Source organism: Chamaea fasciata, unplaced genomic scaffold, assembly GCF_029207755.1.
Source record: "Chamaea fasciata isolate MVZ Bird 193981 ecotype frontalis unplaced genomic scaffold, bChaFas1.0.hap1 SCAF_7, whole genome shotgun sequence".
NCBI lineage: Eukaryota > Metazoa > Chordata > Aves > Passeriformes > Sylviidae > Chamaea > Chamaea fasciata.
In genome coordinates, this window is record NW_027094092.1 from 40,857,510 (window position 1) to 40,929,598 (window position 72,089).

The window sequence follows — 72,089 nt, forward strand, 5'->3', positions numbered from 1 at the left end:
AGTTTATCATCTCTTGGGGCATCATGCAAGCGACAATGCACAAGCTTAGGCTAAGACATGACGAAAGGTATTTCAGCTTGTTACTGGAAGTTCAGGAAAGAGCTTGAAGGAAGCAGAAAATAAAGCATGTTGGATTTTGTCCCAGACAGTAAGAATTAATAACCTGACTTCCATCAGCATACCGTGGGATCTACTGTAGCTACAGCTATGGCCAGTTGACTGCCAGGTTGTGGGTTTCACAGGGATTTGACAGTTTTGCAAGTTGATCCACTTTGAATCTACTTTAATTCCTACTCTATTTAAACAAAAGAAAAAGAGGAGGAATTTCTCAGCCTGCACAGCACAGCTCCTGTTGGCAAAACTCCACAGAGCTCATAGAACAGTAGGAAGGGAACTTTCCAGAAAATGGATGGCTCTTTTTCCAGCCAAAGCAACACCTGCTGCTCAGATAATGACAACCAGTCAGACCCAGGCTGTCTCTGTGCTGCAACCAGCCAGGAGTCTTAGCAGTGCAGGTCCTGTTTCCAGGGCTACTCCATCATCCCTCCAGCTCCTGCACTTACATGAGATGCAATTATGATGGCCCCTTGCAGTGCCTTCATTGGAGTCAGCCTTTCTGTGCCAATTGCTTTGCATTAGCAGATCTTGTATACTGAAGGAACATGAGCCAAACCTATCTCAATTTCTAAGTTTTTTGACTCAGGAAGTTTATGTAATGCAGGAAGTTATGGTTTCCCAAGTCCTTTCCATAAATAATGCCTTTGGTGAGCACTTTGCTCTTCTGTGACCCAATCCAATCACGGGCAGTTCAACTATAAATAACTTCATGTCTGTATTTAAATGTTTTGCTGAATATAGGCCTAAGTAAGACGTATTTAAAGATAAAAAGATTCATAAATTATAGATTGGGAAACTTTGTGCCTACCTTAAAAAAATAAGAACTAGTGGTATTTTTCTAATAACTTCTACAACATTCTACACCAATTCCTTCTTTTTCCTATTCAAATGTAGAGTATTTAAGACTTGTGAAATATGTGCTTTTACTTTAGAGTTTGCTGTAATTTTTGCTTTTGTATTTTTTTGCCATACAAACATATGTGGTTTTCAATGTTATGCATTCAGGATGATCAGTTTGGGCTATGATAAAGGAGGACTTCCTTTAAATGACCTCCCTTTACCAGCAGAAAATCTCTAGCACACAACAGGGGAGAAAAAATGAATGTCACCTATTCTGTGTCAGTCAAGATTATATCTTAAAACCTCAGCATGTGTTCTCTTTTCCTGGTTCACACAAATTCCTACTGCAATATCTTATTGTGGCATTAAATATTTTGAAAGTTTAGATGTTGAATACCGCTCAGTTTGTCTCTCACAAGGAAAGACACAGAGACACACACATGCAGTAACATATTCTCACTTGTAATTATGAGCCTTTATTGTAGCAATGGCTGCACTGGGAAAACACATATTCTAATTGCATCTTAGTTAGACATGTCATTTTACATACCTGGGCAAGTGATATGGGCTGCACACACTATTCCAATCTGTGGACCTTTTGAGAAGGCAAGACATGCCCACACTCTCTGAGCATACACTGAATAAGCAGATAAGAGCAACAGCACAAGAGCTATGCTCTGGCTCTACCTCCCAGTAGCACCAGCCCCTGCAGCATGTGTTCCACTCTGACTCATTTGTGTCACACAGCTTGTGTGTATGCAAACAGGACTTCAGCCAGCACTGTCCATCATCTTCTGCTTTGCAACTTTGATACATACACATGGTGCCTCCTGCTGCAACTTCTGCTTCTGCTGCTATTGGTTTGGATGGGATCAGACTTTGAGGAACTAACTTAGACACAGTAGGATGGAATAGAAGGGTTCTCAATGACTAGAGTTTGGGGCTGCAGGACTCTCCCTCACCCTGGACAAAGGGAGACTGTCCTGTTCAGAACAGAACACCTCTGCTACTTATCATCTATCTTACTCCTAAAGCAGAGCCTATCAAATACACATCTCTCCAGCAAATAGAGGATGGGAAAAAAAGAGCACGCAGGGGAGGACTGCTTCACATTCTACAGAGAGAAGATGGACAGTGACTCCACCACTTTAGATAAGGAGTCACTTTGTGCAAACAATTGGAGCCTGCCCAGCATGATGATGGGCTTTATCCTCATGTCCATATGCACAGAGATCTGTTCACAAAGCCTGGACATTTTTGACTCCTGCAACCAGCTTTGCAGTGACAGAAAAATTAACTGTCAGCTGGCCAGTTCAGATGTGCTCAGGTCCACCATACCCACATGGTGTTGCCCTGAGATCTATCGTGGTTTGACACTGGCCAAATGCCAGGCACCCATGAAAGCTGGTCACTAACCCTCCCCTGTTACAGCTGGACAGACAAGAGAAAAATTTAACAAAGGGTGCGTGAGTTAAGGACCAGGACAAAACACTCCAAGGGCCAACCAGGTTCAACTTAGAGTTATAAAGTGAGTTTACTACTAACGAAACTAGAGGAGGATAATGAGAAGTAAAACAAGCCCTTAAAAACACTTTTTCCTTCTGCAACCCCTCCCTCCTTCCCACTGACAGCACAGGGAAACAGGGCGTGGAGGTCTTGGTCACTTTGTCACCCAAGGTTTGCTTCCATCACTCAGGAGAGGAGTCCTTCTCCTGTGAGACTGTGGGGTCCCTCCCACAGAAGACAGTTCTCTGTGAACTATTCTGACATGGGCCCAATCTCATGAGCAGTAGTTCTCCTAAAACTGCTGCAATGTGAGTCCCTCCCATGGGCACACATTCCTCCGAAAACTGCTGTGGTGTGGGTCACTCTTCCACAGGGTGCAGTCCTCCAAGGACAGCCTGCTCCAGCCTGGAAGCAAGGGCGTCCTCTCTCCACCAGATCTCCCACCAGATCACAGCCTCCTCCAGACATCCACCTGTACCTACATAAGCACCTCCCCCATGGGCTACAGATGGATCTCTGCATCCCCTGTGGACCCATGGGCTGCAGGGGCACAGCTGCTTCACCACGGTCTTCACCACAGCCTGCAGAGGAAATCTTGGCTCCTGAACCTGGAGCACCTCCTCCCCCTCCTTCACTGACCATGGTGTCTCCATGTTGTTTCCCTCACATATTCGCACCTCCTCCTCTTGTCTGGCTAGAATTAAAACTGTGCCACTACTTTTGTTTTGATTTCTTCTTAAATATGTATTCACAGAGGCGTTACCATCATCTCTAATTGATCCAGCCTTGGCCAGCAGCATGTCCATCTTCAGAGCCATCAGGAATTGGCTCTACCAGACATGGGGGAAGCTTCTGGCAGTTACTCACAGCAGCCACCTCTGTGGCGTCCCCGCTACCAAAAACCAGGCTGTGCAAAACCAACATAAGATCATAAGACAGTTACCCAGCAAGTATGTTCAGAGGGAAAGGGGCCAAGGGAGTAGCTAATTGTACCTGGTGCAGAGGGCCTTCAACAAAGTTATTCAGAAGAGATTTCACTTCCCGACCTATAGAACCTTGCTGAGTACAAGGAAGAATACAAGGACATCATGACACAATGTAAGCAATGAACATGAGATTCCTGTATTTTCTGCATTAGGATATTGATTACAGTTTGATCAGTGCTATCTATCTTGTGCTCTCCTGGTCATGCTGTCCTACCAGACAGGGAGGCAAACATGAGTATATTTCATCAAGCACTGAACTCCTGATGGGTAGAGAATAAATGAGCTTTCGATCAACTCATCAAGGTTACCATGTCCTCCAAAACCTCTGTACTGGGGCCCATGAGAGCTTTTCCATTCAGAATAAATGCTGCAAATAGAGTCCTACCTAGAAACATCTTAAAAGCACCAGGGTAGGCAGTGAGTCTAGTGTCCTAATGGGGAGACGAGGCAGAGTTTATTTTGCAACAGAACTCACAGCATGCTCAGAAAGTGAAAATATGTGAGTAAATGGCTACCACCAATGGTTATTTCTCTTCCCCATTTCTTGTAGCCACCATTTTTACTCCTTCATTTCCCTCATGACCTAGCCCTTCAGCCTCTCATGAATGATGTCTTCTTCCCCGGGAACATCCATGGGTTCCAGCCCCTAAAAGGAAGCCAAAGGCTAATTAGTATGATCTTCCTGTCACTGTATTGTGTGCATTTGGAGGGAACTCCCTCCTACTATGCTAGAAAAGCTTTTCTCCTGTCAATGCAGTGTCCCTCTGGGCACTGTAGGGAGCTTCTCCCTCTACACAAGATGCCTATTTTGGCAGAAACACAAAGCTCAGGAAGGTGAGAGGAACATAACATAAAGAAAGTGCCAGCACCTAAAAATTCTGAAAAACTTAAAGAGGCCACACTATCGTAGGGCAGTATTCATTTTACAACTAGCCCATTACTTTGCAAAAAATCCCAAAGAGAGCAATAAACTATTTATCCTCAGCAAACTTACAATTGAGGATTTGGGCACTAATAAGAATATAGCAAAAGGTTTTGCAGGGAGTCATGTAGAGACTTATTAACACGATGAAAAGGGACAGAAATACCTTTACATTTTGCTATTTCTCCTCCCATCAATTCCTGCTTCTCACTGTCCACCAACAAGACACCAAGTTTTGCAAGGACGCATCTGCACTTGCAAGGCCAGAATGCTTGTTAGGATATCTCTGGAGACCTGAAACTTGATAATGTCTAGCACAGGCTGAACCTTTACTGTTTGTCTATAAATCAAAGCAAGTTTTTCCAGCCCCAAGACCTATTAGTTTCCCCTTTAGTAGAAAACCTTGGCATAAATTAAGCTTGTATTTTGTAAAGATGGGTGAGGGATGAAGAGATCAGCATGAAACAGGGGTTCATGGTATACAGATACACACAAAATAGAATAGAGCATCTCTAATTTTAGCATAGTCTCATAAATTCTGCTCTTGCCTGGATCAGGCAAACTATAATGTCCCAGGTTAAGCCTTGTACTTCTCAAAAATATCAGCAAATGTCCAGAACTTCCTCTTCAAAGAACTATCATATTAACTGGCAGACCACCTATTTCTGACGTAGTAGGCCAGTGTTGATACAGCTAGAAAATTAATTATACTTCTAATTAGTGGGGATATGTGGTAACAGTATTAAATTAGAACTTCTGACCTAAGACAGAACACAAGTTAGTATTTTGTTCAAAATTTAGAACTTTTGAAAATCTCACCTAATATAGGTAATAATACCATATACTGCAACAGTGATTCCAATTAGCTTTTTATATAAAAAAGAAGCTGCCACTCTATTTTTAAAATTAAGTTGTTAGTGTCTTTGAATAAATTGACAATAAAACACTTAATGATCAACAGCACTACATAAATGTTAGTGAACTACAGAAGATGGAAACTGATAGAAATAGCAAGATAAACTTATTTTACACTTGCCATATGTGGGTTTGTTTCCAGCCAACTACCAAAAAAAGTAAATTGTTTTGTTATGAGACTAGGTTTCATATAAAGGTTTTCAGAAACGTCACAGTTTATAGTGACTAAAAACGCTGAAAGGAGATGATCAAGATAATTTTTTCTGTTTTGAACGCCCTTGCTAACAAAATCTATTATATTGAATCCAAAAGCCCTTTAAAATATTATTTTGCAACAATTAGTCTGCTTAGTTTGTTTATGGATTTCCCTAAATAATGGCAGTGAAACAAAGCTGGTCTGTGTCAGGGTTGTTTTTAATCAGTTGTGTTTTCTGAGTCCCATATATCTATGTTCATGCATCCTCCTTATTACTGGCTGAGACCTTAGTGGGAAAGTCTTGCATTTGTCAAGATCTGGTTAAATAGAGTGCTAGTTACCTAACACTTGATGTTATGAGGCCTTTGTTTGGTTCCTTGTAACTGCCAAACTGGTCATTTTAATTTAAGTTTTCTGTGCCGCTGCATCTCAGGCTGATACATTTTACAATGTCAGCATAATTACCTCTGTCTTTCCTGATGAATGACTTATGGACAATTACATTGTTTTGTCAATGGTAAAAATTTCTAACACTTGTTTGCAGAAGGTTCAGTACCCTGATGCCTCAGAATTGCACACCAAATGCTAGAGTAGTTTGGTAGGGAGAATTTTTTTTATGTTTCCTAGGTAATTTGTGCTGGTAAGGTGGAAAATAACCTGACATAATAAAGCCTACAAGTGCTAGCTGCGTATACTAAGTACATTTTAGAGATCAATATATAAATTTGTTGACCATTTCATCCATACTAAGCATGTCTTACTAAAGGCTGAGCTGGGCTGATGGGGAGTTCCTTTCCAAATACAGGAGACAGATTTTAGAGAGTTAGAGCAGAGGGTCTGTAGCCATTAGGCACTTACAGTACCAGGACATGGCTTTCCAACTTCCATCATTCCTCAGGTGTCAGCAAATAGTCATGAAATCCCTTTGCAAAGTGGTTGTCTCGTTTTGCCTTTAGGGGCTGGTTGTAATAAAGCACAGCTGCCTGTTTTTAAGGTCAGTTAGCTCAAATGGTAAAGGTCTGAACAAACAAATCTAAGGTTCAGCCCTACTAATGATCCATATGAAACTTACTGTGGTTCCACAAGATGGAATTAACACAGGAGATTAACATAAAGAGATTTTATTAGAAGAATATTATGGCTATAAAGTCAAACAATTCAAAATTTAAAATACTAAAATTCACATTGCCATGAAATCTTAATTCATTCTTTTCCTGTTGTTCACATAGAGCACAAGATGAGCAACATGGTCAAAACTGCGGGTAGAATCAGTCCCAGGAAATCAGCTGCATTATTTGCCTTGTACTTGGCAGAGGATGCTTACTTAATTGTTGCGCTGAAGACGACTATGCAGCCAAAAAATATGGACAATTATATAATATTTTTTATCAGCCATTCATGTACCATGCAAATATTTTGAAAAAAACCCCCCTAGTTTCATGAGTGACGCAAATCTTATCATCATCAAAAGTGCTTCATGATGCATGAATTTAGGACTTTTCTTTGCCTGTGTTTACCTCAAAGAGATAGAAAATTACTTCATGTTTCTAGGAGTGTGTGACTGGTACACCCTGCTCAAGACTCCTGGTAATATGGTTAGCATACCTAGCACTATTTTATGAGGCAAAGTTGTTCTCTGTGACAGAGAGAGTTGTGTATGAGTTCCCTTTTCCCTCATTATTAGGCCCTGAAATTCCTGTGAACCAAGCACACAAAGCAAACAGATTTCTTCTTCCCCTCCTTGCCAGTGCACCAGCCTGATTATTTCCTTCCTTACTGTCCTGCAAGGTCCCAGGTCCCAGACATTGTGACAAGACAGGGAAGCCTACCAGCACATAGAGCACTGTCTATAAAATCAAGCAGTTGCAAGTCCTAAGTGGGGAACTTGGACAAGAAATGCTGATAGACAGTGAGACCTGTGACTCCCCCATGGCCAAGGATGTCTCCACAGCCGTTTGTTGTGTCCAAGGATTAAGTGACTTGGATTCTTTATGTGATTTTTGAGTCTAGGTTATACTGGTTATATTGACACTGCAAAATTTGTATTAAGATCTAGTCTGATCTGCAGAGGTCTTGGTGACTAGAAACCATAAGTTAAGTTAGAGTCTAGGTGATTTGAAATCATAAATTGTATTATAAATTCTGTATTAGGCTATTTATAAATTGTACTACATTGATTCTGCTTGGAGAAATCCTGTGCAATTCTAATAACAAATTCTGTGTTATACTAGCCATAATGTCATATTGAGAAAAGTTTTAATTGTAACTACAGTTTAGTACCATCATTACTGTGCCAAGGATTCCTAAAAGAATCTGTCTGTCCCTTTAGTGTGTGGCAGTGTTTTAGTCCCATCAAAATTAGTAATAAATTATAATTATTGTGCTACGTAAACAATCAGCTTCATCCCCAAACAGAAACTGGACTGTGAAATAAACTGTAAATTCACAGTAGAAAAAAGTGTAGATGATAGATTATACATACATTGCCTACACAGCAGCTTAAACCGTGGAAATTTCAGCTCTAACATGTAGTGACTCGGGCTTCATTTCCCCCATTCTTGGTGTCACTTCTCCTTGATGGAATTACACCTTTCACTTACAGTGGTGATTATCAATTTTACTAAGTCTGCATGCAAATAATTAAACTGATAATTGTGGCTTATACACGAATGATGAACATTAAAATCCAGCCTCCTGAAGCTTGGAAATGTTTCTCTCCTTGTGATGTTACAATTGATCTTCAATTGGTCATCTGAAGTTTGTGTAATTTCTTTAATGTTGTTTTCACCTTACTCACTATTGAACAGACTAGCTGTTCATAGATAATCACAGTAAATTTTCCGAAACCAAAATCCTGGGTTTTTCTGATAAAATAGGCACTCTTTAAAATAGCCCACTGTCTTGCAATAAAAAAAAAAGTACATATTGAAACAACTGATTTTATTTGCCTGACCCTCAAGGATTAGGTACCTTAGCTTTCTCTTAGCAGAAAATTAAATGCCCCAAACGGAATCTCAAAAAAGATGAGTGGTGAGCTGAACAAAGATACATAATGGAAGAGAAATGTGAAATGCTTTTGAACCAGGACTTGCATCTTAAAGGTGAGAACTCAGCGTACCAGGTTACTGAGTCCTGCCCCTTCTTGTCTGCCATTCTTCTGGAACCATAAATCTTGTGTTTCTTTCAGCACAAAGGCATAGAGCCAACAGGAAGAAAAATGCTGTCCCTACCTCAAGCAGTTAGTTAACTGTTAAGGTAGGTTCCCAGGGAGGAAGAAGATGGCATAATTGAACCTTCTTAAGCAAACCACTGGCTTAGGGGGTAAAAAAAGAGCTCTAGCACACGGTAAGGTAACTACCATATAAAAGGTGGTTACACCCTACAATCTCATTTGGAGAAGAAATTCGTTATGATTCCTTTTGTAGTTTTCAGTCCTGAAACTGTTGTATAGTATAAAAATCCACTGTTTAACAGCTACAATATTCCTACCTAGGAGTGGTAGTATTTTAGCCATGAATAAGCAGCCACCTGGGATATATGTAACAGGAAAAGGGGAGAGGATCTGATTATTTATGAAATACTTTTCCATCACCAGGATGAATGACAACAGCCAAAGGTAGTATTTTTTTGCCCATAGCTTCATATGCTGCCTAAAAAACCCCAGGTAAATCATAATAATACCTTTCCCTAACTTCCTTATTCTTTTCCCTATGAGCAAATGCAGACATTTGCAATGGGCTTACCTTTGCTATCTACACAGGAAGCCATCTGTGCAAGAAGAAAACAAGAAAATTATCAACAGAGTGGATTTTTACTTGGTGCTACAATGCTTTCCATATTAAAGTCATCAGCCCTCCCTTAAAAGGGTCCATACTAAACTCAACAGGTAATTTGTATTTGAGGTTTGGCTTCTTCCCTTGTGACCATCTATAACAGACACTGGCTTTTAAATTAACTGGAGGAATGACTGGCAACTAATACACAACCAGATACATTCTCTTGCTCGATATTACCAGATATTTTATACCATTTTTTTAATATTTGAAAATGCAGTGATTTTTTTTTCTTTCACTTGCATTCTCTTTTCTATGAGCCATAATAATCAGAGGAGTGGATTGAGAGCTGTCGCATAGAGACAGCCTCCCTCAGTACCTGCCCTGCATACTAATTAAGTGCTTCCAGTCTGCAGGCTGGGACACGGATTCAGTCTTACAAGTCAGACCAAGGCTGAAAATGAAAATGAAAAGCTATAAACCTCACTCAGCAGAATGGGAAGCATAAGGTTGCTGGGATGTTGTATTGTGCAAGTTACATTCATGAATACAGTGAAAAGGGCTAAAAGAATCCGCTGTGATAAAAAGTGCAATGGATCAGGGAGATTTCTTAGGAGAGCTGGGTATGAATTCCAGCTACTGATATGCTTTCATTTCATCTGCAATATCTGCCATCTCATTGTTCACTCCCCTTTTATAAGTAACTGCTCAATATATTACATGCAATAGGAGTAGTTAGTATCATACCTTGTGGCTCCCCATTATTAACCTTCTGTCATGTGGAAAATCTAACAGTTCTGCATTTTAACCTGCATCTACTTCATAAAAGTATTACCTCATATCTGTGATTTTAACAGCCTTAATAACTTAGTCTAAAGCTTTGCCTGTGAGATTCATGATTAGTGAATATATAACTCCTTTGCTCTATAGTCCCTGAACCAGCAGAGATCCAATGGGAAGACTGAAAACATCAGGCAGTCAGGAGTTTCCTGTGCAATTTCTGTGCAAAGAAGCTTGGACTAGGCAAAGTTAAAGCTGATTGTTGAGCTGAGTGGAGAATGCAACCAGGGAGAGGTAAGGCACTGTTCTCAAATACTGTATAACTTGGTTACGGAAGACTTAGTTTGCTTCCTTGTTCAGAATCTTCGAAGGAGTGTGAGATTTTGGTTATTTACATTTTGTTTCAGTTGTGTCTGTCTCTTGCACCTGGAAAATAAGCTCTAGCTTCTCTGTTTTGCAAACAGAGGCAACTTGGGGTTCAAGTATTCTCTTGAAGTAAAAGAAGATGACATTTTTTTCCTTGCAGCAATGAGTGTGGAAGAGCTCTGTTAATGTGCATGTTTACCACACATCCAGAAGACATAAATCTCTTTTGATGAGCTGTTGGCAAACCAGAGCTAGGGTAGAAATGTCCTCCCACCTTTTCAGTGGAAAGATGCTGTGGATGTCACAATTTCTAGGAACTCTTCTGGGCATAAATCTGGCAAGTGGACTGCCATGGAATGAGAGATTCCATCTGGATAAGGTTATCCTGATGATGTTTGATTCCTAATGCCCAGGATTTGATGCCCTCAATTTTTTTTTTCTTTAAAGGGAAAAACTCTGCGAGAATGAACACATTTTACCATGAAACTGGTGCTTTAAGATCTTCCTGGTGCACAAAGGAACACTGTAGCCTGGCTGACAGAAAAGGTAGGCCATAGCATACTGATTGCAAAGCTTTCTCTATGTTGGCATTTTTCTCCTGAGAAACATGGAAGTTCAAAAACAGTTCTTTTAAAGGTAGGAGAAGTAGGCAGAGCAATACCCCCCTTGGCTTATCTGAGAGTTTCTCAGTCTGCTCAAAACCAAAGGAGAACCATATCAAGAGATAGAAAAGCAGACAAACACCCATTGAGAACTACAAAAGCATTTCCAGAGTGTGCAGAGGTGCAGTTAGAAAAGCAAAATCTTAGCTCAAATTGAAATTGGCCAGAAATGTCAAAAAACACAAGTGTTCTTCGGGTGTGTAAACAACAAGCAGAGACAGAAGGAAAATACTGGCCTATTGCTAAACAGAGGAGGTGAATCTGTCACCAGTAACACTGAAAAGGAAGAGGTCCCCAACGCTTTCTTCATGTCTGTCTTTACCAGCACTGTTGGGGTGCATGCCTTGGGAACAAAACTCCAGGTTGATGCAAACACAAACCTACCATCAGTAAATAAAGAGTTTGTATGTCAGCTATTACAGGAGCTTGAGCTAAATCCCTACAAATTGATGGACTCTGACAATAATCACCTAAGGGTAAGAGAGCAGACTGATATCATTGCAAGGTTGTTCTCCAAATCTCTGAGAACTCATGGAGATTATGGGACATCCCAGAAGACTGGAAGAAGCCTAATGTCACCCTCATCTACAAGAAGGGCTTAAAGGAGGATCAAGGAAGTTATAGACCCATCAGTCTTACTTCAGTCCCTGGGAAAGTTATGAAAGAAATTATCATGGGAGCTATCAAAAGTCAGATGAAACATGTGATTGGGAAAAGCTAGCACGGATTCACCAAGGACAAGTCATCCTTGACAAACCTGACCATCCTCAATGACAAAGAAACCTGTTTGGCTGTTGTAGGGTGAGCAGTGGACATTGTTTACCTGGATTTTTCCAAGGCTTTTGAAATGGTTTCCCAGCCTCCTCCTAGAGAAACTGGTGTGATCTGTGTGGTGGGTGGGGAACTGGCCAACAGGCAGTGCCCAGAGGTTGGTGATTAGCTCCCTTTCCAACCAGCAACCTGTCACAAGTGGGGTTCCCCTGGGATTGGTATTAGGCCAAACACTGTTTAATATCTCCATAAGTGATCTGAAAGATGGGATCAAGCATACTCTGCCAAAGTTTGCCAATGATACCAAACTGATTGGGGAAGTGGACTCTTCAGAAGGGAGAGTCAACCCTGCAGGAAGACCTGGATGGGCTGGAAAAGTGGGTTAACAAGAACCTTAGGAATTTCAACAAGGACAAGTGTAAGGTCTTGCACTTGGAAAACACAATCCAGTAGTGCAGCACAGGCTTGTATCTTCTGGGCTGGGGAGTAGCTCTACCAAAGGAGTCTGGGAGTCCTGGTGAGCAAGAAGCTCAGTCTGAAAGAACAGCTGGGTTGCATCAAAAAAGGGCATCAGAAGCAGAGATAAAGAAGTCATTCATTATCCCACTCTTGTCAGTGTTTTTCAGGGCACACCTGGAATGCTGTGTTTAGTTTTGGTCCCTGCTATACAAAATAAAGATGTGGACAGGCTGGAGAGGGTCCAGAGAAGGGCCACAAAGATGATCAAAGGGCTGGGAAGCCTTCTGTGTGAGGAAATTCTAAGAGAGTTGGGTTTGTTCAGCATGAGAAAAGAAGACTGAGAGGAGAGTTTATCATCATGTGCCAGTATTTACAGGGCAAAGAAGATGGAGACTCCTTTTTTCAAGGAGTTCCGTGGAAAAGATGAGGGTTAATGGGTACAAGTTAATCCTGGGGAGATTTTTGTAAGATACAAGAGGAAAATTTTCACAGTGTGAACACTCAACCATTAGAATAGTCTCCCCAGGGAAGTTGTGGATTTGCCAGGTGTTGGACAGTTTAACTAAACAGAACGCTGGGCCATCTTGTCTAGACCGTACTTTCGCCAAAAACGGTTGGTCCAGGTGATCCTCAAGGTCCCCTTCCAACTTGGTATTCTATGATTCTATTATTTAAGAGTTGCTCAGGTTTTTTAGATTGGAAACCAATAATGACTTCTGGTGCAGGCTAAAAGAACAAAATAATCATCGAAGTATATTTGGTCAGTATTGGATCCAGTCTTTGATGTGTTGATGGAAAATGCATCAAGTCCAAACTTAAAATGCTTATTTTGTACTTTAAACTCTCTTTCTCTGGTATAGATCATATCCAAAGTGCATATCACTCTTCAGTATAAAATTAACGAAGTAATGTAACCTGTGTATTCTGTTGTGGACACAGCTTGATCTTCTGTCTACACTAAATTTTAGAAGCTGTCTAAGCACATGTAAACTAGAGCCCTTTTGAGATCCCAAGTGGCCTCTGTCAAAGAAAAAATCTGAAATGGGGCAAAATAAAGTCTTATTTTGACAGAGATTCTGAAAGAAATGTTTCCCAGAAGGCATGAACTACCCTACTGTAAAAATGATCTCTAATAAATAAGTCCTCTAGATATGCACCTGCAGACATTAACAACAGAGATAAAACCATTGCCAAGCATTTAATGATAGCCAAAGGACTAATGAAGATCTGAAGGATTGCAACTTGAAAGGCAATGGTCACAGCCCACCGAGAACATGATGTACTTTCTTGTCTTACTGAAAAATAGGTGGAAATGATTCAGAAGCCTAGAGACCCAAATTCATCCTGAATATTGAAAGGATGCATTACTGCTCTCTAGTAAAGCATGCAGAATTTCCTTCTACTGAGATATTTGTTATAATTGCAGAAATTTAAATCCAGTATATATATATATATATATTGTGTATGTGCATTTGGGAAAAGAATATAGAAATTGAAACTCTTTCTCCTGGCAATGTTTTCCATGATTGACATTTTTACAATGGCTATGTATTACTCTTCAAGGGTTTTTTCACAGATAAAGGCAGTTCATCATAGAATATTCTGAATTGGAAAGGACAAGGAAAATTGAACCCAACGCTTACATGAAAGGCCCACACAGGGATCAAACCCACAACACAGGCACTATTAGCACCATGTTCAAATCAATTGAGCTAATCTCAGGGGTTTCATGAAAAAGATACCAGAAGCGGAAGGGGACAAGACTTTGGTTCTGTTTCTCGTCAGAATCCTTACTCTTTTGAACCTTTCAAACCAAATGTCTAGAAGAAAAGGCAAGACAGAGGATCGTCATGAGAGAAATAAAGCTATCTCCTTTCTGGTTTTAGATCTCTCACTCATAATCATAAATACAAATATATCTATATTCAACTTTGTCTTTAACTTTGGATATCAGGGGCAATTTTGATTTGTTTAAGAAGGGGCCAGAAGAGGGAGAATGGCAACAGGGGTTTGTTTTTAGCCTTCTCTCTTGATTTTGTCTGACAGATTCTTCTTGTCTTTGAAAGTAGCCAGTTCCTAAAAGAGGACTGGTAACTGCTGTTAATCCCAGAACTGGAAAGATTTCCTGCAACAGCCAAGTTTCATTCAAGCCCTGAAAACAGGCTGTGAACTCAGTGTCTTTCAGCTCTTCCTAAAAGTTGCCTGCCTTGGGCTGAAGAGATCACAGTGAATCCAGTTTCTCAGATGAACAGAAAAGGAATTCTCATTTCTCTACTTAAGTTCTTATACTAGCCCAGTCTCTGAGATACGAGTCAAAAATGTCTTCTGAGAGAAACCATCATGTCTAAAGGCCATCAGCAGCACAAAGTATCAAAGGAACATGGAGGAAATGTTTGGACACTTCCCTAGATTTCCTTGAAAAATTTCAGATACTTCTGAACCCGAGAGCCAGCCATGAACCATAGTGAATCTGTCTGGCCATAACTACTCAATAACTGGCAGCTACAAGTATTGAGAGAGCCAAAGAATAAACCTTTCCTCCAAACATGTTCAATTGTTTGGACACTGTCTCTAGGGGCTGATGACACTTCTCTCAGTTTTAGACTTGCAGTTTTGCAGCCAAAACCACAACAAGACAGGATAGGATGCAGGAAATAAATCAGATGCCACCCTTTTCTGGAAACTATTTTTCTGCAGCTATTTGGCAACATTTTTAGGTTTGTGGATCGGAAAGTTGTTAGACTGAACAACTCAGGAGATGGGAAAGGAACAAATTTCATCACTGGAATTGCTATGCATTCCTGCCCTTCTTCTCCCATTCAGTTTAATATCTATTATCTCTCCTTTAGGGCTCTTTTAAAATTGTCTTTGAAAAAGCTACACAAATGATTGAGTGAGGAGACAGTACTGGATATCTGTGCCACCACATTTAAATGAATCTTTAATGGACAAAATCTTAAATGATTCTTTAATGTTTGGAATATGAACTAAGATTCCTATTAACATTTTCTTCCCCGAAGTAGTGGTGTGCCTTGTTCTCCCCCAAATTCTTTTCTGCTCTTTCCTATCTTCCTTATGTTTGCTTTCTGTCTAAAGGAGGTTTGATGCAGGCAGCCACCACAATCCTCAATTTGCACAATGCTCTGTGAACCGATGACTAGAAAGTGGTGCCTTAAACAAATCAAAACCAGGAAAAGTCTGTCTAAGAAGAATGCTGAACCTGCCACTTTCCAAAAATTACTCTGTGCTGTGGCACAAATGAAAGTCACACTCAACCTCTAAGCTACTTTTTTCCCCACCAATCCTCATTTTTTTAATTGATAAAGTAAACCAACAAACAAACCAATCCAAGGCATTTGGTGCCAGCACATCAATTCCACCTGGCTAATTCTTGCTACTTGTCCATTTTTTGTTTTCTAGAAGGCACACTTAATACCACCTTTTAAAGCTTTATACAGAATGATTAAACTTAGCAGTACACACCTGGTGGACAAAATAAAGACCTTGTTTTGCTTCTTTTTTTCCCCATGTCAAAACTCTTTCCCCCTCTTTCTATATCTACAGAAAAATGAAAAGGTTTTAATTGATCACTTGCTGTGAGCATAACTGACTATAAATGCACTTGCAAGGCATGTCACAAGCCAGTCTGAAAATCAGCTGCAGAAGCATTCCCCTGAAAGAGGATAATGCCTGAATTTCTATGCACTGACAGGTACAAAAACAAGGTTTCCTGTCAGAGGAATGGGTGATAGATGAGTAGAATCTTAGCACAAATAGCCCATGCTACAGAATGCCTGGAAGAAAATTAAAGTCAAAAGGTGAACTCTAGAGCTACCTGAACTATCAGCAATGACTTCAAAGGTGTTCTCTTGCTTAAACACGAGTTTTATTAAGTGGAGTTTGAAAAGTTAGGCCCTCAACTCTGAGGGGTTTATGACAGCAAGATGGGATCTATTGGTTGCAGAAATTTGGTGACCTAAAGTTGTCTTTAAACTTTGACTTCCCTTACACAAAGTAGTCATTTTCCTGTACTCTCATTTAGTTCAGAGAAAATGCTTCCTGGAGATGATAAGGCAGCAGTAACTGATTATTCGACACTTCCTTCATAAGTACCTCCAAAGACATCAGCTAATGGTATCTTGGCCAGGCCAGGTTAAGTGGCACATTGCTACAGATGAATGATCCAGTCAGTCTAGCTGCAAGAAGCTTTTGTCCCTGAGATAGGATCCAAGGTTGTTGACTAAACAGATCAACAGATCCAACAGACTGTTGGAGCACCTTCTCTTCCCTTCTTTGCTTATATTACAGGAGTTGCTTTCCTTCACTTCTTCTGACAAAATCAAAACTTCTGCCACTGGAAACCCCTTAACAGTTCAGTGTCAGGGATAACACACATAAACCCCTTCCTGGTTCACTTTGCATTTAAATTCTCCCACTTTGTGAGAACAGAAAAGTAGCTCCTTCATGCTGCTTGAACTAACAGCTGTGACTTGTTGGACTATGAGAAAGAAGAGCTCTTTCTCTTCTTAGTAGGGGAAGCTATAAAATAGCAAATCAGGGGTAGAGGGCAGGAGGACTACATTCCTCCCAGTAAAGGGAGGAAGAAACTAAAAAATAAGCCTATAAGCCAAGGAGGTGGCCATGGCTTCCCTATAGCTTCTTCTAGTCTTACTTTATAAGAGAATTACTCCTTTGAAAGATTCCATAAAAACACTGTATTGGCCACACCTACATGATCTTTTAGAAGATGTCCTATCTTTTTAGGTTTAAGTGGAGAGTCTTGAAAGACAAAGTTCTTAAGCTAAGAAAGAACTCTATCCCTGAATACAATGTATTCTGGATACCTAAGGGAAAGGTTTTCAACATCATATTCCATTAACAGTTTTTAATGGCATAAAGGCAATATCTGTGTCCTGGAATGACAAACACTGGGAATGCATCTGCAATATTGAGAAAGGTAAAAATGTCAGGAACCTACCCTCAAGATTTTTTAAAAAAAAATCTCATAATTTTACAAATTTCTTTCTTCCATAAGGAAGGTTTCTTCTGAATACCAACATCTAGTGCAGCTCTCTGAAAATAAAGTCTCTGATAAATAAACTGGTTCTATCACATTTAGATTGTAAATTCAGTATATTTCACAGCAGTGTTTATAAATAGGTACAACATTTACCTCTATGCAAATGTTTGGAATATTGTGGTAACATCTTTCAGATTTTCAAAAATACACTGAATATTTTATTAGTAGCTCAGTTACTTCAAGAACACTGTAAAAGCTAGGAAGTGGTAGAAGGTAATATTTTTGTCCCATTAGAATTGCTCATCTGTCCTTTAAATTTTTCCTTACACCTGGCATTTGGGCTGCATTTTTCTTTTCTGGAGATAAAAATTTGTCATTTGTCTTAAACTACAATGTCAACTACTTCACTTAATGTTTTCCTTTACCATTTGTCTGGTTTGGAGTTTATTCCTTACAACCCCTTTTAAAGTAGGATATGTTTTTATACTTCATATCATATTTAATAGTAAAGTCATAATAATTTAATAAAAATCTAAGATGATAAATGTTAATGTCTCAGCACAATGTGTCTTAGAAACTGGTCCCTGCAAAACAGCCTGATAAGGATTATAAATTTGTCTGTCCCATAATTTAAATGCATCCAAACTCTCAAATGCAGAAAACATACAGCAGTACTAAACAGGAGTTCAGGGAGTGCTGAAGTGTCTCATGCCTAGTTCAACCTTTAGAGGGAATGCAGTCAGTCAGCTGGTAACTCATCACAAAGCTGCAGTTAGAAATTATATTCTTGAGGAAGATGCTACCAAACTGTAATAAAACCAAGGCACTTGGGTTTATTCTTCATCATTCAAACAGTAGTTTCTGAATCATATCAATATCATGTGTCAGTTCAATCCTGGAACACAGAATGGAGAAGTACATACAGGTACACGAACATGCACAGTTTCCATCTTCCAGAAGTCACTTCTGAGGGCCCTATAATGACAGGGGTTAGGTTGAACTCAAAGACACCAAAGTGAAACACTCTTCATACAAGGAAAGGCTCTCTCCACCCCATTCAGCAGCCTCAAGAAGATCCTTGCCAACTTGACCACTAAAACAATTTTCATTCTGACTTGAAATCAGTGCAGCAAAACTAAAATCCCATCAAAGCCCATCTCATGGCCAATCTCATCAGAGGAAGTCGGGAGAGTGAAAAATATTTCAAAAATGAAATTACACTACCAGAAAGTAGTGAACAAAACAATTTTTTTTCTCCTCTTCTCAGGCAATGAGTGGAAACTCAGAAGCATGTGATACATTAATTAAATACAAAAATGAAATACAATTACTACTGAAAGCTCATGATCCAGCAAGGGATAAAGAACCTTATCTAATAAGTGGGTATAGGTGGGCCCAATCCTCTGTCCTTGCACACATCAGCCACAGAAACCCTTGGAGCCCATACTGAAACCTGGGCTTGAACAGACAGATGCTTTGCTTTCCTGGACATACCTGATATCCACAGGACAGAAACCACACCAGTAGTTAGCTTTTCCTTTTGCCTGTGCCATAGTATCTCATTATCAGCTTTCCTGGCTTTTTTCTCTTTTACTTAATAATTTTACAGCAAAGCTTGTGCCACCAAACACTTCCTGACACAACTGTACATGGAGAGAAAACCTTCCTTTAGTGCTCTTACAACAATGACAGAAAACCAAATGCACAAAGCCTCATTTCACAAGCTTTGCTTTTTAACTTCATGACCATCTCTAGCCTGCTCTAACTTTACAAAGCTTCACCTTGTAAGCCATTAAGATGCCTTGCACCCATTACTGTGTTTGGGAGACAGTTCCAGAAGTTCATTTTTCTGATGGCTTGAGAACTTCTTTCAACTTCCTGTCTAAATGCATTATTGATTAATTCATATCCATCTGATCTTATCTTTTAACTTTAATTGTTCTTCTCCCTGCTTGCTATTTACCCCCAAATGTATTTCTAGAAAGTAATCATATCCTCTTTGAATCTTCCTCATGGTCAGCCAAACCAATCCATGTTCTTGTAATCTCCTCCCAACAGACTTTTTCACCATTCCATTAAAGGTCCTGAAAGACTTTTCCTGGGTTTGTTCCAGTTAAAATTCACTTTTTCTTCCAGTACAGAAAGTCAGTTTGATACCAGTAATCCAGATGAGATCTAACAGTATTTTGTCTTAATTGTATCAATATTTTCCAATATCCAAGGAGAAATCTGGGCTTGACATTTACAAGGCCTTCTTCATGGCTGAAAAATACTACCAGTGCATTTATCTTATTAAACACAGAGGTTTAAGTTCCTGCATCCCTGCTGACCAATGAGCCTCCAGCTCACAGAAGAAGGTCCTAAATGCATGACTTTGCAGTATTAAATTTTTTTCTCATTGTGATGATTCCTGCTTACTGTCATGCCATTCTTCCTATCTCAGAGGCAGATTCTCCTCAATATTAGAATACCTCCTAACTCTCCATTATCTGCAAATTTCATGAGCACAAACAGGGTCATTAATGTGAAATGAGTAAAGAGAATCAGTCACAAGATGAGTTTTGAAAAATACCATAAATCAATTGTCTATGTTTTTACAACCTCTCTTTCAAAAAAACCTCACTGTAAGTCTTCAGATAGTTTTTAGTTCCAAATCCAGTCCCCTTCTGATTAAATAAAGATTTCCATTTACTTCAAATGTTTTGTTTAAACCCAGATATATCAGGTCCACTACACTGAAGCTTTTGAAGAAAACTCTTATCCTATCAGAGAAAGATGAGGTTTATCTAACATGATCTACTTTTGCTAAAACCACCTCATATTTTATCCCATTCTCTATTTACCTCTGCTTCCATGATCTTGATTGCTCCCTCCTTTCAAAGGTTTTCTAAGACCTTGCACAACATCAAGGTCAAAACAACAACCCTGTTGCTTTTCCCTTTCTTTTTAAAAACAAACAAATTTTGATATATGGCAATCCCATTGTACCACCCCAGAACTGAAAGAATAATTAAAAATCCTTGCTAGTGGAGTTGCAATTTCAAGTGCCACTTCTTTCTGGCACATAATACAGGTTTCCTGTTTTCTCAGGTAAGAACTCAAAATATTCTATATTCTTACGCACTGGTGATTGGAATTTCTATTACCCTATCATTAGTCTCATTAGGTATACTATCCTTGTCCTCTGAATGTAATTATCTTTATTCTCCATTTAATTCTGAAACCATGAAGACCACACTTGCACCTTATAAAACTTCTTTTTATAATTAAATACAGTAGGTTCACCAAAACAACAAAAGTACATGTCTTAAATTAGAACTATGGTTAATGTGATATAGGAAATGGTCAACATAGTATAAAAGAGTATAAAGGAAATTTATACTATTTTATACAATATAAATTTGGCTCAGTGATATTGGAAGAGCATCACTGAAATCAGGAAAATATTCACAGGAAGGTAAAATTCCCACCACTGCTTCCTACTAGAGGCACCAAGATTGTTGCAATTTTTCCATTTAGTGTGAAGAAAAAAGTTATTACATTGGTTTCATTCTTTATTTCATGAAAGATGGATGAGGAGGAAGATGTTGCAAAGGGAAATGAACATCTAAGTTTTATGCTATGAAATTTTATCAAACATAAAAGTGTATACTATGTCAAATATAAGTTTATAGACTGTAAACAGAAAAGGATTCACATGGATTCACTGGTTTGTTATATTTGCTTTCTATTTTCTATTGCTTTCTTTTTATTATTACTATTCCATGAGAAAAGCTCATTTAAGTTCTTCCTGAGGCAGCATGTCAGAAAAAAGCCATCCCTATGCCATTATATGCATCTAAGAACTGGGAGGAATCACTAAAATCAAGTTCTTCCTCTCTTTTTATTCAGAGGAATTATGACATTTCTTCTATCTGCATTTTCAGCCCACAGAAATGTGAAATAAAATGTAGAGTTCTCACAGCTCTTCAATCATAGTTTTCCATCATCCTTGAGAGTGGAGAACCATGTACAAAATTCAGAGAAATGGCATCTCTTTTCTTTCATGGCAGCATCTCCAGACTCCTATCAAGCCCTGTTCAGACAACTTTCTTAGTATGCTTGGACAAACAAGGTAACCTATCAGTCTGACAATTAGTTAAACATAATACCCTTTAAGATTTCTTCCAAGTTAACTTAAAACAGAACAAAGAAAATGAGGAACTGGGTCTAAATAATTCTTCTGAATGCAGAAACAGACCATAAAATAGGTATTTTTCTTCCAGAATATTTTTAAATTGCTCTATAGTTATCTCAGAGAGATCTGCCTTCAGGATACTCTTTTCCTATTGAACTGCCTTGGCCTCTTTCTCATTTCCTTCGATCTCACTGTTCCCATTAAAGGGTCACAGATATTACAGATACAAGCATACACAAGCTTGTAAATGACAGCAGTAGTTTTGTGAATGCATATTCATTAGAATAAGTTTATAATTGCATGAGCACATAGTATTTCCATGGTACTATTCCACTGCTCTATCAAGGCAGTGCCTTTTAAGCATTATCCATCTTCCACGTGACTTCGAACATCTAAGAACATGTAGTTGGACTATTTCATAACAGTTTGGAGAAAATCTGTTGAGGAAGCCTACATTCTGTTTTGCCACTTCTGAATGCATGAGCTAGAGCTTTAAAATTTTTTGAGGTATTTTTGTTAGTAAAATGAATTTTTTCTCTAAATTCATAGGTCAGAAAGGACTTCTAAAATCCTTTAGTGGGATGTCTGGAATATCACAATCTATTTAATTTTATCTCATACTATGGCTGCTTATTTATTTTTCATGAATGCATGGAAATAACCCCCAGTCCTGTTTTGATCTGAAAGTTATTCATTTTTTTTTAGAGAAACTTTGAAATCTTCATCTTAGGGGTTGAAGAATCTCCATCTCCCTCTGTAGTTTAGTCCATCACTGTTAGAATCTTTTCAGTTTTGTTCCTAACATGGATTTATTTGGATCCAGGTCCCAGAACAAAAGGATGTTACTGTATTATGCCTATCTTCCCTAAAATGAATAGCTCTTTAGAATGTCAGATTTTCTCTACAGGAAAGTATTTATACATTGTCATCAAATCACTTCTAAACAATTCCTCTCTCCCTCTTTCTTAAAAAAAAAAAAAAAATAGGCAGACTGGGCTCTTCAGTTTTCAAACTACAAAGTAATTATCCACAATTATTTCTGTGGCTCTCTATCCACTCAAAGTGCTCACCATTCTCTTTAAAATGCAAGTCTCATCCTGCTGTTAGTCAGGATTCCAGCACCAATTCCATATGCAAAAATTAAATGACTTCTCAAGTGGTTCATTTCCAATTCAACTTACCTGTTTTTGCCAAATCATTACAGTAGGAACCCATGTTGACTCATTTGTCCACTATGACCTTGAAATCTTTTTCAGAATCTGTTTTCCAGGAAACAGCTCCTCTTCCTATAGATGAACAGACAGCACATTTTCTGCTCATAAAGATATGATCTTGCTTTTGTCAGCGTTGCAATATAACTTCCTTTGAATGGCCATAACTTACTCAACCAGTCCAAGTGGTCTCATAAGATTTCCCTGGTTTCACTCACTAGTCACAATTTTCCCTATTTTTATATTATCTAAAATGTTAGCAAATTCACTTAGTACCATTTATTTGTTAAAATAATGGGGAAAATATGGATTAGCATTAGCCGTCCACCAGTCTACTAATAATATGTGTCAATCCCTGTGCAAGGTAAACTCCATTCATGATGACTCTTAATTAACAACTACTTTTTTGTCTTCCAAGTCCTTCAACCAGAGGATGTGCCTCGTTAGCACTGTGTAATGTTCATTCTTGAATTGTTAGTCACAGTTCAACTGCCTTATAAGAATCTGTATTTTTTTTCTCTATAAATTAGTAAACATATAAATGTCAAACAGACTGACTAGACTGATTTTCTGTACATCAACTTTGACTGGCATTTATTACCTTTCCAATATTTAATTTCTTTTTTAGAAACAAATTCTTAATAACTTTCTATTGTATTGGCATGGATTGATGCCAGGGTAACAGATCAATAATTACTTGAGACAGTCTGCTTACCTTCTAGAATGTAAGCATAACCTTATTGCTCTCCCAGTGTCATGGAAAAAATAATTAATTAGGGGTGAATGCAAATTCCACCATATGGACCTATGTTAATCTCTGTAATAATAGGGTTCTAATCTTTAAATTCTTAGTACATGCTGCTGTCAGAGTCAGACTGCACTAATAAAATCACCAGTATAAATGCAATAGTCAGAGCATAGTAGATGCACTTTGCTAGTAGATATCAGATATGTTTAATGATAGCAAAAGAACACCAGGATTCACGTTTAATTACATGTTCTGCTAATTAAAGATCTTTCTTCCCTTCTTTTCTGTTTACTGAGCCTAGCTGGTGCTGTGCTTCTTATGTCCTGACAAATATTGTACCTCTACCAGACCCAGGATTATCCTTAGTTCCTCATTCTGTTTTAAGTCAGGTAGTTGGCTTCGTCTACTCAATTCCCACTCTTGGCAAAGAGGAAGCAGCTTTAAGATGCACGGAAAAAGGTTTTACCACTTTTCCCTCTGGTACCACGGCACTCCAGAATAACAGTGTCTGGAAAAGTCATGGTCCATGTTAATCTGTTCCGAGAGTTTTTGGAAATGGACAATTTGTTCTCCCTTTTTATAAAGGGGATCCAGCATGAGGAAGGAAGATGAGTAGAGACAGAGAATGCTCAGGGTATTTGGCAGCTGGATTCTGACAAGCCATTCCAGAATACTGAAAAACTGTTTTTCAGAGACTAACTGTTCAACCAAATAAATCTGAATCACCAGAGACACATACTGAGCTTGCTGAACAGAACTGTATATATTTTGCAAAACTGACATCTGTCAGAATTTGAGTATCTATTCACTGTGATTCATCTCCCAAATTTCACTCTTTTGACATAAATTGTGGCATCGCTTCTTCCCATACATGTCATGTACAAAGCCTGTTAGTGTTAAAAGAAGGAAGAGAAGTAGGCTTAGAGTCTACATTCCACATTTCTGCTACTTTTTCCTAATTTAGACAAAAAACAGGCAACTGTATGAATAATCAATGATGCTGGCTAAATACCATTTCTAATCATAAAAATTCTAGAAATATTCAAAGAATATTTTTTTCTCCCTGTGTGGTTCTAGCTGTTAATTAGATGGGCGATTATTTTCCTCGTGAACATGGCTGTAGACTTGCATGTCCATAAAATTCCTATCTGCCAAACCCACATTGTAATAGTTTTTGTAAATGTAATTTCGCTGTTAAAACAAATAAACAAACAAACAAACAAACAAAACCCCAGTCAAGTCTGTTGTGTTTTGACCACACTTTGGGCTCAACACAAATTTGAAAGCCTGTGTCATTTCTTATGAAAGTATAGAGATCTTTTAGATCTGATTTCCTTTGACCAAAAAATGACATAATACCACTTGGATGCTGTAAAATGTACTTAGAGGTGTGTTTAGGTCACTCCATGCTATGTAAGTCATTATCTTTCTGTAAATGAAAATCAGATCCAAAACTTTGCAGAGTTCCTCTGAATGTTGTTGAGAAAGTGCAGCATCAATCCTCTTTTTCTAATCAAACAAGTATGAGAGAGATGGTTGCAGGAAAATCTTTGAACTCCCAAAACACACCATGTGATGGTGTGAAATGCTACATTATTTCACACCTTCACTATCAATGTATACTGAACATCTACCACAGAAATATTTAAAGTTATTTTTAATGCAAATAGCTTTATTCTCCTTATTTCCAACATTAGACCAAATGAAAAGATCCTTCCTCTGGTTTTCTTTTGAGCTAGTAGGCAACATCTATACCAACCTGGACACAATACTCTTTGCTTTTCTTTTCAGACACAAAATCGATAGCATTAAGTAGGAACCCGTTTTTCTCTATAGATACTTGTATCCATTATTGTATTATTTCTCATGTGCAATGAACCATATGCCTTAATGTCAAAGTTGATTCTTTTAGTTGTTCCTTTAATTTTTTCCTCTGTCTCTTCACTTGTAGTATCTAATACCAAACTACAAATTTAGATCTGTCTGAATGAGAGTATTCAGGACAAAGTGCTTCAATCACTTTCAAATTGCTCATTTTGTGCTACACTGAAGATGATGTTTTTAGAAGAAAAGAAGGTTGCAACTTTCTATCAAGTTCAAGTCTTTGACTTCATTTTTCTCTTTTCTTCTTTTTTTTTTTTTTTAAGGCGCAGTCACCAATTGATCTGTCATATTGTGGTTTTCAAAGATGAACTGAGAATGCTCTGAAAGGAGTCTGCAGTTGAAGAGCTGCAGGAAGACCTAGAGTAGGGAATTACATTTTCATTGTGGCTAACTTTCAATGACACTGAAGATGTCTCACTTGGAAGATCATCAAACCCATGTTTTCTCTTCTACTTCAACAGACAAAGCTTCATTCATTTGATGTAGAAACTCTGAAGAAACTAATTTTCATTTTGAAATAAGTGTGAATTCTTTTTATCTTGAGATTTAACAACTCTTGACAATGCTTACATTTCACTTCAGAAAAATGAGCTTCAGTCTTTCCAATCACTTTTTCCCACTAAGTCTTCTAGTACTCCCTTTCTCAACCCAGGTTAATATACATGGAATTTTAGTTATAACTACTTCTAAGTTACCTATTTGCTGTATTAATAAAAAAAAATACCATTTACTAAAATCAAAATAAAAATAACCACTTCTTGAAGTTAGGAATCTAAAGAATGGAAAAAAGATTTGCTAATCATAATCTTCAATGATTTATCTTCCATTAATTTCTAGCAGATCAAACCTGTCCTTGATTACATGATACTCTTACCAATTTTCTCCTTCACTATATCTAACATTTAGCTCCATCTCTGTTCCCCTATGGCTATGAATATAATAAATTCCACCCATAAGGCTTCCAGTTCCATAACTGTGCTTAGTACTAAGAATTTTTTGTTGTTTTAAAATATATATTTCACAAAGATTCAACATACAAACATGGGGACAAGAATAAAAGTTAAATAAGGCCTAACTTCTGGAAAAGTATATTATTTAGTTCTTTCCTTTTTTAAGAATGCTGATTTTTTCCTGCCACTGTAGGTCCAAAACTTGTTTTTTATTAAAGAGTTCACACACTGTTCTGTGACTTACCATCTTACCAGGCAATAACAATAATGCTCTAAGTTCTTCTTTCATAAATAGGGCAGTGCTAAGGCCTTGCGATGGTCTTGGTGAGATGATACTTTACACAGACATCACAGTTTTCATCTGAACTACAGATACAATTTTCAGAATTTTGTTAGGTGAAGCCAAAAATTTTTAACTAAATTAGAAGTCAGTTTGAAGCTCCCAATACAGTATTTTAAAAAGCTTATGAAGGAAAAACACTGGAAAAGGAAAAATGAAGATGGCTTACTGTTAGTGGGTGACTTTTGCACTGAAAACATCAAAGCTATTTTTGGTTTAAATATCAACTGTATATAAGTCTAATAGTTCCTGCCCCCAACTTTACATGGATACAGAGCTCTTTCTGATATTTGTATTTCAAAAATCAGAATACCTCTTTCCTTTTCATAAAATGTTATTGAAATTAATGTTGAAAGTGAATGCTGAAAAGTGCTTTGCTGCCATCACTGCTGTCTAAAAAAGTGTTTGACATAGACACAAGATTGGGACAGCCAAGGCTCGAGAAGGGCAAATTTTTGACATAGGATTCCACTGGAAAGTACCTTGAAAGCTCATCTCATCTATCTACTCTTCTGATGCAGGGCAAAAGTATCAGTAACATTTCTGAGCACAGGTAATATGAATATAACAAACCCCATTAACAGAGATTTGACATCATCTCTTCACAACATATGCCTATGCTTCATTATTTCTACTCATTCCTCCCGATATCTAACCTGAATTTCTCTAGCAGCATTTTAAATCTCTTATTTCTTGGCCTGTCTGTGAACATAGAGAAAAATTATTCTCCTTCTTTCTGGGGTAGCTTAGAAGCCTTACCTAAAGACATGTTTCACCTTAGACTTTTCTCATAGAATAAACACCATCAGTTCTAAAAAATTTCCTCAAAAATCAAGTTTTCCTGCTCTGCTTAGGAAAACGTGGCATATATATGATATGTAAAGATGGTCAGAAGACCTGCTGAAGTCAAGATACACAACATTTATTATTGCTCTTCTGTTCACAGATCTATTGGCCCAAAGAACAAGGAAAACAGATTGGTTTGATGTGGGCTGCTCTCAACAGATCCATTCTGTCTGTCAGCCATTTCTTTGCTATCTTCCAGATGTTTACATATCACTCATTTGATTATTTGTCCATTTTATTTGTTCTAGGAATTTTTAGGAATTTTAGTTAAAGTGGCTGATGAAAAATTCCCTGGCTTCTTTTTTATCTTTTAAGAACTACATTTCTCCTTTTTCAATCTCTTAGAGCCTTTGCAACCATCTCCTGTGTTATCAGAGATGCTTGCTGACGGCTTTAAATAGTTTTGGCCAGTGCTCTAAATAAGCTAGAGTCCATTTTATTAGTCTGTAAGATCATGGTCCTTAGTTTTTCATAAAAATGATTATTAGCCACATGATTACAGCAGACTTCTATAGTGAATACTGAAAAAGAAAAGGCATTAAATTGATCTAAGATATTACTAGTTTTCTCACTCAGCTTGGTACAGAATAGTTTCTCAGTCTTTCTTTTATTCCTTACAGGATTCAAGTAGAAACTCCGTAGTCATAAACTGTGATGTCCTTTATAAAAACAAAATTTTTTTAGCTGGACACTTAAAAAAGGTTTCTTGTTCCTCCTAATTATAACTTCTTCTGTGCCTTGTTCTTTTTGATTTCTGTCCCCACATACTTATGCACTCCTTTATACTGATCCTAGTAATCTCACATAATTTTCATTTCCTGTATGACTCACATGTTTGAGGTCAATGTATATGATTTAACCAGATGACTTCTTGCTATATACCTGCTATTCTTTCCTTGCATTGGGATCATTAAATTCCAAGAGCATGTTTTCCGTCAGGAAGTGCTTAATTCCTTTATTCCTTTAAATTTCTCTTCCATGACATGTGATCTCCCAGTATTCTGAGTTTGATGAAGTCTTCTTTCTTGAAATCCTTTTTCTTCTACTTTGCTGTTCTCCCTCCTTTCTTTCAAAAGGATCATGGATACTTTCATTTCATGTTCACACAAGTTCTCTTTCACTCTCATGTTCTCATCCACATCCTATTTAGCACAAGGCTGCTATTCTAACCTGTCTAGTTGCTTCCTCTACTTTCTGTATCAAGGCTGACACAAAAAATATTTTTTTTTTCACTGCAAGCTGTTATATTTCTTTCCAGCTGAAGTCTACATAAACTTTTTTCTCTGCTTTTATGAAGTTTCGTGCCCCAGAGCATTTGGCTCCTTTCTCAAAGAAAGCCAAAACACCCCAAAAAAGTGCTGGCTCACAAACTCCAAAACTAAATTCAAGCCTTATACACCAGGTATTTCTGGCTTGGGATTGCAATGGAAATCTCCCTGATTTGTCATCAGATGCATGTATCCTCCTTCTGGACAAGCCACCATGTGTGCCCTCGTATTTCCATCAAATGAGCCATTTTAACAATCCATTACTATGTTAGCCGAGTGGAAGTCTCATCTAAAGAATACTCCCAGTTTTTCAATTACTATTTTCTATTCCAAATTTCTATGTGTGAAGAAACATTTCTAGATTTGAAAGGAGAGCAGGTCACTCAGATTTCAGATTGCCTGCTTAGTAGGTCATAAAAGGAAAAATACCCATTCTCATGGAACTGTTTATATAAGTTTTTTTCAATAAAAACTCTGAACTTTACCCAATGTGCATTCATCATTTGGGTTTTTTTCTGCTGACTCTCAGTCTGAAATTTGAAGTTTGCTTCTATATACTATAAGAGAAAGAGAATGGCACCTGTACTCCAGATTTATGAGTATTTGCTACATACAGAAGAAAACTGGGAGGAATATTTGGTCTTAAAACTAGAAAATAGGTTAGAAATCTCAAATTATTTTCTCACTCTCCTACTTATGCAGGTATCATTTTTATTAAGAAGAACACGTACTTTTCATGTGCTTTAAATAGAGCACAGGTACAATCCTAGTGAAGACATGAGAGCTATAGCATGAATCCACATTAATTGCTTGAAGTAAACTCTAGGATTAGAAACTTTTTCTGATGGTGACAGTGTCCTGGTGTGTGAACTTCGGCAACTCATTTATCTGTCCTTTAATTTTTGGTTCCCCAAGTGCAAAATGACTATGACAAGAGTTATCAAATTCATACAGTGTTTGTCTTAGAGAGTATTTATAAGCCTAAAAATGTTGTTACATGATAAATGCTACAGAAAGCAAAGGACTTTTATTAATGATGCCCACACAGAATGATGCTTGTATCTTAGTGATAAGTTCATCCCTAAAATCACTACAAGAAGATTTAAAAGCTTACAGAAAATGTTGAAATGAGGCAAATTTCCACTCATCTCTGTAGAGCAGCAGCACTGAGAGCTCCAGCATACATCTGTCATCTGGAGGCCAAGCAGGCATTCCACAATTCCAGGAAATCAATTCCAAAGACTGTAGATTGTCAGTTGCTTGTACACTGGAGGCCATCCAGGCAGCAGATTAAATTGTATGAGAAAATTGTAGCAAGCTCTAGACTGCATGTAATGCAGACCCTCAATGACCTTTTCGAGGACTTGGGAAATATGCATTGAAATTGCCAGTGGGCCCTTTTGTAGCACCAAAACTGCATACTGAATTTCTCTTACTTATCACACGGGGTCATTCACAGCTGAGCTGTTTCTGAAGAGGAAAAACAAACCTGAAAATGTAATCACCATCTTTTCTTCTTTCAGAAAATGTACAAGGTTACCAGAGATGCATTATCTGTATAACCACAAAAAGAAAATAAGTTGGTACTTGTGAAAGCCACAGTCTTTAGCAGCATTTAACAGGGCTACTGTTACTGAATCTTTTAGCCCTGAGAGATTTTGGCAGAATACACAAAACACTGACCAAAATGATTGCTGATTGCAGAAGGTTGATTTAGATGAGTAACAGTTACAGTTTTGTTGTTTCATTCGGACTGTTAATCACCACCTGGTTTTTAGGCTTCATTTTTTTCTAGACTAGACCTTGACCTTTCAAACTCCAAATGTGACCCTTTCAGTGCTGCTGACCTAGGGGTTCAGGCTACAATATGCAATTTGCCTTGTCATGAACAGAAAAACTGCACGTACACAAAGAATGTAAACCCTTAAAAAATATAGATGAGCCACATGAAATCCTGTTTCTTACTTCTGACCAGCCTATGGTTTCAAAAACTGGAGAGTTAACACCCCTGACTTCTACTTTCCCTTTTATCAGTGGCAAGGTGGGCTGGTCATTTTATCTCACCCCTTAATAGTATTTCTACACTTCAGGAAAGCTGCATGACTTAACATATATTTATATTTTTACTTTTTAAAAAACTATTAAAAAAGATTTTCAGGGCATTTTAAGTGGATAGAATGAGTAGATTCATTGGAGTGCAGTTGTGCTTCTCTGAATAGCTCCTTTACATTCACTATGACACACAAACGTGTCTTTTTGCTTTGCTAAAAGATCATATGAAATCACATCCCAAGCTGCCCATAACTTAAGAGTTTTGTGTTTAGCTTCAAAGCAGCTTTTAAGGCATCACACTAGGCAAGTTTTTGGTCTGACAACAAGGCTCTACAATCTCTCTAAGTCACATGATCAGGGAGGGAAGTGGTGAACAGGAACTGTCCTTACTATTCTCATGTTTTGTTGACTCTGCCACAGACTTCCCATATGACCTTGACCAAGTTTTTAAAACTATTTCCTAATTCCCTGTACAGCATTCTGGGGTTATAATTCCCCATGACAGAAGTATCTGAATATAAATTTACTGCTAAATGTCTTTTATGCTAAGACTTCTAAGTAATGTACACTTTCAAAGAATAGTATCTTTCCGCTAAAAGAGCAGTTGCCCTCCTGATTAGGAACTAACCTTGTTTATATTTTTAACTTTGCTTTATCAGAGATCTTGTTCTGATACATCTGTATGTTGTAACTTATGCTTTCAGGTCAGTACTTTTCTGCCACTTATATTAGATATTTTTACAAAGATTTTGATCAGCTATAGCACATCTGGTGCTAGCTACTGTAGAATTAGACTTCCTGTGTTCTGGGAAGGAAAGATGGGGAGAAAGGAATGGAGCAGCAATCCCTGTACACACACGAAAAGGATATCTATGGCCTAAATGACTGAAGAATGGAATGAATGTCATATGAATATAAAGAGCAGACTTTCAAAAACTGTTTTAGCCACAGGCCTTTTCAAGTCAAATATCTGGTGTATAGAGGCTGTAAAAAGCAAAGCAGGAATTTCTAGGATTGATTTTCATCCCTTTGACTCATCCCTTTCCTTTGCCCATTTGCTCTCGTAAGACAGGTCCAGAGTGTGCAACAGGAAACCAAGCAAAAACAATACAAGAAAAACGTATTTTAATTTTAGCGACACAGCTGCTTCTGGGTTCTTTAAATACACTCCTCCCTAAGTGCTTCCATACACCACTATATCCAAGCGCTCTAGACAGGCTGAGTCTCAACTGCAAACTCATTCCACAACTAATCTCTGTCTGGCATTGTTACAGTAATCAAACCAAGTTGGTCAAATGCCCAGTTGGGGCAAACTGGGTGCTTATCCAAGGGCTCTCTGTTATGTGACTTGAAATGATGAGTTACAGTCTCTTTGGGCAGGGACAAGTTTGTGGATAGGAATTAAACATAACCTCTTTTTTTCCTTATCTTCTCCCTCTGCACATTAATACACAGCATAAGAAACCAAAAATATCTTTCGAAGGCATGCCTGTGAGTGACACTGTGCCCTAGTATAATGTGACAGGTGACCTATTCTCCTTGTTCCAGGCTGCATGTAGCCTTGCTGTCTGGAAAACTATCTGGGGAATTTAAGGCCTACCAAGAGAAAAATGGGAAATCTAAAAACTCAGTCACATACTCAGTTCTTCATCTTGGGTTGTTTTTTTCCTTATGGCTTTTGAAGGTGAAACAAACTACCTCTGAATTCCAGAGGTTTTTTACTGCCATCATGTGGAGAATTTCCTTTAAAAAAGAGAAAAAGTGTCTTCCCTGACAGATACAATTTTTCCTGCCCTTGGCAAAACTGTAAGAATCTAATTCAGTCTTACACCTACACAGAGCTAGTTCTGAAGCCTCGAATACTACAATATCTGGTAAATATTCAACTGTCCTTAGTACATTTTGCTTTTGCCCTATTGAAACAGTTTTATTTGTTGGCATAGCAGAGGTGGGCAAGATTGTGACAACCTGGGTATGCTTGTTATTTCTGATATTTCATTACAGGTTTGTTTCTCTGGTCTGCAGGAACATACAAGCACATAATATCAAGGCTATTTCTCTCCATGCAGCAATGCTACAAAGAAAAACAGTATTACAGCAGGGTATCACAAATCCAATTACATAAATTATCTTGGGATCAGAAATACACATTTTTTTGGCATTCCTATTCCCACTATGCAATCCCCCATTTTATCTGACCACTGTAACAATCACACGTGAGAAATCTGATAAGCATAAAACTGTTATGGAAGATTGGAAATTTAGAGGCCTATATTAATTTTAATAGAAGAAGAAGAGTATTTCAACATCCTAGGAAGCTCCAAGATTTCAGAAGTTTTCAGCAAAACCAAGGACTGTTTCAATTAGGAACGTCGCTAGATTTTATACCTATTTTATTTCTTTTTAGTTCTGTTCTGTACTGATGAACATTGTATTCACAAGTAAACTACATAATTTTTCAGTGAGCTTTTCACAGATATTGACAGATATTCCTCAAAGATTTCCCTTGTATTAAATCAATACTATCTGAAAGACAATTTCTGTCAGAACATTTCATAGAAACTGTTGTTTTCCCAAAGACAAACAAACAAGTGGTCCCATTTTCAAGACTGGTGAGCCCCCAGTAGCTCCTCATGAATTCAGCACAACACAATTGCACATAGATTAGAAATCTAATTTATATCTTCTGTCCATTCTGCTATATCACATCAAATAAAAACTGGTTTTTAGTTTCTCCCAGAACATAGGTTTCCAACAGTAATTAGGGACCTCAGCAAATGACTCCAGAACAGAAGCACATTTTAACTGATACTGACATCCTCCTAATAAGAATTCTTCAGAAGAGCTGCTACACCCATCAAGTTTAAAAAGTTGCTCTGAAGATCTGTGAAGTACTACCACCAAGGCACCACCTTTTTCTAGTGTCATAAAAATCTGTTCAGATTCGGCTACATTATACACAGCCCAGGGTAAAAATCAGCACTTAGCAGATTTTTCTTGATCTGCTCCTATAAGCCCTCACAATTCCTGTCACACTGGACACAAACTGTTCAGTGTTTTGCTGAGCTAGTCAGTGCAGTGCAGGTTTCTAAGTTAAAGGTAAAATCTTTCCCGCTACTGTTCCCTGTAATAGGGGAACATACTTGGCCCTGCAATCCAAAAGACAGTTCTGTATTTGTCTTTCAGATGGTTCTAGTAATTTTGAACGTTTCACAATCATACTGTTAGTCAAAGCTTCAACCACTACTAAGAGAACCCCCACACACCAGATTAATTCAGCCATCTAACATAACAAGCCTACAGGGAAAGCAACTGAGTCACAGTGGCATCTGAGCTTCTCGGAAAGCCTACGTCCAGTCTATATCCCTGGCTCATCTATCCATACTGTGAGGCACAGCACATGGCTGTATCAATGTTACCACATCATATGATCTCCTACTGACTAGTCTGTAGGAAATGTAATCCTCCTATGTGCAACTAATATGGTTGGTCTTTAATCCTCCACAGAAACAGGTCTGTACCGAAGGCCCAAGACTCAAGTTCTCTTTTGCATGAAGTACATTTTTCATCTTTGTATATAAAGTTACAGATTCATGCCTTTTCATTTGCTTGAAAAAATGATGAACATAACAGGCCAAAATCCTTACCAAAATCATAATCTCAAACACAGCCATGTCAACAATAGTTTCCAAAAATTAGGAAAATACTGATTTGAGATCACAAATTTGTCCTTAGTTCTGCTATGTTACACATTTATGATATCAAGATATCTTTAATTATCTACTGACATCTTCGTGTTTTTCTGCCAAACAAGGAATCATCCAGTTGAATGACTAAATGGTAACAGGAATAAAATATGTAGAGAAATATGTAGAGAATTAGGCTGCTGTTTGCAGTATTCCTATCTCGTATTAGTTTCCCTTGGTACATAAATAAAAAATCACAGTCTCACATAATATTCTGAGTTGGAAGGACCCACAAGGATCATCAAAGTCCAGCTACTGTCCCTGCACAGGCCAGCCCCAAGAATCACACATTTACCTAAACAAATAACAATATTTTAAAGTAAGATTTGGGACTCCTTCTTGTAATCCTATGTCAATTAGACAAAGGCCTTTTCATCCGGAAAAAAAAAAAAAAAAATGAAAAAGAGTCCGCAGGCAGTCCTTGATTGGACTAAATTTGTCCTTCTCTAGATCCTGTAATCCAAAGAGACTCACGACACCCAGTGGTTATTACAAGTAACGCAGGCATACAGAAGCCGTGGAGAATGTGAAGATGCTGATTGCAGTTCTCAGGTTCACAAAATTAAGATGCAGCTAGAAAAATGAAGACACTGGACAAGTTACAATCCCTATTAAAGAGTCTGCAGAGATGGTCTTAGCAAACTCAACACTTATGAAAGAAACTCCCAAAGCCACCACCAACATCTGAAATAGAAACAAATAATTTTTGAACTCCAGGGAAACATGACATCTAGCCTGCTTTGGAGCAAACAATAGCTCTTCCATGACAACAGTGTAAATCCTGTAGATCTTTTCACCAGAAGAAAAAAAACCACTATCATGAGGAGATGACCCTGACAGCATAGCACTAAGTAAAGCTATCCTTCTACGCCCTGTAGCTTTCCACACGATATATTGAGGAGCAGACAGAGAAGATGACTGTGCTGGAGAGGTGAGGGAACACAAAAGGGCTTGCTGCTCTCCAGAGTACTCGGGCCTGCTGCAATGGTCTGGTGCTGCAAGGGTTAAAAGCAGTCACTGGGGATGCTCTTTTCAACCACTTCCCCAAATCCTCATTTGGCCCAAAAGTCTAGAAGTTGGAAAGGGAATATTAAATCCACCTTTGTTCTCCTCCAACATAAAACAGTACAGAAGAATGTAAGAGCATCAAAAGTGCTTTATTCCTGATATGCCATCTCTGTTAATAATTTGTTATTTTTAAATTACCTTCTTTCTGCCTTGTCTTAAATTGGATACATTTATGGTAAAGATGAAGTTGCAGATGGATATAACAATATGAAAGATGTGTACTTTGAAAAGAATACGCACCTAAAGTTGAAATTTAGAGGAAAAGGAGCCATTACTAAAGTACTTTCCTTAGAGAAAAATCCTGTTAAGTCTAGGACCTGTGATAGACTGCAGGTCAGAGCACATGATCACAATGTTTCCTGCCTTGATATTTATTAAATAAGATACTACTAACAGAATACATACATGGAATGTCTTTTCAAAGAGATTTTGAACTTTAATATCATTTTAATGACCAAGAACACACTTTATCTGCATGAATTCATTATTTTGTTGAGACCAATGAAAACTTAAGAAGCATCATTTGAACGACATTCTTCTATTTATGTATTGAAATTACAGAAGTGAAGAACAGAAGGAACAAAGATAGCTGTATTAAAATATAAAAATTAGACTGGTTCAATGAAATGAGATGAATAAAGCTATTTGCAAACTAACTTAATACAATATTGTACTTGTTAAATCGTATTTTGTCTGTGATAGCAAAACAAAGCAGTGAGTATATGAAGACAAAAGATTGAGTACATGGTGTTTTCAGACCTAACCTTTCCAGTTCAGACAGTGTAATATGAAACCACATTCTTCTGACCTGGCTATGCTTTACTTCCAAAGTTTGCCAAACATTTCTTTCTACTGTTGTCTTAGGACAAAAGATTCTTTGTCCCACAAGCATTTACGAAATCTATGCATCAACACCTTTATTAATTGTCCAATATGCACACAAGACCTATTAATTAACCACTTCATTAGATAAAAACTTGTGTATGTCCCTCTTAAGCCATGAAAGATTATTTCTGCATCTTTTCCTGAAAGAGGAGATTCAACACCTTTTTTTAAAAAGTGTTGAAACACCTATACTGAATAAACATGCAGTCATACTTCAATCACATTCTTTTCACTCTTTTCCTGTTGAATGACCAGAATAAACAGGGAAGTGAACAAAAAGTTAATACTTATTTGTCAAAACACTCACCTTTAGGATAAACAAATCAACCATTGTATAACATAAGGAAAAAGGAAAACATCCTGTTGCCACTGACTGTAATCACTGAACTCACACAGTAAATAAGACCTTGGATCAATGAAGAATCAAATGAAATGGAAAGGGAGAGAAGTGGCAATGACAGAAATAATATTAAAACTACAAAACCAGGTGATGAGATGATCAATATAAACCTAAGGTTTAAATCAACCTAATTCAGGCACAATTTGGGTGATAAGATTTAATTTATTTATAAAAGAGGTTTACCTTGACTACCCAAGAAAACTCCTCTATTAAACAGTATAATAATTCAGTTCTCCTACCTGCTGCCCCTTGGATGAGGACCTGGTATCACATATTCCAAATCTGTTCTGAATCACCTGAACTGAACAGCAGGTTGTCTGTACCAAACACAGGCTACTTGCTCTCTGGTGAGCTGTTTTCACTGAGCACCCACATATACTCCATATCCTGAGAAATCTGGCCTCTCTGGAGGACAGTAAGAGTTTTTTTCTGGGTACAAGGCAACCCAGGACCATGCCTGTGCAAATAAGATGATACAACAGCATTCTTAGCATGCTTTTCCTCAGGACTCAAAACTCCTGAACAGTAAAGGATCCAAATCCAGGGTCTAGAAATCATACTTCTCACACTACAGCTTAGATGTAATCAGAGCAAACTCTGGCATTAAAGTGCTCAAAAAGACATCCTAAGAATGAGAGTCACTAGTGTTCTCTCACAGCATTTCAGATTGGTAGGACTGGAACCCATCAGTCCCATATCTTTTAAAATGACGGTGTCATTTCATGTAACCTCAAACATTTTTGTGTTGCATTTGACAAGTTGCTTATGAAACTGTGCTGAGATTAAAGGTCCTTCTCTTTTTCATTCAGGGATTTATTAGATCTTGCTGACCTCTTAAATCAGCATATTTCAGGTTCTTTAACAAAACCATAACAATGGAAGGTTTTTCTTTCCATTTCTGTTTAAGGAATTCATTGTGTCTTTGTTCAGGTCTTCCACACAGCCTTTTCAGTTTTCTCTAATGAAATGGCTTTCATGTCCAAATGCAAAATATTCTGACAGATTTCTGGGTGCTGGTAGCGTTTATGCAGTTCTCAGACCAAGAATAGCTACTCTAGTCATATTCATTGAACCAGGGACTCACTTCCTCCTCTTTATTTGCTCTTGGATTATATGCAGTTCATGTAAACCAAATCCACGCATGTAACACTTCCCCACCATGTAAAAGTTGGGGTTTTTTTTTGTTTTGTGTCACTCATGACAGGAAAAAGTGATTCTTCCCCTGTACTTGGCTCTGGTGAAACCACACCTGGAGTTCTGTGTCCAGTTCTGGGTCCCTCCATTCAGGAAAGAACATGGAGGTCCTGGAGTAAGTTCAGAGAAGGGCAATGAAGCTGGTGAAGGATCTAGAGCACGAGTTCTGTGAGGAGCAGAAGGGAGTGTTCAGCCCAGAGGGAAAAAAAAGAGAAAAAAAAAAGAAAAAAAAAAAAAAAAAAAAAAGAGCCTCGGGGTGACGTTTTCACTCTCCCAAGGATGTTGAAAGGGGGCTGTAGCCACATGGGGTTTGACCTCTTCTCCCAGCAACCAGAGACAGGGCATAGTCTCAAGCTGTGCCAGGGGAGGCTCAGGTTGGAGATGAGAAGGAATTTCTTCACAAAAAGGATGGTTAGACAATGGAACAGGATGCCCAAGGAAGTGATGGAGTCACCGATCCTTTAAGTGTTTAAGAAAAGACTGGATGTAGCACTTAGTGCCATGGTCTAGTTGACATGGTGGTGTTAGGTCATAGGTTGGACTCGATGATCCAAGGTCTCTTCTTACCTAACTGATTCTGTGATTCCTTTTTTTGCCGTGTTTTCCCTCTTTGAGACAAGTTTGAGACCTCTTTGATGCTGCTTTCCTGGTATTTCAAGCGTCTGTGTTTCCTCTCTCATTCATGCAGTGAGAGAGGCCGCACAAATGCCTAACCTTCTGTGTGGGGTAGAGTTCGTACCTTCTTGTACAGTACTGGGGAGGCCAGCAGCACCCCAAACTCCCGGCCCCCCACACGCCAGGACACAGCGACGACCTACCCCGACACCCGCACTCCCGCCACCCGCTCTGCGCATGCGCGCTCGGGGCGCGGCGGCCGCGCCCCCCCCCCGGCGGCCGTGAGGGCGGGGCGTGCCCGGGGCGGGTGCGGCGCATGCGCGGCGCGGCGCGGCTGAGCTGTGGCGGCCCCGCGCCCAGGTGAGGGGCGGCCCGGCCCGGCCCGGCCCGGCGGGAGGCGGCGGCCCGGGGGGCCCTGGGACCGTGCTGTACCCGCTGCCCCGGGACCGTGCTGTACCCGCTGCCCCTCGCCGTGTGGCGGGACGGCGACTCGGGCCCGGCAACTAAGTGGCTCGGCCCGCCTGCGCGGGCTCTCCTCGTGCCGCAGGAGTCTGGCGTGTGGGCCCGGGAGGCGCTTGGGTGGGATCAGCGGGAGGGACGGCCCTGGACGACGGCGTGGGCTCCCGGTTGTAAAGGCGGTGCGCGGCGGAGGTCCTGCTCGCCGGGCCCGGGCGGACGGCTCTGGCCCGGGGATGGGCAGCAGCGTTCTCACGCCCGTGCCTCGGGGCAGTGGCACTTCTGGTTTGTTTATTTTCGGCTGTGGCAGTGGTGTTTTGCTTTTTTCCGTGCGAGAAGATGGTGTGTCAGCTCTTCCCAAAGCCTCACTTGCTGCAAAGCTGGCAGATGAGATGTTCTTGCTTTATTTCTAGCCCTCTTTCTGTTTCTTGTTTTGATTTGGTTTTGGGGTTTTATTTTAGATTAGCGTTTCTGCGTATCACTTTCTTTAAAATTACATTTGTTTTGGAAAGGGCTAAGTAACGAAAGCGTGAATCAGGACTTAAACCACTTCTTCCATTGCAAGGATAGCATCTAGGTTGCACTTATGTAACCATGTTTGTTCCATACCTGTTAGCAGGCAGGCAGGTGTGACTGAAGGGGGAAAGTAAAAGTGATGCAAGTAGCTACTTGAGATTTTCTTCTGCTGACCATTATTCCATCATCCTTGTAACAGACAGTCATACTCCCATTTAAGGATTAAATACTGATGCTAAGACTCAGGATTTTGGAGCACACTTCTAACAAAGTTGGCAGGACCTGAAGGAGGAGCTTGCATTTTGGCATAGATTATTCCAGAATGTCTGTTGCAATGTCATTTGAAGCAGCTTGTACTGGATACTGCTGCTAATGGACTCCTGAGTTCCTGTTTTTGTACTTTAAATATAAAACTTTATATTGAGACATAACTTCAGTGGGTTAGTTTATAGGAAAATAATTTCTACATATAATAGGCAGCTGAAGGTTGTGACAACTATGTAATGTGGGAGGGCATAATGTTACTACATTTTTCTGATTTTTATAGCTTTTAGTTTCAGTCTTTCAGGGTTTGCATTCTGGGTGTGGGCATTTCTAGGGCTCTGTCTCCCCTAGGAGTGTGTTGCAGTATGTGCCGCTCTTTCAGCAGCATAGATTTCTTTAGCCCCCAGTGTGTTCACTGATCACTCATTCTTTTCTCTGATGACTTACTCTGCTCTTGAGAATGAAATAAACTGTCTTAGCAAAACCACAGCTTTGCAGGTTCAGCTGCATTTGTTGTAAGAGCTTCAGCCAGCACAGCTGTCTTGTTTTGCATTTCAGCCCTTGGGACAACAAATCTTTCATAAGATAAATAATGCCCTGAGTAATTTTAGTTCTTGAAATAAATGTTGTTTATGAATAGCCTTTAGTTTTTAGTTTGTTATACCTTTCTGGGGTGGAAAGACATGTCCAATACATTATCTTTTGATCTAAATTTCATTCTTTCAGCATTTTGAGATATTTCTTTAAGTCTGCAGTTAGCTCCCTGGCAGTATAAAAGGAGATACGCAACTGTTCTCCATTGTTGTCTTATACTGATGGAACTTCCTTTAGATTCAGATAAAAGTCCTTCTTTGTTCTTAACTGTTTTTGTAGTTCCCCAGTGGAAAAGGTGTTAAAAACTACCCACAGCACTATGGAAGCACTCAAACAGAAGAGTCATCTGCTGCCACCCTTGAGGAATTGTTTGGCCAAGTGACTGAAATGAAGAGCTTCAACCGTCACTTCAGTATGGCGGCAGCTGAATCTGACAAAGACTCCGGATATTCAGGTTTAGAGAAACACTGTGTTACCTTTTCTGTGTGTTACTGTGCTGAGGCTGTGCTTTAATTGGTGATGTGTAACAAATCTGAGTAAACCCTTCCAGTTTGTGTCTCATTACCTTGGAGGGTAAACTTTCTATGCAAGTTAGGTTTCGCCTGCAATCATCCTACCACCAAAGTCTTTTGAAGTGGAACATTACCAAGTTACAAAGTTCATCCTGTGAATTTGAATGGCATGGGAACTTAGAATTAATGGAAAAATCTTAGCCTTTAGAATCTAGAAGTGGAGATGTCAAGATTACTTTTTGTTCTTTGCAGTGATGAATGAATTGTTGGATTATGCTGCCCAGTGTCCCTTATGATCTGACCGTATTATCAGTGGTGCCTGATAAACCAGAGAGTAACGGTTATAACATCAATAAAATAATAGACACGGTGTGCCATTTTGCTACTCAACGAAACTATGCAAAAATTACATTTAAACAAGAAAGAAAGCACTTCTATGAAAGATACCTGCTTTACTGGGTTTTAGATAGAAATTTTCAGGACACAAAGTGTCTGCATTGCAAACTATGGATGTGTCTATACTGGGGCCTATAGTGCTTTCCTGCATCAGTTTTTAGAGCAATGCGACCTTCATGATACTATGCAGTCCCTTAGAGACTAAATACAAAAGAACAGAAAGTAATGGATTTTTGGGGGGAGAAAATGTCTGTGTAAGAACTGACCAGAAATACAAAGCCTTTTATTAGAGGCTGTCTGACAGATGTTGTAACGGCTTTAAATTTGTTAGTATTACAGAACTAAACTCTGTTGTTCTTTGTGACTTGGTTGAAGGAGGCAGAATATTAGAACTGAAACGCAGTAGTAAACATGTTGCATGTGGAACAACTAACAGCTGAATTCTGCATCTGGCAGATGGAAGTTCAGAGTGCCCTAGTGCTATGGAGCAGACGGACTCCGAGGATGTGCTGAATACGCTGTGTTGGAGTGCAGAGGATGGACCTTGGCAATGCCCGAGAACCACAAGCAACTCCTTTCCTGCACTCTCTCCTATGGTTGTTATGAAAAATGTGTTGGTCAAGCAGGTAGGGAAAAAATAATATCTTGAAAAATATTGCATGTTCTTAATTTAAAAAAAACCAAACATTTTTCCTTTCAAAAAAGATGTTGCACTCCAGAAAGTAACTGGTAATTTGCTAAGTTTTAATGTGAGTCTCAGTTCATTTGAGAGGCAGCTGGAATCACTAAGATGGAATGTGAAATAGAGAAACTCTGCTCCATCTCCATCTGCTGAACCTCTTTGTCTCAAAGGAATCCCCCCAAAATACATCTTCAAGAATGTTACATGAATAGCACCAAAGATTAAACAGAAAAGGGTAGTTTGCTTTTGAAAGCTGCTGTTGTCTTTTTCATTCAGAAAAGATGAAGTAGGATGATAGGTTTGTTTCCTCATTCTTAGGTTCCAGAAGTGCTTCATTTGTAATGGGAAACACTAATCCAGAATGTTATAAATGAGAAATTTAAATCCTTATCTGAAGTTGGCTGTGGTACTCCTACTTTAATAGTTGTTTCATTTAACTGCATGTGATGGCTCATGTTGCAACAATTACATTCCCTGTTTATGTTCTCCAGTGTTGCAATGTCTAGTTCCTCCAGCACATGTGTGAGACCCCCTGTGTAACTTTAACATTTTAACAGAAGGCGTGAGAAGTCCAAAGTAATGTCACATTATTAGACCTCTTGCTCTGTAGTCAATCATTTTTGGAGCAGAGCAAAAGTTCTTCAATTTTTTTTTTTTACTAGAATACTTCTGAGAATACTGTGGGTAGGGGAAAAAAGAATAATAGATCCTGATTCTTTTTCTACTGAACCTGTTTCGACAGCAAGCAAGACCTAATATTCACTGTTAGTATTTAGCAGATTATGCAGCTGTAGGGGAAGTGGTTCTGCTCTCTGAGCATCATGCTTTATCTTGACAAGAAAAATTTTGTTTTATAGTCACATTCCTAGATGTGTGGACAAAATACTATGTAAACAAATGCTGAAATTGTCAGGAATAGGCAAGCTTCACCAAAGGCTGATAGCCTTTGGCTCAGAGCTCAAAAATTAAGACATTACCTGCACTGATTCCAGTGTTAAACTCCAAGCTCTGTTTCAAATAAGAAGCAGCAGCAACTAATAATATATAGAGAGAGAGATATTAAAAAAAATCCAACCACACACACACACACACATATATATATATAAAACCCTGGTAGTATAGCAAAAAGATAATTTGGCAAGGAAGAGTTGGAGATAGATAAAATGGCCCCACTTGGTTCTCTTGAGCCATGCATCATAATATCTAACTACAATTATATGTATGATTAAAGACAATAATGTCAAATTGAAAAATGTTTACTACAAGAAAGGAAAGCAACAAGTCTGGGTCAGAATAATAATGAAATGTGTTTCTGCCTTTCATCATTATGCGTAGTTAGCTCAGGTGGTCATCTTTTTGAAATGGTCTTTTCAACACAGCGTTCAGTTGGACTTGGTGGACCAAAAAAAAAAAAAAGCAGCATCCAGTTACTGTTGTTTATCTGTTCTAGTTTCAGTTTCAATCAACATCATCCTTCTGTCTTGGAACCACTGTGATCCTCTACCTCCTGGCCCAATTTCAGAATGTAAACAGCTAACAGTAATGCTGCTAAAAAAGAATCAAGTGGCAATTAATTCTCTAGAACACAGTGCTGATTGTGGTAGGGTTTCTGGAAGTCTTGTAGAAGTCTTTAATAAGTAGGAAAGCTTTTTAGGCAAGTAACACTGGTACATCAGGAAGTTAGCTTTCATAGCTTTCATTAAAAAATACAACAAAACACACAACAATTTGCAGAGTTAGTAAAATAAAAGTGGCCTTCTCTACTGAAAATGAGATTTTGATTAGGAGAACAAGAGCACAGTGCTATGTGAGAAGGAAAGGAAGAAAGAACAGAGATAGGAAGAAACAAGAAACCTAAGAACAAGATAAACAGTTACCACAGCTCTTTTGGCCTCAATGATTGTGGGGCTCTGCTGTGCTAAGTGCTGTTCTGCAGTGCAGTAAATGGCAACTTCTGGCTCCAAATCCTTGCTCTTTAAGGCTACATGTTCTGTCCTGTGTATGTATAGCTGCAGTATTGATATGCTTCCTCATTCTTTACATCTCCAGATACTTTTCTTTTGAATGTTCTTTCTTCTGTGTTAAGGTAGTAATATTTATTTTTACAGGTAGCTGTTCTGTACCCCTATTCCATAAGCATCTTCCCCACTGAACCAAAGAAACATTGTGTCAGAGTAGGTAATTGAATCTTATCTCCAAGTCTCAGTGTCCTAATCAGTGGGTAATACCTGCTTTTGGTAAGTTCCACGTCCTTTACTGGGGGAATGGACTTTAGCAAAGTATGTTAGCATTTGCCAGTTTAAAACTTATGAGACTGGTGGAAAGGATATGGATTTCAGATGACTTAATGTAGTACTCAAAATAATAAGATGTATTTGTGGTAGCTAAAAACTGCCTTCAGCAGGCCTGCCAGTTGTGTTCCAAGTTGTAGGAATTGAAAAAGCAGCTGAGAGTATATTAGTATAATTGTCACAGTATATATTAAGGAGTGAGATTTTGCTTTAGAAAGAAATAGTGTCACTTACTAGACCATTTGATGTCTTTGGAGAGAAGCAATCGTGTTTATGGCCAGAAGATCTCATGAAGATCTCTAGTAAGGTGTTGGAGGAAAAAGAGGTAATGTCTTGTAAAAATGGTTGTTTTCCCCTATATTCCAGAGTATGGTGTGTGGGAGGGAGTAAAGCCTTGGGCATTGTTCTTGAAATAAAATGCTTTTAAGGTTTATCGGTGTGCACTGTTTCAGCAGAGGTACAAACTTAAACTCCTCTGGGCTAACCATGGGCTTTTCTCCTTGCACTGGTTGATATTCAGCCTTTTTTTTTCTGCTTCATACATATATTTACTATATATTTTATTTTATATTTACTGAAACTGTGGATTGTACTTTAAATTACAAGGCTTCCTGAACAGATGTTGTGTATCTTAACCATTTCAAAATCTTGCTATAATGATAGATTTGAGAAGATTTGAGTTGCTACCTTTCGACAAAGAGGGAGCCTGAATTATTCCTAAAATGTCTGTGCAGTCTTTCCTTTACTCTTGAGATATTTTATATCAGAAAGCTTAATTATTTTTCAGTTTTCCTGTGCCCTTGTAGTTTAACCCAAATTCTTTAATGAACATTCTACAATATAAGCTTGTACTTTAATTCTTACTTAGGAAAGCATCTATAAATTCAGATTGAATTGTTTTTAAATAGATCTGTTGTTACATAGTAAAAAGATTATGGATTACAGCTTTGTTTCCCGCGTTACACTCCATTGTCAGAGAAAGAGAAGGATGAATTTGGTAGAAAACTCTTCATAACACATTAATTGGACAGTATATATAAAATGTGGAAGAATGGCACAGTTCATCTGTTTAAGTTTGTTTTTATTGTCTTCTATAACACTTTCGTAAGACTTGTGGTTTTTCCCTGTTTGTGCTTCTCAGGGGAGTTCATCACAACTCCAGTCTTGGACTGTGCAGCCATCCTTTGAAGTGATTCCAGCTCAGCCACAGCTAGTGTTTCTTCGTCCATCAATCCCACCTCCTGTTAATCCTCACCCTGTTGGGAAAAAGAGAAATGATTCCACTAATTACCTGCCCATACTGAATTCTTTTCCCAAAATAGCACCACAGCCCTGCAAAAGAGATCACTCCTTTGATCTAGAAGAATGTCAGGAAACCACTTGCCATAAACGACTCTGCACAGAAGCGCCCAAGATGGAGACTTCTCCTGTACTGACAAGCACAGGTTTGCCTACCAGCCCTTTTTCCCACCTACCAGTTAGCTTTAAGACCCCTCAGGATTCTAACCAGCAAAGTTCTTCAGCTCTGGTGACAAGTGGAAAACTGTCAGCTCTTCCTGGTTTTCATCGTGTTTCCAGTGACGCTCAGAAAGTGCCAGGTTTGACTCCCCTTTTGCCTTTTGGAACTCTGCAGGCAACAAAGTGCACCTTTCACGAGAGCGAGAGTGCATCACAGACTACAGTGCCTTCTGCAGCGTGGAGCCCTCCGATGATACCAGAAGAGATTTGCACTACCCCTGAGCTGCTCTTGCAACAACAGAGCAAGTGCAGACGCTTTCAGAATACTCTTGTTGTGCTGCGCAGGTCGGGATTGCTGGAAATCACTTTAAAGACCAAGGAACTCATTCATCAGAACCAGGTGACACAGGCTGAGCTGGACCGGCTGAAGCACCAAACACAGCTTTTTATAGAGGCAATAAAGAACAATGCTCCACAGTCATGGGCAGAGCTAGAAGCATCTCTAACAGGATCTGATAAAGCTGATAGCAACCTTGAAGACTCCACATATCCCAACATGTAGTAAAAATGTCCATAGCTGTTGGTCAAGTTATTTCTGTGCCTCCTTTTTCCTGTCTCAAACTTCTACTTGAGCGTTTTTTGAGTCCAAGATTCACAAAGTTGCATTGCCGTTAACAGTTTGTCTTCAGAGCCAGCTATGGGACTGGAATAGCATGGTGGGTTCTAGACAGAGTGGGTACTTAGTACTGTAGTGTGACTTTGAATTTCATGTTAACTCTGTGTAATTCCTTGGACTGAAGAAGTTTGTATGTGCTCTGCTGGCATGTTCCCATTCTTGAAGTGAAGACAGTCATTTGCTGTATTCTGCAAGAATCTTCTTATTCTCATCTTCAGATAGTTGTTTCTGAGAGTGCAGCAGCAGAACAGGCCCCACTGTTGGGCCATCATCAGTTCCAAATAGGTGGAGTTGGTGTGAGGTGAAATAAGTCCTCCTCCCATCCTCTTTCTTCTTGTTTTTACTTAAGAGTAATCAGATGAATGTAGTGAGGGTGGGAGGTGTGTCAGCTTGGATAAACTCGCTAAAAATTTTATCTACGTAAGTTTGAACTCCAAAAAACAAACTCCAAAACATTTTTGCCTTCGTATACATGATAGCATTCCTAGGCTGCTTCCCCTGAGATACTGCTAACACCACAGTGTGCATAAGATACAGACCTTGCTAAGGGAGAGCCACAGCAGTCATGGTACAAATGCTGTTTTACAGACATTTATTTCTTTGCAGTTATCTAGACACTTAACTACATCACTCCCTGCGTTCTGAAGGGATTTTTTCCAGAGGAGGTTTGTGTAGAAAATTGAGAACAGCTTTGTCTGAGAGCATTAAGGAATCTGGATCATCTGATATGTTCCTTTCTGTGTGACAATGTTTTCAACAACTCGTGCTGTCTAGGTGACTAGCTATTTGATTCCTTTTATCATCTGTTTCAGATTGTTAAAAAAAGAAACTTGAAAGTAGAGTGGATGTCTTGCTAATTTGTGACTAGACCTTTACATTTTCTGATGCCTCTAGGAATCTGTATTGCGGAAGACTGTAGAGAATACTTTTACAGTCCTTCCTGAAACAGGTGGATTAGAGAAATTGTAATGGACTTCACTCTTGTAAGGGATTTCACCCTTTTTCCACTGATGAAAAGAAATGCTTTATATGTCTTATGAAGTTGAGGCAATGTGAGTCCTATTTGTATAACCATGGGCCTGGAGAGAAATGTTGTGGCAGGGTTTGCTCTAGTGGAGCTGTAGCAGACTAGTAGCCATGCCTTTCATGGGATCCTGCCTGAAGACTGGTGCAGTACCTGGGAATTGTTTAAAAGTGCTCATAGACTCTGTTCTGGCATTTATTTTTTTAATATGCCTGATATAGTTGTGATACTACCATGTCTCATAACTCACAGCCTGGCAATATCGGAACTCAGCCAGTAAACCCAGAAGGCAGCACAGTGCAATGAAATAATGTAGGACATGTCCAATATGGACACAATCTGTCAGTTGTGATATCTGCACCAAATGACATTTGGCAGGATAGATGTGATGGTACCTTAGTCCCTTTATGAAAGATGGTCTTGTTTTCATTTGAATTTCTTTAAGCAGAGGAGGCAGTTCCATTGATCAAATACATATAAAAGACCTAGTGGTGTGAGGTATGAGAAAGTGCATAGGATATTTTTCCTACTTTTCCTAAAGTTCTTATTCTACCTATTAAATAGAGAGGAGAAGTTGAAGTTCAGAATATGTATTTTTAGGAAGCGATTGTCCTAGAAAACAAGATGATGGGCTCAGGGTACCTAGGCAGAAAAGGAGGCAGAAAAAAATGAAGTCCAATCGTAGCTGTTCAAGACAAGGAAAAATTAGTCTACCAGTGACCTTCTCCATTCTATTTCCACTGCTCTAATAGAGTACAAAGGAATGAAAAACTTGCTTTGCAGGGCAGTACCCTATGACTTAAGGAGACTTAGCTGGTGGAAATCTCTCCTAGTCCTTATAGTACCACATGTACTTTTTCCCTGACAGTATGGAGGGTGGGCTGAAGTGGGTGTGCTAACAGCTAATGGGCCTTTCAGCTGGTGTAATTTGTATAAATATATATTCAATAAATCTGTGAATAAAGTCCAGCAGCTGGTTAGAAATCTCCTACTGGGCATCAGTCCAGACTTAAATAGTATTTACTGAACTAGAAAAATCCACTCTGGAACTCATACTTAAATCTGGGGCTCCTTAGGAAGCATATCAGTAGATAATGGGAAACCTTAACATCTTAAAAAAAAAAAAAAAAGGATGTTGAAGGTCTCTGGTGATAAATGTGTCATCAGGTACCATTCTGTTCAGTTTTCTTAGTTGCCTTTATTCCTGGGAGCCCTGATAAAGCTTTAAACAATAAGGGCTTTCCTTTCTTGACTGCAGTGTAATAAAATAGGTTAGCTTGGAAATGCATTCAGAAAATTAGTTGACTTCATCAGGACCAGGATAAGTCCAGATTCTGGGAGGGATCTGAAAGTGATCCAGTAGATTAGAACAGAAGTGTTAGCCTCTGAATGGAAACTGTAAGCAATGAATTCACAGGTTTTTTTGATTGTTGAAGCAGCAAGACTTGGTATTAAGTTAGCTGAAGACAGCTGCCTTGATGTAATCAGTCAGATGGCCTGCTGCAGCTTCAGCTGTTGCTGACAACTTACAAGTGGGGTAGCTTGATGGGTCAGACAGACTGGTTTTTGTATTAAGTTCTAATAAATGTTGGTATTTTTGATTACTTTTACTATGTCTTTTTGAAATTCTGCTGTTCTAGTTGGAATGTAAATATTTTCTGTACTTTCAAAGCCCGTTGCTAGCTCTGAATACAGTAGCCTAACACCTCTGTTATAGAACATGACCTTTTTGCTAAAACTTTACAGAAATTGACTGTGAAATATAATGAAATAAAGTATATACTTGAAAAGTTTGTGGATTATTTAGTGCTGTTGAACTGCAAAGTCCCTGGTTCCAAAGAATGCTTTAAATACAGCTCCACAGCAGCATGTTGCCCATGTGGGAAAGTGCAGATTCAAAAGTGATACTATGATGTATCTCTCTGAAGAGAGTCACGTGGGCTTTAACAGTATCTATGAATTAAAGGGTCTCTGGGAGGAGCATGAATAGAAATAGACCGTACAGAACTCTAAAAATATATTTTCGTGGGTGACTGCTGCCATAGATCTGTCATGAGCAACCTGGAAGGATTTTTCCATCTCTGAGCTGTTGTCTCCATGATGACTACATTATGCTCACCGTCTGTGCAGGGTGAACTCCTACACTCTGTCTTAATCCTGGCAGCTGGGTGTGCAGAAGTTTGAAATTGTGAAGTAAGAATCTTGGCTACTGAAAGAATTACTGGAGTAAAAAATGTTACACTCTTCTCTTAAAGAAAATTCTCCAACTAAATCTGTATACCAGCTTTTCAGCAAAACACATTTCTTCAAAATGTGGCTGTCTTTACGTGGTCTTTCTTTTGTTCAAACATGACTCTTGCAGGGAGGACTAGGCACTCATGCCCAAAACATCCACTAGCCTTGTGGCATAAGATCTTCTCCTAAGATACAAGAGATTTTGGTGAAAGCTCTTACTTGGCACCAGACAACTTGAATCTCATTGCCTTATATCCAAAAAGGAGTGCCATCGATTGGGATAATTTTATTTCCTGAGGCCAGAAACTCAGTGTTTGCAAATTTTATGTTCACAAAAGAATGGATAAAATTCAAGTAAGTAATTCTCAGGTTTCTGTCTTTTCTGGCTACCTTCTCCTTTACATGATTTTGTCTGGAGTATGTCAAACCTCTTCACCTTCATTTCACTGAGGCCAAAAAGGTGAATTTCTTTCAGGTGCATTGCATCTGTCTTGTTTTTCTTTCTCATGATAAAAACAGTCTGAAGGCTTGGGCTGAGCAATCTCCTGGCATGCAAAATTTCTGGCATCTGCTAGACTGAACATAGTGTGCTGTTACTGCTTTAATTTTCATAATTTGTAGTACAAAAATGTTGGGTCCCTCCCTACCTATTAAATTTTGCACTCTTGCTGTACCTAGGTGATGCTTCTTTCAGGTGTAATGCAGCTATATTGTCCAAACTGTTTTGCATGGTCCTATGTGTCCAAAATGCTCATGCTCACTTCTCTTCCCTTTTTAAATCTACCTCCTTTGAGGTATTTCCATGAGAAAAATGTAACTCTTCCTGTGTAATCTGATTCAGAAGGCGGAAGGAAACACCATGTGTTCACTCTGCTCTCTAGCTGAGCACCGTTTCCAAGACTTCCTCAAATTCTTGCTTGAACTAAAGCTGTTCTTAGAAAAAGCATCCTGCATTGCTTTGAAAGCTCCTAGAATTAAGAATCCACCCAAATTGTTCAAAGTATAATTACTTGCTATTAAACCCATGCCTCTTGCATTGAGGCTGAATTTGTCATCTTTCTATATCCAGCTGTCAGATCCTTTGTCATCTGCTGAGCTGAAGTGCACGGTGTGATGCTGTTTTCACTGTAGGCATTTACAAACTGAGCAAGTCACTCTTCAGCTTTTTATTTTTAAAATAAGTAAATAGACTCGAGTCTTTCTTTTTTTAAGATAAGTAAATAGACTCGAGTCTTCTGTATCCTCTGTGGCACTCTTCTTTGGATCCTTTACATAATTTAAGTGCATTTTTAATTGGAACACTAATAGCAAAACAGGACTGCTAAAAGACTTGTACAGTATTAACTCTCCCTATGCTACTCTACCTCATTTTTATAACAATCTTGGCCGTGACATTAGATTTGAAGTGTAAATAATCCCTGTGCCTGTTGCTTCTGTGGTTGGTGAACCCCTGCTCTGTGTGTTTCCACCTTCCTTTGAATGAAGTTTGCAGCCAGAAAACAAAGCAAGCTGGTTTAGGAAGTGGCCAGTTGTATTCATTAGTTTTCTCTGCTTCTCTCCTTGGAAACTTTTTCATCTTTAGATGAGATTTGAAAAGTAATTTTATCTTGTATTTCAATTTTTGAAAATAATAGTAAATAATGTTATAGTAAAGTACGAATTTTTAAAATAAGAATAGAAGGCTGTGCTTAATGGATATCTGTATACAATTCAGAAACCATAGTTGCAGCATATTTCATACCAGCCGTACCATTTAATTTTGTACTAATCTGGCTTCAGTCTGTCATGTGGCACACTTTTAAATGCCCATCAGTGGTATAAGTACTACATGTGTGTTGGCTTTGTCTTCAACCAGTTTTTGTTTCTAGCTGATCAATATAAGGAGTCAGTTTTAACTGACCAGCTCTATTTCTTATAAGCTTTAGTAATTTCAGTTAGTTTTGCTTTCTGTGTGCTGGAATGATCAAAAATTATGGGTTATTCCATTATTTTCTTTGTTTTCTGCTATGTCAATTTAGATCAGTCTACCTACTCACTGAAAAGCTGATGCTGTATTAGTTCCTTCCTCACCTCAATCCTCTGAAATCTTTCCTAGAAGTGTGAAATTCATCTGAATAGTATTGGTGGTCCAGAGAGCTTCTTGATTAGCTCTGTCAAATTTTCAGTCACAACTTATTCAGACTTACTTAATTTAAAATGCATAATGGCTGTTGTTTGAAATGTTCTGAATTACTTTTTGAAGTGGAAATCAAGCTACTGTTATGATCTGAGAGGAATAATACATCTTTTTTCTAATTGCTCAACAGGAATTTTTGTGAAATGCTTTTGCCATTGTGCACTGCGGCATTATAATTTTTATCTTGAACTGAAGCGCTGCCAGCAAAGATTTCTTCTGCATCTCATACATATTAAGAAATGGAGGGAATGGACTTTCCAGGGCCAAAAGGAGTGTTTAATCAACTTAATTGTTTTTTTCATGTTCTTATTGTGATTAAATTAATGTATTTATTGGGTACTGAAATGCTTCTTATCATACTCACTTAACACAATCTTTTTTTCATAGCAGTAAGTATGGAATTTTTTTAGGTCACATACTTAGGCCAGGACTAAGAAATCAAATAACAGACACTAAACCAATCCTTAGTGGTTTTTAACAGATAGGACTGTTTGGAAAATCTGTATGTTTTCAGGGAAAACTCAAGTGGTTTTTTTTGAAAATGAAAAAGTCTTTTGGCTGAAAGCTTAAGTGTATTTTGCTGTTAGTCATAGCATTCATTTTTCAGTGGATCTCAAGCACTATGGAAATAATCTGGACTGTGGGAAAGGGGGAAGATGTTATTTCTCTAAAGAAATGAGGTAAACTTTCATCTCCTTCACCTGGATTGTTTTGGGATGCCTGTACAAGAAACAGGACCCCAGCTTTGATGAGTGGTTCCACCACCTCACGCTGATGAGGCAGAAGCCCACATAGCCAGTCAAAACTGCTCAGTTGTTTGCAATGGCAGAGGAGACTAGTAGAGAGATCCCAAGTAAGTGAGGATGAAACAGCATCTCCTAAGAAAATCACTGGATTAGTGAGTACAAATACCATTTTTTCACCCTAAAAATTGTACTTAAAAAAAAAATTAATGGTTTTGTTTGGCATAAGGCATCATGTTGCTGGATAGGTCTTGTTTTAGATTTGCCAGAGGAGAGTTCAATGCAGTGACTGTTTCGTGAAATGGGCGGTGTTTAGTGTTCAAAGTGTGAAATACGAGTGGGTGGACAGTGGGAAAGCTGCTTTACCCCGGGGTGAATGTTAGCAATGCCTATTGTTTTGTGTTCTTGCACACAAGCAAATTATAATATTATACATATCCAAACACTCTCTGAAGTCAGAATAGGATAGTCTGTATCAAAGTGAAAATGGTTTTTGCTGTTCAACATCCTATCACTAACCATTCTTGCAGAACACTTACACATTAATGCTTTTTTAGAACATTCTGAAAGGGGGTTGCTGAGATTAATTGTGTGATAAATGGCCAGAAAGTATTCCAAAACATTTGATTGCAAACTGATCTTTATTGTGCAAGGATGAATGTCTAAGCTTGATGGTAATCATCTAAATAGTGAAATGCCTCCAGATGCATAACAGGAGCTGCAGCCAACCCAAACTGGGAGAGAGCAGATTAAGTAACTGCAGGTCTATTGCTGTAGTGGTCCTGGTCCTGTGCAGTAGCAGCTCTTGGGTAGAGAATGTTAAGAGACTGTAGTTAAGACAGATGTTGTCATTGAGAGTGAGATGTTGGTGTACAGATAAACCAATGGCCCTGACTACCTTCTAAAAGTTCAGAAACAAGCTGGGCAGTCTGAAGACACTCATCAAGGCCAAAGTCTCTATTTCTTTGAAAGACTGGGAGGCAAAGGTCAAACTTGCCTGCATGTTAAAATTGTTACCCTATTCAATTCTTTCCACAGCCAAACTTAAAACAGTGGTGTTAGGAGAAGCAAAGTGATACACTGCCTCTGCCTGATCCTGGAGCCAGCAAAGTTACGGAAAACGTAATTGCAGTTTCTAAGGTTTGCTTTTTTTCAAAGTCCACTGCTTCTCCAGCATCTAAACACCTACTAGCCATTTGATGTGAAATGTGTATCAGTGAGCTTTGTTGGGTGAGTGGAAGAAGATGGATGCCTTCCATTCCAGGGGGCAAGTGATGCATTGATATCATTTTCCTGCTTCCTGTTTCCACATTACAACATCTGTTCATCTGCAGGTGAACGCCTCAGAGCGTTCATCTGCACATTCCTGCTTCATCTCACGGCTCTGGCAGTCAGCTCAGTAACAACCAAATGCTCAGTAGCCACACAGACATTCACTATTACATAAAACATAAAAACAATAACAAGCCACTGCGTACCTCTCACATTTGTATGGGGGAGGAATGAAAACAGTCCATTAATCTCCACATCTTAGATTATCTTTGGGCATGCTTTTGTAATTTCTTTATCACACCCTGTTCTGATGCAAGATAATCCTTAACACATCACTTTTCAGTAAATGGGCTACTGCATCCATTTTAGGCCCCTTCAAAATATTATTATGATTAAAAATAGGTCTCAATTTGCCTGAGATTATTTTCTGTTTGGGATGAGAACAAGTGTAGCAGCACTCCTTGGATCTTCATACATTTGCATGGCACCCAAGCTCCGGGTGGGAATTTCTCTAACCTAAGCACACATAAGCATGAAACCTAAGCATGAAACTGATACTGGCAATTGTGTTCACACTTAATGTCCTACAAGTGCCATGAGCACTGACTGTCTAACATATGCTTTTGAACTTCTTCCTTATTTTGAGATTTGCTCCGGTCCCTCTCTTATTAACTCAAAAAAGATCTTGATGAAAATGTGATATTTACCATGTAAAGCATCAGCTCTCAGTCTTACTTTAGAGATTTTCTATCAACATTTCCTTGGCATGAGGAAGTATTTGTTTTAAGTGACCCACTGTTGTCAAGGCACTGTAATTTTCCATTGCTTTTCTACTGTCTAAATTGTCATATCAGGTAGAAGATAAAATAAGAGAACTTTGAGTGAGGGACTGGTTGCCATATGGCTGACACCTAAAATCTCGGCAATTTGACGTGAAGAAAGTGGAAAAAGATGAAGTAAATTCCACAAAATTAATGCCATAAGTAGGTGGCAGCTGTTAGTAAAGGAGAAAGAACAAAGGCAAAGGAAAGGAGAAGAACGCTGAATACCAATGCTACCAAAGATTTTTCTCACAGATGCATGAAAATAGATTTAAATGTAACTGTCCACACAGTACACCTGTTTTCCAGGTTTCTTTTTAAAAATATATTTTTAAGCACAGAGATTTTCCTCCATTTGATTTAGATATATAAGCTGAAATATATCTTGGTTGTGAAGAGGAACTAACTTGCTGCTTTCATTGAGTGCTCCTCCCTCTGTTGCAGCCAAAAAATATGCTGTAGGTTTAAATTTGTTGCTTTAATCCCACAAATCACACCCACCTCAAAAGCACTTGGCAATGGCATTTGTACTGCTGCATGAAATAATTCAAACAATAACATATGGCTGGAGCTGAGATGGCCCCAGGCTCAGTTTCTTGTTTCCCCTTGTAGAAGGCACTTTTATCTTCTCAGCTGTAAAATGAGAAAATCCAAACCTATTCCCTATTATAAAGTGCTTCAAGCTTCTTGTATAAGAATTGGAACAACAAGTCTTGGCTGTGGGCTATCATGGTTCTGGTGCTAGATTTTCTAAAGGCTGAGCATTTGTGTGGTTATACTAACCTACATTTTATTTCATGTTAATAGATTAAACTACATACTCACTGGGTAATTTCCCTAATGTATATTCCACAAGTGACTACAGAGACTTTTTTCTTACGATTTGGAAAACTATAAGAAAGAGAGAAAAAAATGTAGCTTACTAAAATCTCTACTTCTATTGCCTATCCAGGGAAACTTTTATAAATATCTCAAGGTTGATAAGGATAGAGGAATGGAGAGAGTGCTAGCTGGCTGTGTTGCAGACACTAAAAAAACCTTTTGTGGTATAAACAGACATCTGTTGTGCCCCTCCATCATGTATTAATTTATGCCCATGCCTGTAATTTTCCTTTCCAGCATGTAAACCCCTTCATGTAACTGTAATAATACAACCTATGAAATTGGGGTCAAAAGTCTGGAGACTTATCAGATGTCACATTATTCTGTCTAAAAAGATACAATATTTGAAATCAGAAAAATGCCCTCAGTGCAGTCCTGGAAGTAATTGAGTACTGCAGTCTAACCAGCATACCTGGAAAACACATGAGTAAAATGAAGGGTGTGAGTAGTGCAGCTGCAGTTTTGGGATTATGTCTATGCTAGAAGCTAAGAATATGCTCAAATCTTTTCTCCTGGACTGAGATACAGTTCTCTGCTACCTGTGGGACCGAGTGTTTTCATTATTGTCTTCATCTAAGAAGCTTCTGTCCCTGCTTGCTTTCATGTGTTTACACAGTTTGCACAATTTTGTTGGAGAGATGCTGGGATTTGTCAGAGCCTAAGGTAAAAAGGATCAGGACTTCTAAGTAATGATTTTTGAGACAGTGTCAACTTTTAAAATAATCTCAGAATGGCTTCTAATCTATAGTAGTGCATTAATGAGTGGAATTTTTGTATGCCTCGAAGAATCTTTAGGGGTACAGTCTTGCCATTTGTGCACCTGAATAATCCAGACGATTGAGCCTTCCTCCCAAAATTCACATTTGTTAAAAGACACGACATTTGGCTAGTTATCTGCAAAATCATTGCTCTTTCTGATGCAGTGCTGGAGACTTCTGACCATCAGAGTAATGCTTCTTATGCCTCAGGGACTTCCTGTGGGGAGTGGAAATCTGTACAGGCACTTAACACTTCAACTTAAATATGAACTTTATTTTAGGCTTTTGCTGGAAATCTAAATTATGAATTGGATACATTTCCACTGGGGTTTCAGTAAGTAAATTTTATCAAAGAAGTATAAAAGGTCATTCTAGTTGATTCATAAATAATAATAGCTGAGCTAATGAAATGTCTGCTTTCTCATCTTTGGTATTCTCCCACATACTGTAAAGGTCTCCAAATTCTTCCATGTAAATCTCATCTATATGACCTGCTGTGTTTTATCACAAATGTTTCCATGTATTATTTGGAAGGAGGGAGGAAAGGAGCAAGAGCAAAGAAGAAAAAGAAAGACTGTCTTAAAATTATGTCAGAATTCATAGTGATCTTAAATCTTTTATGACATCTTAGTTTTCATGTGTTTATGTAGCTGCTCTATTTGAGGGTCTTGACATCACCAGAAGTTCTTAGCTGGCAGGGTTTTTCCAAACCATCTGAAAGTTGTGTTATAGGAGGTTAACACACCCTGTTCATTTCAAGGTTAAAAAATTCAAATAGAACTATAAATACGTTTTCTTCAGTTTGCACACAGAGTGGTCATTCTGATGGTCCCTAGAAGTATAAAAAAGGGTAAAAACATAAGCAGCTTAAGGGTATCTCTTAGTCCTATTGAAATTCTGAGAAATAGCACTGTAACTCATCATTGAACAAAAACTACTTTAGGAATATAACATTGTGATATTCTTGGCCTTCTCTCAATCACTGCTGAAGCATTTACAAACAGAAGCCATGTGGGAATCAAGCTCTAATACCATGCTTATGAAGAGATGACCAAAACTCTGTTTCAGCACATATCACTTATATAAAACTTTATTTACACAGCTATTTCTGCCTCATGTTACTTTTATTGAAAAAATTAGCACTGATACTAATAAATATTTTGAAGCCAGATGAGACAGCAAGAAGTAAAACACAGAAAAGAAAAGGATAGCTTGTCTTGGATTACACTTGAACAACTGTCTAGGTAAAAAGTGGAAGCTTCTCTGTTTTTTTTTTCCCACTATGGCTATTTATTTTTCCAGCAACAGTAGGCACTTCCCTATTCACTGTTCTTTACCTTCTTCATTCAGTAGCTCCCTAGATCTGAAGATTGCAACTTTTCCAACCTAAGTTTATTCCAAAAGCTCTCAGTGGAAGAACTGCTATTTGGAAGTATTTCCTGAAATGTTAATGTATAATTTCCTTTTCTTAAACTGAACACTGTTTCTAGTTGATGCTTGTTTGTCCAACATGAATTATTTTTCCCACCCTCCAAAACGCATGGGTGGTTGTCACATTTTCCTTACATCCACTTTAGTTGTAGTTTCCTGAGCTAGATAAATACAACAATTTTTAAATCCTACAAATCCATTTCTCAGCTTCTTAATCACTTACGTCTTTTCTTTGAACTCCATTTGGTTGACTAATAAAGGCAAAGCTGAATATAATATTCAATTTCTTTCTGCATTGCAGAACTATGGAAAAGGTTTATTGCAATTTTTTGCTTCAAGTTCATATGCAGTCTAAAATGCTGCCATCTTATTCTGCAGGCTCATCTGAGTTTGTTCTTCATGCTGTAATTTGCAGGCTGGGTTGGCATGCTCCTTCACTTATTTCATCCTTTCACAGAAGATGCTAATAGCTGATTGGATGACATTGAACAAGTTTTGGCCAAATTAGTTCTTGAGGAGTAGTTCATAGACAAAGTCAAAAAGAGATAGTCATGGGGAGAAATGTGATGTTAGCCTGCAGTCTGATGTAGCTGGATCTGAGAGGAAGCTTCTTTCTTACAGAAAAGATCCTTATCTGAACTAGGGGGCTTCTAGTGTCCTATTAACAGCCTGGATAGTAACGTATTTTTCTGAGCTGATGGCACCTCTTGCAGCAGGCATTGGCTCTGCCCAGGCTGGCTGTGCCTCCAGCTGCACTGATTATGCAGTCAAATTTCTGACATGCCTGTCTATCCTGAAGCAATGAAATGATCTGAGGTGATGGTGGGCTGAATCCATACACCTGGAAAACACTCCAGTTCTTGTAGACTCTTGGGTCTTAAGAGTTTGATTTGAAATTTAATCTTTTCTCCTGGCATGAAATTATGATGTTTCTTGGAGCTTTGTTTCCAGAGCTATAAAAGAGATTTAAAGTGTCCATGAACAGCTGATACCTAGGTTAAATTTTGTTGCCACATTTTGCTTTCTTAGGCTTCTTTCAGTAGCTTCATATTCACAAATCAACTTATTTCCTTGGATGTTTAGTGACAATGGGAGCGTAAAGGAAGACAGCCAGGTTTATTTTATATTTTGTACTCTGGCTTGAAAAGGAAAAATTATTTCTCTTGAAAATAATAATCTCAGTCAAGTTTTCTGTAGTGTAATAAACTGCTTGGTTAATCAAGGTTTTCTCAGACAAATCCATCCCACTGAGTGTTTCATGTGTTCCCTGGAGAAGAAAATCATAGTATCAATGGCTGCTACTGGGATGACCTATGTTGGTCTTCAGTACTGAGTAAACTACTCAACAAAGCACTGGATGTTTTGGGAGAACATCTAGATATCTTTAAGACATCTTTAAAGCTGTCACTAACAGCTTTAAATATCAAACTCAGTGGACATTGGTAAAGAACTGATATTTGAAAGCTGTCAGTAGGGGGATAGGCTCTCCAAGCCTTGAAAGACTCAAAACATTGATCTTAGCATTGAGTTCTTGGGAATTCTTAATTAGTGAATCACTTTCTCCTTTATGTAATACTATGTTGAAGTTTTTTCTCAAACCAGCTTTCACATCATCTGGACTTAGTGGGACTGTCTGACTTTGGCAGTTCATGTTTAGACCTACAAATATTGCTTCTGTTGAACTGCTCAACAGTTTCCTCCTGGCAATTATGAACCATTAGGAGTACCAGCTGATCTGTCTCTTTTTTTCCTGTCACTAACCATAAAGCTCATCTCTGGTCTCAAGCAGTTCTGGATGGTAACATAATTCCTTGATAACAGCCTCTTTGACAAGGCTGCATTCAGCAGTTTCTTGTTAACTCCTAGAGACTCTTGTGTGGGTCCACTGTGTTAAATCCATTGCCCAGTGAATATATAAGATTATTAAGGGTGTTGTGTTGAAAAACCAATCTATTGTATTTTCAGCAGTCTGATGATACATAGGTTCAGGTCTTCATCTCTTCTTGTCCAACACAAGCAGCTAAAAGACTGAGATAATGAAAATCTTTCAGTTAGGCAGAATAATTTTGAAATGAATGCTGCTAAAGACAGACTAAGCAAAAGAGCTGAAATGCAGGCCAGAGGCTGTGCATTCCCCTAAGCTGATGGATATACAGTAAAATCAGTAGCAGACAAATGAAACTTTGGCACACAGAGCTTGCTACTGCCTCCGTCTTGCCTCTTGTGAAGTAAACTGATCAACATGCTCCATTTATTTTTAATTGATAGCAAATCTGGAACAACTGTTAAGGTGACTGACAACTTGTTAACTGAGGCACTGTGCAAACAGTGTATGATGCTGTATATTGAGTCTGCATGACCAGGTTTTGGTAGTGGAGAGGCTACAGGGTGAGAAACTGCCAGAAGCTTCCTCCATGTCCAGCAGAGTCAATGCCAGGTGGCTCCAAGATGGATGTGCTGCTGACTAAGGCTAAGCCAAGCAGGAATTATAGTAACACCTCTGTGATAACGTATTTGAGAAGATAAAGAAGGTTGAGCAGAGGTAAATGCAGCCAGAGAAGTGTGGGGTGAAAATACATGACGTGAACAACTCTGCAGGACACCAAGTGGAGCAGAGGGAGGACGTGTTCCAGGTGCCAGAGCCAAGATTCCCCTGTAGCCCGTGGTGACAACCACGGTGAGGCAGCTGTCACCCTGCAGCCCAGAGAGGACTTACAGGGCTACAGAGATCCACCTGCAGCCTGTGGTGGAGACCCACGCCAGAGCAGGTGGATGCCTGAGATGAGGCTGTGAACCTGCAGGAGGCCTGTGCTGGGACAGGCTCCTAGCAGGGGCTGCAGACACATGGAGAGAGGAATCCACACTGGAGCAGGTCTCCTGGTAGGACTTGAGACCCTGTGGGGACCCACGCTGTAGCAGGCTGTGCCTAAAGGACTATATCCAATGGAAGAGTGACCCATGTTGCAGCAGTTCATGGAGAACTCCATCCCATGGGATGGACTTATGTTCACGAGATTTGTGGAAGATTGTCTCCCATGAGAGGGAACCCACGCTGGAGCAGGGGAGGGACTCCTCTCCCTGGTTGGCAGCAGAAATAATGAGTGATGAACTGACCATAACTCTCAATCCCTATCTCCCTGCACTGCTCTGGGAGGGAGGAGGTAGATCTCAAGAGCAAGGGAAGAGAGGGGTGGGGAGAAGGTGTTTTTAAGACTTATTTTGCTTCTTATCATCCTGCACTGATTTTGTTAGTAAAAAATTTCAATTAATATCCCAAATTCAAATTTCTTTTACCCTAGATGGTATTTGGTGTGTGATCTCTCCCAGTCCTTCTCAACCCATGAACCCTTCCTTAGTTATATTTTCTCTCCCCTTCCAGATGCAGAGGGGAATAATAGAGGGGCTTTGGTGGGTGCCTGGTGTCCAGCCAGGATCAACCCATTACACACTAGAGAAGTTACAACTATTATTTGTAAACATCTGGGCACACTAGAAAAATCTGGCTCCAAAAACCTTAAGAGACATGGGACTGTCATGCTGTAGCTCTGACATCCCTTGCCAGTTAGATTCAGTCGGACAGCCAATGCTAAAAGCTCTTTGATGTAATGAAGACAAGGCTGCTGGCAGGATGGCTGCATAAGAGGACTGAAGCACTCTTTGGTCTATGTTTGCTGACTTTTGGTGTAATCTCCAAAGATTCTTTATTCCCTTGGCTTTCTGGAAAAGAGCTGGAAAATCAAAAAACCCACAAGTGGACATGTCATTATTAAAGACCATCTTGCTGTTTGTGAAGTTGTCTGACTTGTTTCATTAGATTTAAATATCAAGCAGAACACAGAAACTCCAAATAGGTTTAAATTTTCTTCTCTCTTCATGTATTGGACACGTAGGTCATTGCTTTACTCCAACTATGAGAGTTCTGGCTAGTGTTTATATAACTCAAAGGAACTATATGGATTCTGCTGTTGTTGCTTGTAGTTTCTATCCGTGCATCCCCTTTTTGTAACATAATTTGCTGTTCAAGAGAGAAAAACCCTTTTGGCTCTGCTGGGGCTTTGAGGTTTTTTGAGCATAAAGTGATTAGCAATGAGTTTTCTTAACTTTCCTTGTGTCCATTCAGCCAACAATCAATGAAGTTAACTTGAATTGTGTTGTCATACCTCATACTGCCTGATGGCTCTCATCATCCCTATGCACATCAAATCACTTCTGCTCCCACTGGAGCCACTTTCTCTGATTGCTCTCGACCTCAGCTTTTCTTTCAGTCCAGGACTGCTTGTCCTCCTCCTGCTATATCCTTACAGTTAATGAGTCTTCTCACTCATTCAGTCTGTCTCCTTGAAAGTATTTTTAGACCGTGATCATCTCCCTTGAGCTGGCTACTTCTTAAGATAAATGTAATTTCACCTCATCTTTTCTCATGTTCCCTTAGCCTTAAAATTTTGTTTTAACTCTATATCTTCTGAGGATCTCTAATGAAGACCTTTTGGCATGCAGGCCTTCAGGGCCACCAGGTACTGCAGTATGGAGAGGAACACCATCTACTACTTACATTTTGTGAGATTTTTACTGTACATAAGAACAGATTTCTGGTTTACTTCAGAGTTGTATCCCCTCATATCCTCTATACTGCCATTGCAAAGGCTTCTGAGACCTTAGAAGTGACACCATTTTTTCAGATAGTCACACTTGAAATAGACAAGCCAATAAGCAAATGTCTGTGGTTTCTGTGCAAGGTCTTTAGCAACAGGGAGCTTTTACTTCAGCCACAAGCATTACCAGAGAAGAAATCTGGTGGTCATCTGATTTTCCAAAGCCAGAGAAGCCTAAGTGCTTTATTTTTAAAACCTTTGCAAGCCTTTAGACATTGTCACAAGAAATCATGTTCCAAAATATATTTGCTATTGCAGCTGCTATGTAATGAAATGCAAATAGTAAGTAATGACTCTTTAAGCACAGACGATGAGAAGCTTTTATTATTTATCCTTAGAAAATGTTAGAGTCATTGAACAGATTTAGAATTTGCGGCACTGCCATTGAGCTCAGCCTTCATTTACTAAATCATGTTTAAGAGCAAAGGTTCTATTCACAGTTGTTGAGCCCTGTTACATTTTCTTGCCAAGGATTTCTGTAAGTATGGAAAGGTATGACAAGGAAGGGATGTCAGGGCAGCTAACTAATTTAAAAAATACTCTTAACTGCTCCTGCAGAACCACTACCCCAAACAGGGCAGTCTGCACACTTGGGAATGAGCAGAGAAATAAGCCAATACACAGGGTCAGTCAAATGTTACATTTTTATAGCTCTTTCCATCCCAGAGGATCATAACTGTAAAGGCTGTATCCATCTGAAAGTCCCACCATGACTGCAGAAATCCAGCAGTTTGCTGCAAATGAACCATTTAGCTGCATAAAATGGTGATGCAGCAATTTCCAGCCAGGAGCACAGGTGTCTGACAGGAAGAATAGTTGTGCATGACTGTGCTGCAGCGACTCAAACTGGGATCTGTCTGTGCTTCTGCAAGGACTGAAATTTTGTGTAAGGGCAGACAGCTGTAACCCTGACACAGAGGCCAAGAATGATCCAGCCCTGATGTGAAGAGGCAGCAGGCTTCATGGGCAACAAATGTACTGGCTGGATTCTGTCCTTGCCGAGTGGGCCCCTGAAACTCTCAATTGTTTTGCCCTTCTCAGTGTGCAGCCCTAAGGAGCTTTACAGCCTGTGCCAGCTGGTGCCAAGTGCCATGAGCTGCTCGAGACTGCAGTGTCCCTCAAAAGCCAAAAGCAGAGGGCAAAGATGTCAAACCATAATTTCTGCTGGTGACTGAAATGTTGAAGGCCTGTTGTCTTTAAGTCTACAAAAGTGGAGAAATTGGATCAGCGAGTCTGTGGAAGAATAATCCTTCCAAGGCAAAGTGTATGGCATGAGACTCTGGCTCTGGTTCCAGTGTCTAGGTGACTGTCTGCTCACCTTGACACCATTTGCCAGGAAGGAAAAATTTATGTTGAGATGCTGTTTGTGGGTGATGATAATAGCTTAATTTTCTTATAGCTTTGAGTTGACAAGCTATGAGTTTGGTAGTGTAATTTATAAATAGATATTAGAATGGGTTTTCAAATTGGTTATTAGATGCGGTTTTAGATTGGTTATTACATTAAAGTAGGGGGGATGAAAGGACTTGTCAAAAATCACATGATGAATTATTGGCAAAGGCAATAAACAAATCCTAATTTCTTCCTTGACACATCCGTATATATGCTGTAACAAATGTACAGAGACAGCTAATGACAGCTAACTGTCAAAAAGCACAAGACAGCTCAGTAAAAAATCAGAATACCTTTTATTGTTCACTGTTAGAGAAAATACAGCATATTACACATGGAAACAATGGTGTGTTCATGCGAACACACACAGTGTGGAAGAATGTATATCCTCCATGTTTTAGTTATCCAGCTAAGGGTTTTTCCAGTATATTTTCAAGGTTACTCTGCTCATCATGACAGACTTTGTTTGTTATTGATTCAAATGTGTATTCAAGTGCAAAGCGGTCAAAGAAGGTTACAAAGCCTGTAGAAACGAGTGACTCCATTCTGGCTTGTGAGAAATGCAAGGATAAAAGCAAGGTGTATTCCACTATCAGGAACGTACCAAGAGCCTTTCTGAGGAAGAAATAACATTTTTTGCAGCTTGTCAGCATACTCCTCAGCCTATTAAAGAGAAGCAGTGGATTCCTATCCAGCCCACATAAGATGATGCAGTTTGCCAAAACACAGGCTTCTCATTGCAGCTGCTGGGGAATCCAGTGCTATGATCCTGGTAGAGATGTTATGGTATCCTTTGTTAAGGCATCTATAAGCATCGGACCTCAGCACTGATCTAATGGGCTGCTGCTGCAGCTAAAAAACAACTGACACGTGGAGTTGATTAATCCCTGTAGTAATTCTATTAACATCCTTAATGGAGTTATAACATGGATGATTTTACCCCTCAGCAGCAATGTGAGAGGGAATTGCCCTGGAGAGCCTGTAATTAAAGTGTGGCAGGGATGTCTGAGAAAAGCATTCTTCTGTTTGTTTCAGTGCAAAATGAAGTGCCCTGATGGGCTTGAAAACCTCCCTGTCTTCTGGGATTTTGAACTCTTCACAGCACTAATGGTGCAGGTGTCCCCTGTGAGACGGTGATGCATCAGGGCTCTGACACAGCAGCAATGCTCTTGGCACCCTCCCATCTGCTTACTATGTGGCCACACTTCCTTCTCTCTCTCTCACAGGTATGCATAGCTTGTCTCATCACACAGCTTCTCAAACACAGCATTTTCATTCACCTTTGTCATTTCCTCTCCCTGTCCCTCCATCTCACCATGATTTATCTGCTTGCTGCTCCCTGTCAGAGGGGCAGCTTTGCCTGGACTCTGTCATTGGAAAAAGGATTGCTAAAAATAAGTAGCAGAGCTACAGTCTTGACCTATCATTGTATAGGGAACAGATCAAGAACAGAAATGAGAAATTCTCAATTTCTTTTTGTTTTCCTCCCAATTTTCAAGCCTGTGGAGAGAAGGTTTACCTGATGCATTAGCCGTGCTCATAGCCTGTTCCTAGGACAGCTTGATTGCATTGCAGTTCTGTCATTAAGGGCTTGTGAGTATTGTGAATCAAGAATCAGATCTTGAGATGGAAGGGACACACAAGGATCATTGAAATCTAACTCTTTGCCCTGCTCAGGACAATCCCAAGAATCACACCTTGTACCTGAGATCACTGTCCAAACTCTTCTGGAATGATGCTCTCATGTGAAGTTACCTTCACAGGTAACCAAAAGAGAGAGCCAAACAGGGACTCCACAAAACCTTCCCAAAGACTAGACACCATTTTTACAGTCTCCCACAGCAGCCCAGGCTCCTGCTGCAGTTTGTTAAGACTATATAGGGTGACTAATGGGGCTGGGGACTGGGGGATTCAGACAGGAAGCCACAGGAGGGTCTGACTAAGTTTTCTGCTAGTTCAAAGACTGTTGCCACATATGCAGGTGCAGTGATGTGACTACTAAGCTGCAGTATCTCACCTACATGGTTTGTGATTTCCACATTTGTATGCTAAATTTATTCTGTTTGATAGCCCATCCTTTCCTCCCACAGCGGCTGCAATCCCAAGAGATGGAGTAGCCCAGCTCTGTAGTGATCCAGGAGACAGTGGGAGAGAACAGGGAAGGCATTGTGTGCGTGGGATGTGCGCACACACACACGCACACGGGGATTTTATTTCTCTTTCTGCCTACGGTAGCTACTCTCCACGTTCTGCACAGGGATGAGAAGTCCTAGCAGCCATTTCTTGCCAAAGACTTCTTGCAGGTTCTCCCTCCAGGGCCGGGCTCTTACCACCATCCCTTTCCGCACCTGGTACCGTGTCTGCCCGCGCAGGATCAGCAGCATCTGGTGGCAGCAGAAGCCAGCGCAGGCCAGTCCAATCCCAAGCCAGAGGTAGAGCATGAGGATGACAAACATCTCAGAGCTAAGGAGAGCTCCTGAAAACCAGGAGAGAGGGAGGACAATAAAAGAAAGAGCTTAGACACACATGCAGTGTAACACAGCCCCAGGAAGCAACAAACAACCTGTTTTCTCTGGGCACAAGTGGGGAGGTAGGAACAAGACAGGCTGGTTGCCGTAACTGTATTGAATTATTTCCTTCATAGTGTCTGATGCAATGAATCTGCTGTGGAAATATTAAAATGATAATGGTCTCTTGTACTTTTGCTGTTAATGTGAGAATCTAGATTATAGGGACAAATTCAGCCAGAAGTAAAGCATATCTGTAAGCTTCCAGCACTATTCTGAACAATGATTAATTTTTTTAAGGATATACCTGCTCATGACAGGGAATTTAAGGTTTCTAGGATTTTGAAAAGACAAGTGGATCCTACAGCATGTAGATACTTCTAGAAACCTTACTGTTTGTATTAACATAAGGCAGCAAGGCAGAAATATTTCAGATTTCCCTTTTTCTCCATCTCTACTCTATGTATGCATATATATACATATATACATGTGCATATATATATATATATATACATATATGTATGTTTAAAATGAAAAATAAATCAATAATGACTTTCCTTCCTTTGGGGCAAGGCAGTTTTCATGTGAATGCAAGAAAGAAACCTTTCTAAAATACAATCCAAAATCCTTTCTAGCTGCTGCTAGAATACTCAAAATACTTTGAATATCTGAAGCTCCTAATACAACTTGGGGTTTTTAGTATATATTTGTGATGAATATATTTGAATAAAATGTTCTGTAGGCCCTTTCCTCTACAATGATTTTAGAACTCCTTCTGGAAAATATTAGTATAACAGCAGGTATCACTGAGTGACCTTTCAGTGTATAAGCAGATCTAAACCCATTAATATAATATTCTCTGTGTGCCCACATGATGTTTATGCACGTATTTTGTGCATATTGGTATATTATTAAACACCCATATTTACACACAGGCATGTTTACACAAAGGAAATGAAATGTGTGTCAATACTGGTATAAATAGCTGAGATCTTTTCGCTGGTTCCTATAAGGTTTAGAAATACAAAAGCTCTCACATGCCTCTCTTCCTCTGGAAGACCATGGGCCCTACAAGACCAGTTGTGATAGAGCAGGGATTGCATGGACAGTAGAGGTGTGCTGCCTAAAAGAGGTACATGAGTGCTTCAGGTTTTAAGTTCAACAGAAGAGTGACTGGATATGCATCTCTTGCTTCCCTTATGCAGAAAGCTGGATTTGGAGGTATCACCTGGTTCTGCAATCTGTGAATCCCATCTTTTCCACCGCGCAGTGCTGTAAGTGAAAGATTGGGACAGGCTCCTCTGAGGATAATTTGTAAGGACACTGACTACAGCCTCAAGCTTTCAGAGACTGTCTTCACTTGAAAAAGGTGCAAAGGAATCATTCAATTTTCTTCCTAAATGCAATGTCATCTTTCCCTTCTTATTAGATCCCATTCAGCTCAGTGGGCTCTATATGCAACACAGCAAGAGAAGAACAAGCCCCTTAGGATAATGACAAATCCTCATACCAATTCTGTCAGAATAACTTAATCTACCAGGTAGCAAGCCCAGAGCCAAATACTGGATTCTCTCTCCCTCCTTCACTGGACCAAAGTGTGACAGATATTTTTATTTTTCCTACAGCTAATATTGAGATGGGATATGGAGAGAGACTTTTTTTTTTTTTTTTTTTTTTTTTTTACCCTTTGCAAGGCACCTATAAGCTTTATTTATCTGACTTGCTGAAATTCAGCATTCAGGAGGTAATTACCCTTGTTTTCCCTTGAAAATATTAAGCATCTCTGAGCCATCCTTTCCAGATACATGATTTTTTTAACCTTTTCTCCAGGGTACCTACATAAACCATTTTCTATAATTTATTTTGTGTGGTCCAATATGAAATGTTTACAATAGTGCTCTCCATTTGCCCCTCATCCCCACAGTCTCTTTTAGTGTTGGATCCTCTTTTGCTCTAAGTGACCCAGTATGATCTCAAGCTTATATTGCCATATATTATCCATGCCAGAAAAGCTGTATTGCAGGCTGTAGTTATCGACTTTGGGTTAGATTCTGAAATCCATGCTTGAGTACAGTCTGGGCAGAATGAGCCAGCTGAAAACTTTCCCGGCATGAAAGCAGGGAAGAGTTAGTTGACATAAGACCAGCAGATTAACCCTTCATCCTCCTTTACTACTTCTGCAGTAGAGTTGGCATGATGGAGAAGAAGAAAGATAAAGTTTTTGCCCTGCTATCACAGTCCTCTGTTTGGATCATACAACAACCTTTAAGTAATAATTACATTAGCTGAAAAATACTGTGTGAGCAACCCTTCCAGGTAACCGTTCAAGACTGTGTTTTTCTTTCCTGAAATGGAGGTTAAATGTGCTGGTAGAAACCCAGTAGGCCCTTCCTCCCAAGCAATCAAGACACCACATGCCCGTGTCTTGCTGTGTGAGGGAGCAGTTCTCAGCAGAACTAGAGGTATGGTGGGAGCTGCTGGAGCTGCTGCCTCTTAAGGGTGTTCTGGCTCTGAGCTTTGCACCCAGCCCCATTGTGTCCCACTCAAACAGTGCCCATATGCTGTCGTGGCACCACAATTGCTGCCACCAGAGCTGGGGCACTTCAGTGTCTCTGCAAATATATGCCAGGACCCACCTCTGTGCAGATGAGCCCTCAGAGTCAGAGACCTAATTCCTTGATAATCTCCTCCCATATCGCTGCTCCCCCTCCCAGACTGCTGAGCTGAGCAGAGCTTAGGCACAGGGGAAAATCATTCCCAGTGTTTTGAATGCTAGTAAAGCTCAAGCAATATTATTTACAAAAATTTTTCTAGTTGGAAAAATTATTCTATTAAAATGTCCTGGCAGGATTTCATGTTTATTGTCTTTCAGTGATTACCATGACAAATCTGCAAATTTACCAAGTAGAGAGGTATTTGCTTGTTTTCAGATGGCAACCCAGTCTGGAATCTGAAAAGCAAGCTGGGGCATCTCTGGCTCCTGTATTCCCAACAGTGGAGTCTCCACACTCAGATCTTAATCAACACTTCTGGTGAGAGTGCACACGCCGAAACAGACTCCCTTCTTACTAAGCTCAGCTGAACCTACAAAGCTAAAATATATGGGATACCTATTTTAGTCTAGTAAAAGCTGATGTAAGTGTATGAAGCAGGAGCAGAGGGGAGGGATGGCAATTTTCTGCAGTTGCTCTCAGGGCAGAATAACAGTCTAGGCTGTCTGCATAATCCTTTCTCTGAGGTCAAGATCTGTCTAACTCTTGGGTTTGGTCAGAGAAAGGGTTGAGGTTGGAGAGTTTGAGGATGTGTTGAAAGGTGAAGAGGCAAGGCTTCTTGCTCTGCAAGAACAGAGGATGAGTTATGGGAGCAAAATCAGGAGAGGGAAGGAGAAGGGCTGTGGAGATTTACAGAAAGGCAGGAAGATAGGGGAAAGGGGAAGAAGTAGAAACAAGGATAAGGAATGGTAGCAAGGAGAAGGAGGTATTTGCGTTTGGTGTGGAGCTTTTGCAAAGAGCTGCACAGAGATCTTCCCCTGGTTCTCTGTGGACTTATGTCCCAGACTGGGGTCACAAGACAGGTAGCTAATCATGTCACATTAACTCCTCTCTCGTCTTCTTTTGCCTGAGCCCCAATTCTCCTGTGCTGGAAGGATGAAAAGATCCCAGCAAGTTTGTACTGCCAGGAGGCAGGAGGTGGATGACAGTGAAGGGAGTGGACCTGGGTAATACATACCTGCTGGGATAAGGGGAACCTACAGATTTGTAGGGTAAAAGGCCTACAGGTCCCTCCACCTCTACCTGTAGGACAGGCAAAAGATCCCCCATACCTGCAGTGAAATCCATCCCCTATGTCTAATTGCAACACATGTCCGGCACAAGAGACAGCTCTATTCTGTCACCACCAAGTTGGTTATGGGGCATTTTCCAGAGCCTAATGCATTGGGAATATAGCTATGGGTGTAACCTGGAGTGGGTGCCAGCTTCTATTTCAGGTGAAGCAAAGTCTTTTGAAAAGGCTGGCTGTAGCCTCCAAAGAAGGCAAATTGCCCCTCTTGCCCATTTCCATACCACACCTCCACACAGATGGCTATCTAAGGAAGATCAGGTCCCCCCATCCCAGGAGCCCTGGAGGAGGAACACGCTCCTCATCTCTGAGCAAGGAGTCCTTACCTGAGAAGAACTGGCTGATGGAGTGAGGCAGAAGAGTGAGGAAGGCCAGTGGGTCCGCAAAGGACATGGAAAGTGTAGCAGAAATGTAAGCCATGCCTGCCACCAGGGATTCAAGGCAAGCAAGGGAGGTGTAGAGGCAGAACATGATGAAGTTCCGCATGTTCCTGCTCCCGATGCAGTTCCCTGTGAAGAAACAGTGGTGGTCATGCCTCTGGGTGACTCTGGCACACAGTCTACAGAAGTGAGTGCCGGGCAAGGCTGAGCCAGGGGACCTGCTTCCATCCAGCCAGTCTGCCACTTCGGCTCCTTTGCCCAAGTTTAAGTCCTTGCCCAAGTCCTCGGGGGAGCTCTGGATCACAAGGACGTAGTTGCCCAGGGCATTAGCTGAGAGGAAGAGGAAGAGCGCCCCGTGCAGCAGAGCAGGCGAGAAAAGTGGGGTGGTGGAAGGGTCTCTGAACATGCTGGGGATGAAGACAAAGATCTGGAGGACGAAGGTCACTAGGGAGATGCACAAGAAGTAGGCTGGAGCGACAACATTGAGCAACCTGAGAACTAGCATTGCGGATTACGTTCCTGCGGGGGAAAGCAAGGAGAGAAGGAACATCACCGCTCCGGCTGCACACTTCATCCTTCCATTTCCTGCCGGGTCTCGGCCCCGCTGCCTTCGGGAAATGCCCTCCGGGGGCCGCTCTCCCTCGCCGCCGCCCCACGGCCCCTGCCGGGCCGAGGCAAAGGGACAGCCCGTGGGCAGCGACCGCTCCCCGGTTCCCAAAGGAGACACCCCGGCCCCGGCGCCAGCCTCCGGGGAACTTGCAGCAGCGATGCCCCGGAGGGGCTGCAGCGGCTGAACGGGGAGAGGCGGCTCCCGCGGTGTGCTGGCGATGTGAGCACTGCTCTGTACGCCAAGCAGAGTCTCTCTGTCAGACAGGGTCAGTTTTGGTATTGCATGAGAGGAAAAAAGGTGGTGCTGGAGGAGGGGGGAGTGAATTGGAAAGGAGGGGTGGGAGGAGGAGAAGGGGAGGGGGGAGAGGTTGCTCTAATCCACTGCAATACGGATCAAATCCAATGCTCTAATTTATCCCTTAAAGCCACGGATCTACAGATTACCTCTATGACCGCTGCCCCGTCCTGCACGAAATTAGAAAATATACAAAACAGCTGGTCAAGTGCTGTCCGGATGCAACCTGCGGCGCTCGGCTACCGAGCCGGGCAGCCCCGCAGCTGCAGCCGCAGCTCCGGCCGGGCACGACGCATCCCCGCCGGACGGGCGATCATCCCGGGGCACAGCCTGCATCGTCAGGGCACAGGATAGCCCGGGGAGCCACACGCGGCGGGCAGCGAGCTGGGTGGCGGTGTGGGTGCCCCGGCACCCCGAGCACACCCACGCCGGCAGCCTCAAGGACTCCCCAGCGCCGGTGTCTGCAGAGCCCCGGCGGCCCCGGAGCCGCCTCGGCCCCGCGGCGCTGCGGGCTGCACGCTGCCACCTTG

The 72,089-nt window shown here is 39.8% G+C and overlaps 2 protein-coding genes across 4 annotated transcripts; one reads left to right on the forward strand and one right to left on the reverse strand.

The window, feature by feature from the left end:
• Positions 1–10,258: 10,258 nt before the first annotated feature.
• On the forward strand, positions 10,259–49,374 carry CIPC (CLOCK interacting pacemaker). Of its 3 annotated transcripts, XM_066188555.1 has the most exons (5): positions 10,259–10,329; positions 10,849–10,947; positions 40,807–40,981; positions 41,892–42,061; positions 45,550–49,374. In XM_066188555.1, the coding sequence occupies exons 3-5, from the start codon at positions 40,915–40,917 to the stop codon at positions 46,426–46,428; spliced, it is 1,116 nt and encodes a 371-aa protein (XP_066044652.1). In that variant the 5' UTR covers positions 10,259–10,329; positions 10,849–10,947; positions 40,807–40,914; the 3' UTR covers positions 46,429–49,374. The 3 variants fall into 3 exon arrangements, with proteins under 3 accessions (XP_066044652.1, XP_066044651.1, XP_066044654.1); XM_066188554.1 differs by lacking the exons at positions 10,259–10,329; positions 10,849–10,947 and adding an exon at positions 39,023–39,057; XM_066188557.1 differs by lacking the exons at positions 10,259–10,329; positions 10,849–10,947 and adding an exon at positions 39,324–39,438.
• A 14,861-nt stretch (positions 49,375–64,235) lies between these two features.
• ZDHHC22 (zinc finger DHHC-type palmitoyltransferase 22) lies at positions 64,236–71,172 on the reverse strand. Its single transcript, XM_066186905.1, has 2 exons — positions 70,602–71,172; positions 64,236–66,404 (listed from the first exon to the last, which is right to left on the reverse strand). Exons 1-2 carry the CDS (start codon positions 71,158–71,160, stop codon positions 66,139–66,141), a joined length of 825 nt encoding a protein of 274 aa, XP_066043002.1. The 5' UTR covers positions 71,161–71,172; the 3' UTR covers positions 64,236–66,138.
• Between the last annotated feature and the right edge of the window lie 917 nt (positions 71,173–72,089).

Excerpts from the sequence above, each read along its gene's own strand:
- CIPC (XM_066188555.1), top strand. The coding sequence starts at position 40,915 with ATGAAGAGCTTCAACCGTCACTTCAGTATGGCGGCAGCTGAATCTGAC. Across the intron at positions 40,982-41,891 it reads CAAAGACTCCGGATATTCAG|ATGGAAGTTCAGAGTGCCCT; the intron begins GTTTAGAGAAAC and ends TGCATCTGGCAG. Across the intron at positions 42,062-45,549 it reads AAAATGTGTTGGTCAAGCAG|GGGAGTTCATCACAACTCCA; the intron begins GTAGGGAAAAAA and ends TGTGCTTCTCAG.
- ZDHHC22 (XM_066186905.1), bottom strand. The coding sequence starts at position 71,160 with ATGCTAGTTCTCAGGTTGCTCAATGTTGTCGCTCCAGCCTACTTCTTG. Across the intron at positions 66,405-70,601 it reads CATCAGCCAGTTCTTCTCAG|GAGCTCTCCTTAGCTCTGAG; the intron begins GTAAGGACTCCT and ends CCTGGTTTTCAG.